General features: G+C 28.9%; 8 protein-coding genes and 1 long non-coding RNA gene across 10 annotated transcripts in view; 5 read left to right on the top strand and 4 right to left on the bottom strand.

The window, feature by feature from the left end:
• The window catches only part of LOC108725105 (uncharacterized), a 22,800-nt gene extending 19,472 nt beyond the window's left edge, over positions 1–3,328 (bottom strand). Inside the window, exon 1 of the mRNA XM_018451895.1 lies at positions 2,760–3,328. The gene's annotated coding sequence lies outside the window, so the exon portion shown is untranslated. The remainder of the gene's footprint in view (positions 1–2,759) is intronic.
• A 458-nt stretch (positions 3,329–3,786) lies between these two features.
• On the bottom strand, positions 3,787–6,121 carry LOC108725080 (uncharacterized). Its single transcript, XM_018451859.1, has 3 exons — positions 5,966–6,121; positions 4,279–4,641; positions 3,787–4,151 (listed from the first exon to the last, which is right to left on the bottom strand). Exons 1-3 carry the CDS (start codon positions 6,021–6,023, stop codon positions 3,847–3,849), a joined length of 726 nt encoding a protein of 241 aa, XP_018307361.1. The 5' UTR covers positions 6,024–6,121; the 3' UTR covers positions 3,787–3,846.
• A 9,665-nt stretch (positions 6,122–15,786) lies between these two features.
• On the top strand, positions 15,787–25,579 carry LOC108725108 (circadian clock-controlled protein). Its single transcript, XM_018451897.1, has 6 exons — positions 15,787–16,088; positions 20,934–20,974; positions 23,442–23,644; positions 24,861–25,032; positions 25,163–25,312; positions 25,418–25,579. The coding sequence occupies exons 1-6, from the start codon at positions 16,063–16,065 to the stop codon at positions 25,570–25,572; spliced, it is 747 nt and encodes a 248-aa protein (XP_018307399.1). The 5' UTR covers positions 15,787–16,062; the 3' UTR covers positions 25,573–25,579.
• LOC108725109 (circadian clock-controlled protein) lies at positions 22,923–37,364 on the bottom strand. Of its 2 annotated transcripts, XM_018451900.1 has the most exons (5): positions 37,205–37,364; positions 31,487–31,867; positions 30,288–30,437; positions 30,024–30,197; positions 22,923–22,933 (listed from the first exon to the last, which is right to left on the bottom strand). In XM_018451900.1, exons 1-4 carry the CDS (start codon positions 37,263–37,265, stop codon positions 30,049–30,051), a joined length of 741 nt encoding a protein of 246 aa, XP_018307402.1. In that variant the 5' UTR covers positions 37,266–37,364; the 3' UTR covers positions 22,923–22,933; positions 30,024–30,048. The 2 variants fall into 2 exon arrangements, with proteins under 2 accessions (XP_018307402.1, XP_018307400.1); XM_018451898.1 differs by lacking the exon at positions 22,923–22,933 and having other exon boundaries at positions 29,704–30,197.
• A 3,406-nt stretch (positions 37,365–40,770) lies between these two features.
• Positions 40,771–44,609, bottom strand: LOC108725073 (uncharacterized). Its single transcript, XM_018451852.1, has 6 exons — positions 43,519–44,609; positions 42,839–43,105; positions 42,415–42,693; positions 42,163–42,289; positions 41,932–42,087; positions 40,771–40,981 (listed from the first exon to the last, which is right to left on the bottom strand). The coding sequence occupies exons 1-6, from the start codon at positions 44,365–44,367 to the stop codon at positions 40,860–40,862; spliced, it is 1,800 nt and encodes a 599-aa protein (XP_018307354.1). The 5' UTR covers positions 44,368–44,609; the 3' UTR covers positions 40,771–40,859.
• A 626-nt stretch (positions 44,610–45,235) lies between these two features.
• LOC108725092 (uncharacterized) lies at positions 45,236–59,888 on the top strand. Its single transcript, XR_001936738.1, has 3 exons — positions 45,236–45,246; positions 52,028–52,033; positions 59,814–59,888. It is a non-coding gene; the product is annotated as an uncharacterized lncRNA (long non-coding RNA).
• Positions 45,323–46,838, top strand: LOC108725091 (protein takeout). The gene is made up of 3 exons (XM_018451877.1): positions 45,323–45,413; positions 45,968–46,208; positions 46,397–46,838. Exons 1-3 carry the CDS (start codon positions 45,338–45,340, stop codon positions 46,836–46,838), a joined length of 759 nt encoding a protein of 252 aa, XP_018307379.1. The 5' UTR covers positions 45,323–45,337.
• LOC108725089 (protein takeout) lies at positions 51,898–59,795 on the top strand. The gene is made up of 5 exons (XM_018451875.1): positions 51,898–52,041; positions 52,125–52,303; positions 56,441–56,533; positions 59,000–59,281; positions 59,381–59,795. Exons 2-5 carry the CDS (start codon positions 52,180–52,182, stop codon positions 59,683–59,685), a joined length of 804 nt encoding a protein of 267 aa, XP_018307377.1. The 5' UTR covers positions 51,898–52,041; positions 52,125–52,179; the 3' UTR covers positions 59,686–59,795.
• A 1,668-nt stretch (positions 59,889–61,556) lies between the features above and the next one.
• On the top strand, positions 61,557–70,249 carry LOC108725084 (MFS-type transporter SLC18B1). Its single transcript, XM_018451862.1, has 8 exons — positions 61,557–61,664; positions 64,545–64,640; positions 66,316–66,606; positions 66,916–67,036; positions 67,124–67,347; positions 67,558–67,733; positions 68,075–68,243; positions 69,558–70,249. The coding sequence occupies exons 1-8, from the start codon at positions 61,557–61,559 to the stop codon at positions 69,864–69,866; spliced, it is 1,494 nt and encodes a 497-aa protein (XP_018307364.1). The 3' UTR covers positions 69,867–70,249.
• The last annotated feature ends 1,840 nt before the right edge of the window (positions 70,250–72,089 follow it).

The raw sequence follows: 72,089 nt of genomic DNA, 5'->3' as shown, positions 1-72,089 counted from the left end.
ATTTAAAAAGTCTATGAGTAATCGTTTTTCTTATCAAATTAATTCACGGTGGAAAATTGCGTGCATTGACAATTCAAAGTTTCCTCCCAACGAAAAGTGCACTATATGCGAAGAATTTGGAAGATATGGAACTTTGCCCAGTCGACAAACCAAAAGTAACATGATATCAATGTTGTAATTTCGTATTCCACAATATAAATGTAATATAACACATGATGTTACATAACAGTCCAAGGAACACATCAAGTCGAGAGAAAGTCAAAATGACGTATTTTGATATCAAAATAATTATAATAATTGTTTTATTACAAAATTTGACTGTTTATTGACTTTGAGTATCAAAATAAAGTCATTTTGAAGTCATTTAAATTTTTTGTTGACTTTTGTGTGTTCCTCAGTAGTTACATTGTAGGATGCGAAATTATAACATCGACATTATGTTACTTTTAGTCGACTGAGTAGTTTCAATGTTGCTTATGTTCTGAATGGGTCCATGAAGAATGCAGTGGAGCTGATGACGCTGAGAATTACATACTATTTTTGTTTAAATAAATAATTTTTCCAATTTTTGTATTATTTTTTCAAAATTTATATTAATTTTGTATTAACATAGGTCTAATAATATATTTTTTCATTTTCTTATCAACATTCCATGAAACATTTTCCATGAAATATATTTATTTTATTAATTTTATTAATTTCTTACGATTTTTGTTTTGCGCACTATTACCCGACACGCGAAAAATTTTTTCGTTTTTGCTTTTTCTACTTTTTATCAAATACAATATTATCAAATGAAAAATTGTTCATGCATATCGATAGAAGAATGTTATAGTTTGTATTTCTGTATTTATAATGACTTTATAACGTCAAAAATCGTATTAAATAGTATATAAATAATATAAAAATAAATAATATAAAATAGTATTTATAATTCTGACTTTATAATGTCAAAAATCACATCACAGCAATAAATTCCCCTTAAGTGCTCAAAATTCCCCCACTTCCTTCACTTTCCCTCAATAAATGATTAAAGTTAAACATTGACGTTGAAAATTTATACGCTAAAATTTGTGAGTCAATTTTAAAGTAATTAAACATCAATTATTTCGACTAATTTTATATGACTTTTAATCAAAACTCTTGCACTTAATGATAAGTTAGAAGTTATAAAGCCATTAATAACTAAAGTAATAAAAATCAAATCAGAGAAGAATGTCTTCGATCAAGTTTTTGTGCTTAATAATATTCGCATGTGAATATACAAATACAATTATCAGTTCTATATGCACCGATTTGATTAATCAGACTTGAAACACAATCACAAACTGAAAAAATAATCTCACAATTAAATTAATCGTCTATTTAATGATAATGCTCTGTTAACATACTCTTAAGTAGCTGAAATGATATTTTTTGCGATAGGTTATTGCAGGTTTTTAAGATGCTATAGTGTAATATTATCATTAAATCGAAGATCAATTAACTTAATTGCGCACAGTCTATAAAACTGATAACTGCATTTATATACTCACATAGGAATAGGAAAACCCGCTTTGACCGAAAATGCCTTTGGCATTCTTCTCTTATTTATGATTAAATATTTCTTGGTTGATTTTCACTTAATATTGTTTAAGATAATAAAAACCTTCATAACCATCACACATAAAATTTTTATGCAATATTTCTATTTTTTAGTTCACATTTTTTAGTATACTTTATTTTTCTAAAATTATGTAAAATGAATACGCGTTTACTATTGTATATTCACAGTAAACCAAGTATATGAGGTGTAATATCAAATTACAGATAAATGTTCAATGAAAAAAAGCTTTTATCAAAGTTGATAGTTGCTATCATCATCTTATTTAAATGTGCGAAGACTATTGAAACGCAGTATTTTTTAATTCAATTTTTTTTTAGTTATATGTTGCTATAGTGTTATCATAATTTTTAAGATACCACAATGCAAATACATAATACTATTATCATTGTGTATGAAATTATCGTTATATAATTAGCATTAATAAATTACAATTAGAATTTTTGTTATTTATCAAGATAAATTTTCTAATTAAAAAGATAATTTTGAGACGTCGGGTCGATTCACAATCCACATCCGTGGATTCACAATCCGCGGATCCGGGTTCGATTCCGCCCGCGCTTCACGTATACGTGCGTGGTTTTCCATTGGATACTGAACCCATAAAAAAAAATTGCCATAGTTCTCATGTTGTTAGTTTTGCAATTTAAGAGGATGAAATTAAAATTGTAACTGTTACTGAAACTTAATTTTTGCTTTTTAAACATTGTAAATACTGCTTTTTAAACATTGTAAATACTGATAAAAAGGTCAAAATGTTTGTTTAATATTCAAATATATCATAATTTAGCTCGTAGCTCTTATTGTTATTTTATGTTTATTTAAAAAAATAATGTTACATTTATTATGTCATAATTAATCCGATATTATGTCACGACCCGATTTTTAAACTTCATGCAGATATGACAAATTTTTAATAGTCACCCAGGAAGAAATGTTATATATATGGATATATTTTATACATAATTATATATAATTGTACATAAAATATGTTAATTTTACAAATAATTATATATAAAACTTTATAAAATTTTTTGTGTAATTATACATAATTATATATTAATCATGTTTTCCCGGGCATATAATAAAAAATTGCATAATAAAAATTATACGTATGCTGTGATATAAATATGTAACAAATGGTTTTTTTACTTACGTAGATACGCTATAATGTACGCTATCAAAAGCATAAAAACGAAGAGTACTGCAGACATTTTTCTATAAGGTAGCTCTAAAACTATATGAGAATGATCTTAACATATCTACTGCGAATAAAGTTTCACGCAAGCCGATCGAAGTTCTATATACTGTAAAATCTTTTTATTTTTAATATTTTCCCCTCACTCTTATTCTGGTGCACATGCGTAGAATAAAAATCACTTTTATCCTTCTGTTTCATTCGCTTTCACACTTTGTACTTGATCACATAATCATATAGGCAATATAAGTGGGAGAGCATTCCAGAGGGGAACTAATTTTCATTTTACAAGGGCACGATAAATTTAAAACTAGGTAATATTTAAAATAAACGAACACTGGATAAGCCGGTTTTTAAAACATACATAGGATTCGTTATTTGCATCAATTTCGTGATCTTTTCCTTCCTCTAGTCGTTCGTTCTAAATTCATAATCTTATTCCAAGATTTTTTGAAGAAGTATTCATAATAATCGCAAATTTTATAACAATCAATAAATGATAAAAATTAAGGTTTTATTCAGAGAAATTTGATTTAAAATATTTATGTATTATTTCAAATAATGTAAAAAATTTGTAATACATTCATTTAATAAGTAAAAATAAGAAACAATTTTAAATTTCTTTCCGTAGTAAATACTAATATAATACAAACAATATAAATTATAAATTTATGGAAACTTAAGTAAGAGAGTGACTTCAAGTATTTTTTTTAAAGATATGCTTTTATATATATAATAACATATAATATCACAATCTTAATGAATATTCTTTGATAATTTTGTAACTATTACATATCAGATAACACAGTTTAATATTTTTATTTAACTAACTACTTTTCAATACAAATCTGTGCTATGCATCAACAATCTATCGATGAACGACTAAATAATTGCATTTATTATTCAACTCAAGCGAAATATGTCACTAATTTTTTAAATATTATTAATAATGGAAATATATTATAATATACTTTCATTATTTTTTTGAATCGGACGTATTATAGATGCATATAGTGACTCTTTCTTTGTGACAATAAATCTCGTATTATGCTTCGTTGGGAAACAGTTGCTCAAATCTGTTACGGACTACTTTGTTAAAAACTGTAATGATCAATTTGGAGATCGCCTCCTCTATTACCGGCTTAACTTTACTGATAATATCTTTTTCGTTTTCGGTTACAATATTAGTAAGAGCTTCATGTAGTTGAACCAAATCCTTCTCGCTGTCATCAAACTTATATTTGAACGTTTTAATATTGAAAATAGTTTTTACTTTTGATGCGTATATTTCCGTTTTACCGTTCTTGATTTCCTGTTTACAGTCCAAAATCATTTTCGCTTCTAAGTTATCTGCGGAAAAAACATAGTTTAATAATTTTTATGTAATAAAAATAAATTTTGAATTTTTTGTATTAAAGTAAATAGCCCTAAATAAACTTTTGTCTTATTTTAATATAATATTGACTGTTCTATATACCTGTAGAAATGTGAATCAATCCCTTATTAGTAAGTGGTACCAATATACGCATGTCGACATCGTATCTAGCGTCCATATCAAGATGTTTGAATACAAAATCGATGTCGAAATGAAACTTATCAGGGAATATTTTTGAAGAGTTTATGACGAAATCACAAAATCCACTTGTTTTCGATTCTTTGATACTTAATTTAAGATTGTCTGTGTTATAAATAACTATTTCGTCAATATTTATTGGCTCCATTGGAACAACGTTAAGTTCCGGCATTCCCGTACAAATTTTATTTTTTATATTATTGATGTTGTCCACGACGCATTGATTATAATTGGGATCATTGCGGCCACACACGTGAATGTAGGAGGCTATAAAGAGTTAAATTTTATAAAAGTGTTTAATATAATAGTATAATAGAAGAACGAAGAAAGAACAAACTTTACATTATTTAATTTACAACTTTATGTTAAATTATCTAAGTGAAATACAACTGAAATAAGTTGAAATATTGTACAAGGTTTATTTCAAAATAGAGATAATACGTACATATTTTTTATAATGCAATTGAAATATACAGGGTGTTCCAAAAGTAACCATAAATCTTTCGCCCAGAACAGAATGAACTAAACTGAGAAGAAAAGTCCTCTACCATTTTACAATTTTCGCCATAGTTAACAAAATATTAATTACTAAAAATTGTCGAAAATTGATTTTCAATAATTTTTTACTCAAATACTATTAACTTTACAGAAAAACTGCAAGAGACAAAAATTGTTTATTTTTTTTTGATAGAGTTCTAAGAGTTTTTTCAGAATTTTTCGTCAACTTTTTAGTACTGCATTTTCTTATTTTTACCAACATGAGAAAATACGATATCAAAAAATTCTGAAAAAATTCTTAAATTCTTCTCCCTATGCGAAAGATTTATCATTACTTTTGAACATCTTGAATAAATAACTGCTCGGAAACGCAATTTGTCTTTAAAGTCCACTTTAGACGATCCATAATTCGCGATCAAATTCAAAATAAAATTCTATTTATAATTTTATGTCACTCATCCTAAATATAAATATGTATATCTTATGTATAATATATCTGACTTATGTTTTGTATGTGTGAATTTTACTTCTTCAAATATTTTTTATATTACACAACACGCAGAATTATAAATAAAATTCTGTTCCTAGTTTGAATTATAGATCATCTAAAATGGGTTTAATATTTACAATAAATTATTTTGTAACATTTAAAAAAATTGTTATTATATTTCATTATATATTTTTATTCCAGTGGCTTATTATAGCTTATAAACGGCATAAAACTTTAAGACTGATTTTTTACTTGAGGATTGCATATTCTAGGCAAAAGATATAAAATGTATAATGGAACATTTGCGTGATAAAAAAATATAACTCATTTTCTTATTTGTTGTTTAATTAATATTAAATTCTTCTTTAAAGAAAATTATGTATATAGTTATTTATTAATCTTTAACATTTGCCAAATTGCTAAGTTACCTAAAACCTCTAAAAAGGCTATGCGAACTTACAAAATAATATAATTTTAAATATTAAGTTTAAATAATAAATTTAAAATATTAAGTGTATTTCTTTCATCCTTTGATAGAAAATTAATATTAATACGTACGTCGTGATAGAAATAAATGTATCACAAATATTATTATTTACTCACGTATTTCCTCTGCAGCATATACTGTCACGAGCACAAAAGCAAAGAATGCAGCAAACATTTTTCAAACAAAGATTTTCTTACAGACTAACACACAAAACCGCATCAAAACGATCTGAACGAATGTACAACAAAAGTGAATCAAGAGTATACATAAACTAAAGTGTAGATCGAGCTTTTATATATTGCAAACTCCCTCTTTTTCAAACGTCCTCTCAATACTCATTTTAATTTTTAGCACATGCGTAGAATGAAAATGTTATTGCTTCTATACAGTTTTCCGAGTGAGCATGATTATCGTTTGATCGAGCAATTTGAAGTAAAAGAAAAGGAGGAGACAATTAAATCATAATTTTTAATGACTATGTAGTAGCAGAAGAGGGGATATAGATAAAGGAGCTGGGAATTAACTTGTATCTTGCGCTTATCTGATTCATATTTATAAATATTCTTTTATATCGAGACTATTATTCAATTCATCAGTAGCGAATAAAAAAATAATTAGCAATAACCAGTTTTTTATTTTGTAATTATTCAATTTATTCGTTTTAATTTCTCGATCGTCATCCAAGACCATTTAAAGCTATATATATGTTTAAATCAATGAAATATTTTATTTTTCATTAATAAAAAATAAAAAGAAGGTTCTTCTTACAAAATAAAAAATAAATTTCTATTTTCAAACAAAAGTTTATTTCAGTAACACTAAATAAATTGCTTTGTCCTACTTAAAGAATACTATATACCTATTTCAACATTAGTATTAAAACAAAATTATAAGAATATGGATAACAGTAGAATTTATTTTTACTTAAAGAAAGTATTTGTTTCAACTTCAAGTTCAAATTCAAATTTTTTTAATTTGATGTTATTTACATATGATAGAAATATTAATATTATTTAATTTGATGGAGCGATCATGTTGAATAAAATTGTTTTCCCTCTTCTTATTAGGATTTTGAAATCATATTGCAACAAAATAATACTTATGTAAAAGAAGTATAATTATGAACTTTATTTTCTCTATATCTTCTATATATATGTATGTACATAAAATATATAATATTATATATTATATATATATATACACATATATATCCAGTAAACAAAAAACGTCTCGAAACACTTCAGTAACGTTGCAGCAACGTTGCAATATTACTGAAACGTTTCAAAATGTTACTGAAATATTTCTTGCTTGGTGGGTAATCACGTGCATTTCTAGTCCATATGTTTGTCAAATGATATTGTTATAAAGTTAACATTAAGAATATTTTACCAACATATTCTAAAATTGTTGATAATATTAATGTTTAGAGTTAGACAAATTATATGAAGAAAATTATAAAGATTATTTAAATGAAACATATAAACTGTATTGACAGCGTTGTGAGTATTTGATACGGGAAATTGTCGCAGAGTCATTTTGCTACATGACAACGCAAAATCTCATGTGTTGCACGTGACATGATATTCTTATTCTATTTAAAATCATCATATGTAGCCTTATAAAATTTCATAAAGCATTTCTGAGTATTAATATCTTAAGATATTACTTAAAACGATCTAGAAATAAGAACTATAACTATGAATATACTGATATTCCTAATTTTTTTATATTTAATATTAATATTTAATATTTATTCAGTAATAAATCAAAACATAGTATTATTCATATCTTAGAAAGATGGCACTGCAATAAAATGCATTGTAATATTTCAACGCTGTTGCAGAAATATTGCAATGCGATATATCATATTGCAATATTTGGATGATATTGCGATAACAGTGCATTGCAATATATCTCACTGCAATATTTGGACGATATTGCAGAATGATGTATCACATTGTAATATCCCAACAAAATTACTATAATATTACGTTGATATATCACAACGTAATATCGCAATAGTATTTACGTATTATTGCATTGCAAGTTGTAATATTACAACAATATTGTAATCTCACTGCAATATTTCACTCTATGAACATATGGTAAATCGGTAAATGAGAGTAGCAATAAATGAGTGCCATTTACCATCAAAAATATGAAAAGGAGATGACTTTTTGAGGCGATGACGTATCTTACATAAAAATTTGACATTTTGGATTTCGCATGATTATTTCGCATCACGATATCTCCGTTCGTAGGACATAGAGAAGTAAAATAAACATTTATTATATAATTCGGACCCAAACTGTCGATTGAGCTCATATTCAGAAGTCGATCGGTCCAGTCTTTATTAAAACACCGATAATCTCGAATGCTCGCAACTCGCCGACTCGCATAAAGACACGAAGCGGTCTCGCGCTACGCGTTCACTTGGCGCAAGACGCTATCATGTCCCTTGATTTATTTCAGTTGTATTTTTAGCTCCAAAGTAATAGGCGAACCTCCTTAACTATTGCGAAAATTGTAAAATGATACAGAACTTTTCGACTCAGTTTAGTTCGCTTTATCTAAACAAGAGCGCATGGCAAAAAATTTTTGGACGCCCTGTATACTATGACAGAGTGTATATTGGAAACAATCGCATTCATCAATCCTATTTTAGACAACCTGTTTAAAAAAATTACTTTAGGCGATATTACCCGAAAATCACGGGTGAAAAATCTTATAATGCTGCACACACTTTTCTATCCTGTCTGATTCTTACTTAGGAGAAATTGAACTCCATCACCATCTATCGGCAGTGCTGCATACTGCTCACAGCCATATAATATTTGAAAGATGTTACGGTAATTGCAGTGCAGTATACCACATAATAATATTTGTACGATGCTGCAACGATATTGCAGTGTGATATATCACATAGTAATATTTATACAGTGTTGCAGTAATATTGCAGTGTGAGATATCACATTGTAATATCTCAGTAAAATTACCGCAATATTACATTTTAATATTTTGCAATGTAATATCTCAGTAATATCTTCGTAATATTGTATTAAAAGTTGTAATATTGCATTGGAAGCTGTAATATTATAATGTCACTGCAATTACATGCTGTGCTAGGTTCAGATTCCTACTCGAGTTCGGTAAACATCACTCCATTCTTGATGTTTATCGAACAAGGATGACATAGCAGAAATCCGACCACATCGCTGTGTGGATGGGTACTGCTAAAAACAGCTTGCAACTTTTATTTGACTTTAATTATAATCCCCCCCCCCTCATCTCTTCTATCAATTTTGACAAAAATATTCAAAAACAAAGCAATTTCGAATTTCAATAGAAAAATAACTCAAAAACAATGCATTTCTAGATCCACATTTAAACCAATTTTTTTTGTTTCTGAATTCCTAATTATTTTCTGAGCAATTGAGCTTCACTTTTGAAACAAACAAATATTGAATTCAAGCAAATACTCAGATAGCGCTTATTGGTTCATATATTTTATATACGTTTCCTAAACGTATCTAATGTTTTACAACCTTTAAGTAACATATATAAAATCTACATATGCTACTGGGATAATTATACCCAACGAAATACATAATAAGCTAATAAGATATTCTTTTCTATCAGGATAAAAATGTGGATCTCACATTCTTTTAAAAAGTTAACAAAATTAATATGAAGCCATTATATTAATTCGTCAAAATTAGTATTTTCTGATTATCATTTATTTTAATCACGAAAAAAATTCTGTAATAGTTAAAATTTTGATGTCTCAGCAATTTGCAAAAGCCACTTGCAAGACTAATTTTCTGTTCAGACTAAAGATAAAAAGTTCACTAGGAACTAGATTTTTAAGTCGCCCGTTAGATAGTTAAAGATCGTCGAAAAAAACGTTATATATAGTTATATAATTCAGAGCTGTCCAAAGTCAGTGTTTTTTGGCTGGAAATTGAATGTCGGTATTCACGCGAATTACCTTTCCTACTCCTCACTTCATTGCTGTTTTGTCGTAATGCACGATGCTCGATCTCATGACACTAGTCTGAAATCATTAAAAGTTTTTGACCTGTGTCTTTCACTATGTTTAAAAGTATTCTGTTACTAATAAGATATTATTATTCATAATATATTTAACTATAAAAATATGAATAACAGAATACTTTTAAACATAGTGAAAGACACAGGTCAAATACTTTTAACGATTTTAAACTAGTGTCGTCGCTGAGACCGAGTGTCGCGCGCTACGACAAAACAGCAATGAAGTAAGGAACGATAATATATGTGAATACTGATACATTTCGATTTCAAAAAACACCGACCTTGGACGACTCTGAATTATAATTAATTAAAAAACAAAAATAAAGGAGACAAAAAAAACTGCGCCTCATGGAAGAACGCAACATTTAAACTCACTACAAAGATAACTACATCTCATTGTATGTTTATTCGTGCGAATATAATGTAGCAAAGTATGTACAATGCATTGATGTATTGAACTTTCTATTACTATACTTGTATCGCAACATCGACAGATAGTATTGTAACAAACGTGACACCATCACAAAGCTACATTATTCTCGAAGCGAAATACATCATCGCGCCTCTTACTTGCGCGATGAATGAAGTTACATAACGCGTGGCGCTGGATTGCAGCACGTGATTTTACTCTCGCGCCTAACCACTCGATTTTATTCGCGAAGCATATAAGCATAATTTCCCGGACAATTTATTTGTCAAGAAAGAATAACATTAAATTTTAAAAACATTAAGAACACTGACCTACTTTTTTAATAGATTTTGCTAATGTTTTTTTAAATGTTTATTTATAAAATTGTTAGAAGCATCGTCTAAGGAAAATGTTAAAAAATTGCCTTAAAAAATGTACAAAATTAATTTATTTTAAATCTCATATAAACTAAAATTCTAAAACAATATAAAAATTTGACTTTAGAAAACAAAATATCTATGTGCTATACAATGTTAGACTATCTATTGAGATACTTCTTTCTGTTATTTCTTTCTTACTAAATGCCCTACATAAAACTATTGACTAACGTTACATAGAAAATATGACTTCTTTCGATATTTTTATTAAAATAATATTTAATCAAATAATATTTATTAAAATAATATTTAATCAAAAATAATATTTAATCAAACCGATAATTTAGCAAGAAAATTTATGCAACAGGGAGACAGCCACTCAAGTAGCAAGCTTATTTGTCATCATTTGGGCGTTAGTTAAAACGATATTAAGAATTCTGTTGACGTCATTTTGACATCAAGATAATGATAAATAATGTCAGCTTGCTACCTAGGAATATAATTCAAATCTTGATTATGCGCATACTTGAAAGAGTTTTAGCGAATTCTCACAATGATCCATCATCCATTACATGTTAGTACGCGAGATGTTTATATTAGAATGGAATTACCATTCAGAAAGATTAAATATTCTGCAAGGTTCCATTTCTACTCTATATTACATTGTTTTAATGCAAGTGTAATGAAATATGCAAAATCAAATAATAAGTATTTTATCTGTGGACTATATAAACTATATAAATATGAAGAAATATATTTTTTTATTTTAGTGTTAAGAGACATCATTTTTCAATATGAGTAATTCAATCGCCAAAATTGTTATTATTGAAATCAATTGATTTTAAAACAATAGCTTTATTCTATTGACAACTGTTGACAATTTTACAGCATAAAAATTTGAATTCGAGCGATGTTGAAAATCAATGTACTAAAACTAAACCAAATAAAAATTTATTTGATTTAGCACATTGATTTTCAACATCGCCCGAATTCAATTGTTTATACTGTAAGATTGTCAATAGTTAAATTGCTTTTTTAAAATCTATTTTTTTTTAAATATCAATAATTAGATGTTTCCTCTAAAGCAAGTACTAGAATGTATTAGAGAAATTTAGTTTATAAAACAAGAAATTGGAAAATCAGTTTCGAGCATATCATACTCATATTTAGACGCAGATATAGATATACCTGTTCTTACGCATCAGAGAAAGTTTGGAGTCGAAAAATACCACAGAAGTGACGAACTGGAGCTCTGCTCTGCATCCATGTGCATATTCGGGAAATTATACACATACTTTATATTTATATAGTATACTTCAAATAACACAAAAGAACAGCTAATATCTTGTACACATAACTTAAAAATTAAATATAATATTAAAAAGTATAAAATATTTTTGTGAAAATAAAAAGTACTATTTTTTCTATTTTAAAATGTAATTGCTTTTATATTGTTCCTATTTCTATTCTTATTTTTCCAGGAATAGTTTTCAAGATATTTAGAGATATATATAGAACATTCTAAAATTAAATATTGATTTATGAAAATTCTCTGATTATGAAATGTACTTCTGTTCTCATAAATTAAAATATCATTAAAATAGAAAACGAGAAAAATATAAACTGATCTTCACTCGGAGTTTAACTTTTTATTAAATAATGGAAGTTATTTGTATGTATACGTTGTTAAGTAAAAAATACTTTTAGTACTAAGAAGTCGGCTAAAAAGGGAAGGGAAATGGTGACCCGGTGTCCAAGATTGCCACATTTATCACCGTCCTAGATGCAAGTCGTAATACACGTAACTCGCATAACTCATAGGAAGTGTGGACCTGCGTTTTGTTACGGGTCGCAGCTTTTCGGGCATCGTTAGTCCATTTTGCGACTTTCGCTAATTTTAGTGGGCGCGGTGAAATTGCACGAACCGCAGTGTCTACCAGTTTTTTACGTCTATATGTATACAATCACATATCAATCTGACTATAACATATCATCATAATATTATTACATTAAATTACTAAATTGATATATTAAGTGATGAAAAAACTATATTTGTCACAACAAAAATTTTTCACTCTCGAGCAATTATTTGATACAAGCAAATAATATAACATTAATTTATTTAAATATTATAACTTAATTCTTTGTAATATTTTAATATAATATCATATTCTTAATTATAATTATTTTATCGTATTCAATAAATATAAATTAATTTAATGTAATTTAGTAGATAGTAGTTTTTGACTTACTCAATTTATATAAAAATATTACGTTTGAACACATGTTTTCCATATCCAACATTGGACTAGTATTTTGAATGTCAACATTGGACTTGTATTTTCAATACCAACGTGGCACTTGCACCTCATTTCAAATATTTTATCTGACTTTTAAGTTTTGTGACGCTTTTTTTTTAGTGAACATTCTTGGTAAGCAGCAAGCTGATTATATGAATTATAAAACTATGCGAAAAATAGTGAGGAATATATAATGCATATAATTCAAGCTAAACTAGCTTTATAAAATTATATATATATGTATATATATGCAGTGTGTTCTAGACTTACTGTGGCAATCGTTAATGGCAAATTCTTGAGTTCATTTTGAGAATATTCTAATATCAAATGTAAAAGCTATAACAGTTTTTAAATGAGAAGAGTTTTTAAAGTTATTCGATTAAGCTGCCCGAAATTTTCGCGCTCAGGCATGACACATTGTACAATAGTGAAATGTTTAAAATAATAGAAGAAAATATATAGAATTGAATGTTTAAAAACATCTTCACTATTGCAGTGCGATGTATGTACCATGCTTGAATGTGCAAATTTTAAACAGTTTAATTAACTAACTTTGAAAACCTTTTTCTCATTTAAAAACTACGGCAAACCTTGACATTTTGGTATTAAAATATTTGTCTCGAAATGATCTTAGGAATTTTCCATTAAATTAGCAAGTCTGTGACACCCTATATATAATATACTTATCGTTGCAGAATTAAAATAAAATCTATTTAATATTTATTTAAATTTAACCTTACAGTTAAAAAATTAATTCTCTAAAATTAAGAAAAGAAATGGCTACAGTCCAAACAAGTTGTTTAATGCTTAATAATCAAACAATGAACATTTATAAAATCAACAAATGTTTCAATTTCAATCGCATCATTCTCAATGTTAAAAGATAATTAAATTATTAGATGCAATACAAAAGTAATATTAAAATGGCGATTGAAATTCTATAACTAAACTTACAAAAAATAAGAAAGTATTAATTCGCTCTTACAAATATATTTATTTAAATTTTGAACAGTTTCATAGTTTTAGTTCATAATTCTCGTAGGATGTTAATAGCCGCAAACAGCCAATAAATTATGATAGTAAAACAGTCATTAAAAATCATGAGATGTCAAAATGATAATAATTTTCAGACTGTCAAAGGAAAGTAACTCCATAACATTTGCAATTATGAAAATGTTTTGACTCATTGTCAGCAAACTAAGCAAGATGTGCACAAATTTCATAATGTAAATAATAATTAGTTATAAGATATTTAGAGTTATCAATCTTCAATGTCAATGAATTCCTGCAACTGGATATTAGAATTAAGTAATGACGTCATGTAATACGTTATAAAATTGAAATGGACCATTGTTTGCAAATTATTGTTATTTTGACATTTCATGATTTTTTTATGACTGTTTTACTATCACGATTTATTCACTATTTGCAATTATAAACTATAAGAATTGTGAGCGAATATATATATATGTAAAAGCGAACTATAATTTAATTTTTATAATTTTAAAAATGTTCTAGAATTTCAACTTTCATTTTAATATTGCTTGACTAGTAGCCCTTTTTTCTTAATTTTTGAATTTCGAAGTTATTTGAGCCTGAATCTAATAACTTTATGTTCTAATTCTCTAAATTTTCAATTAAAAAAATTATTTAATATGTGAACGCTGTATTTCATATTTATGCTAAAGTTTATCTTGTGAAGTTGTTGAATATTAAGCATGTTTAATCTTATGAAATAAAATACAATCTATCAAATAATAAAAAATAAAGACAGTAGATTTTGTTAAATGCATTTTTCCACATATATACTTTGCTTTCTCTTACGAATCAATCCTTTCCGCATTTTACGTATTACTTTTTTCTAATATCTCGATACATGCGTTGCATGTCTTGCATTTCATGCTGTTTTACTACATATTAAAAATCTACTACATATTAAAAATCTATCAAAAAACGAAAATTATTCCATATGTTTCTTTCTATACATTTAATAAAATATTGTCTTAAACTTGTTATATTTTTATAATGTTGTTGAAAAATTTTCAATTTAAATGTAAAGATTAAGTTTCCATTTTGATAATTCAAATTTTAATTTTTTTAAAACTCTTTCAAAATCATTCAATGTTGTAATTAAGAAGTCTTTATTTTTAATATATTTGATACTAAATTGTTGCATATATTTCCTACCATTCTCTAGTGAAATGCGATGTATATTATCAGAAAATTATTTTATGTACTAGTGATATAAATAAAAAACAAGCAATATATGAAAGAGAATTTTATGCGGAATAAATTATATGTTAAAATCTGTAGTGCAAAAATGTATTCCTCTTGCACCAAAAAATCAAATCGGCAATATAAATTTTAAATATAACATACATACGATGCAAAACATAGAAGCGATTTTGATCGATATCTCTATAGTTCGAAGCATACTATTGTAAGCATAATGAAGTTACAGTACTATCCCTTCCTTATATTTCGTGACACTTCACCCTTATTCACGGATCGTAGTAATGATGGAAAAATTTGTTGCACAATTAATTTCTCTAACTGTATATGCTTTGGATTGCAACTCCAGCAAGAAATTACGAAACGTCAACGTCGACTCAGTACATACATCGGCTACGAAACGCACTTCGAAATAGCGGGCGATTTGCGCCCGTATTGCCGGTTCCTTTCGCTTTCCAGCCCGTCTGCGAAAGGCTGAGAAAATAACAGCGGTATTTGGCCAAGCGCACACAGGTCCACGAATCTATTTGAGTAAAAAGCCAAGACGAAAGAAGAGTAGGAGGGAAAGGACGAGTGAAAACGACCTGGTGAAAAGACCGATATTGGTGCATGATTTCCCGAGAAATAAAAATCAACGAATGTATCCAATCGTCACTACTGCTTATCCAAGGCTGGACCAATGGTCGGCAAGTAGCACGAGGCTATCAACCAGCCGAATGTAACAGCACCGTCAACCAAGTTAGTTGGCGAAACCTTCGAGCTGTAGCTATCACATCCTTGATCATTGTCAACCAACACCTCCTGCAGTCGTCAACAAACTCTGATCCTCAACTGGGCTGACTATCATGTACACTTCCATCATTCGCATCTGGTAAATTGTCATTTATTATACATATTAGCCTTAATTGTAAAGGGTTTTCTCATTTAAATAGATAAAAAATAAACAATTCTTATGATTTTTTTTAACAAAAAGATCTATGTATCTAAAAATTTTGTGTTTACTATGATACTTGCACCTTGCACAGTTATATGTAACAAATTAAAGTAATTAAATGTTTAAAAAAGAAATTTTATTTTTACGTATTTTTAAGGCAAAAATAAAAGAAAAATATCTATTTTATATTTTTAGGATTTGAAGGTTTTATAAATTAAGTTACGTTGAATCAAAGCTCCTTTGAGATGAATCGATCAATAAATTAATGCCTTTGTGAACCATGTATTAGATCTTGTGAAATAATTATTCTTTTATTTAATCTCTCAGACAAACGTTTCAATCCTTGATTCGGATCCTTTTCAATGTCAAATTTAATTTAACGAAATCATTGTGTTTTCTGATACAATGAGTTTCGTTAAAGAGTATGAAAATTACATATTAACTACATTTTCAGCTCAAAAACTACAAAAAGCCATACCATCTTTGCTACTCTGGGGGCAAAATTGGCACTTTTTTTAACACTCTCCTTTATAAAAATATTTTATATACGTGAACATCATCTTATCTTGATAAAAAATTATTTCTTGATTTTTAATATTAATTAAGGATGCACCGGAAGAAATCTAGTGTCGGGTGTAGCCAAGAATTATCTTCAGAATTGGATCAACATGTCATATAAATGTATCATAATTTCTGATAATAAATTATAGATGCTAGTGGCTGTCAGTGCTTATCAGATCAAGTTAGAATAAATTGAGTTAGAATACGAAGATCATTTGTCATATATGTATATAAGTAAAGAGAAATTATGGCTACTGATGGGTATTGTGTACAAAGAAACTTGCAGACGCTTGACTTATTTTGATCCAATTAAGTCGTAACTCAAAGCAAATCTCGAATGCTTTTAATAGAACCAGATTAAAAAGATTTAAAAATATTTTAATCAAACTGATTGGTAATTTAATGCTTTTGTGTTTTATTTCTTTAGAGCATTAAAAAATAATTAATAATTACATGATTAATATATACTAACATAGTTAATATTTAATATTAATATTAAACTGCAATATTATTGTTATGGTTCTGCACAACAAAACTATTTTTATCCAATAAATTTCTATTTCTAGATTGTCGTTCTTCATATTAATGGACATCTTTGATAACCAAAACATATGATAATTCTTCTGCAACACACAGTGACTCTTTTAAAGTCTCCTTTTAGAATTTAATTAAACATTATCCGTTCAATACCAATTCAATTTTAATATGTATAACGTGACCACAAGTGTGGTAAATAACTAATGTACTATTAATTATTTATAAGTATTTGATTGAAAGCGTAAAGTCTTTGATTTTTTCATTGAATAAATACCACAAAATTGAATTTATGAATAATTTTGAAGTGGCGATATAAAGGATATTATGTCACATATTTGTGTTTACATGACTAATGCCAGTATTCATAGTCAGACCTTATATTTAAGGCTTCCTTAAATTTATCTTTAGATGCTCAGTAACCAATAAAATAATTCGTAGAGCATCTGAAAATAAATTTAAGGAAGGCTTAAATATAAGAACTATGAATATGGGCATAAGTCTATTATATATACATAAGTTTATGTGCATTTAAGTGCAATTTTTTTGTAAAAAAATGACATCTTTAATTAAAGTCTTATGTTTTGAATCAATTGCGTAAATTAAATGTAAACGAAATGTTTCTTACTTAATTTTTATAATCACGTATTTACTGAGCTTATAATTAACCTAAATTTTTTATACACTTACGTGCGGTAATTAATAGGTACATGTTAAATGTAAAAACAGAATTTTGCTAGAACATGTCATGTCGATCTCACAGTTATTGAGAAATACGGAAATTTCTCTCCAATTAGTAGTAAAATTATGAAAAAGTAGAATTCCATAGAATTAAAATACTTTACTAATTATATTGATTAAGTAAAACCATTTTTTTTTTATTAAGATATTAACAAAATAACTTTTATTTTAATAAAATAACTTTTCAAACGAAACAGAGATATATAATATATACTTATTAAGAAAAACAGAGGAACTTACAGAAGTACTTATTAAGAAAATTCATAATTTCTTGTTCAATTTATATCATTCAAATTAGCATCTTCATTAACTTTTTTGCACGCTGCAATTTCTTTATTCACTATTATTTATGTAAGTTATTCTAACCTCTTTGTTCTTAAGCTCATATTCTTGTCCAGTTTCTCCCTTTTTATTTCACTTCATTGATTTAGAATTTTAATCTTCCCTCTTCCACACAAAAGATGATCTTGCAGTTATAGCGAAAATTATCTAAGTACGAAGAATAGTTAAAATAGATAAATTTCTAGCAAGTATTGAGATATTGGATATTGCATCTAATCATATAGATGACAGAGATAGAATTTAGATTTGTACTATAAATTCTACGTGTATGAGACACAATTTTCTATCATCAGATACAAAAAACAGCTATAATTCTAGTTGAAGCAGCAAAATATTTTTTTGCATGTCGCTTATTTTTTTCAATTTTCATTCCATCTTTCATGTCTTGCTTTTTTCTTTTTCCCTGCTACTGTTACAAAAAGGAGAACAACTTAAAAAAAATACTTTCAAATTATTTATATCAATTGTAAAATAATTTTATAAATCTTTTGATCATGATTTGAATATATTACTCTCTTTGAGTTATCTACACATTTCTTCCATAAAGGTAAAAGAATATAATTATAATACTTACGACACATATAAACTTTACAGATTTTAATCTTTGTCTTAAAAAAAATTAAATATATATACTTAATGTACGTTTTATTCTTTACAGACGTTTTTATCAGTTCTATTACTAGAAAGAAATTGTATATCTCAATAAACATAAGTATGGTTCTATTAAATAATAATACAAAACTTTTACAAATCGTATTTTAAGCTTCATAGCATAATATATATTGAGTGGCTGCAATGAATAGTTAACGACTTTTTTACCTTTTTTACTCAGACGAGGCCATTTTACTATGATATATAAAATCTGCACGTATGTTAGGCATGACGATTATTTACTTTGCTCCTTGTAAGAAGCAAGCAAAGATCTACTGTTTATGTAGTGTGTTCTGTAAAAAAAATTCATTAAATTCTTCTATCATGTAAATATTTATTAATTATGTTTAAGTAGTTTACCTTGTTTGATCTCACTTTTAAATAACACCGCTATTAAGTTAAAAATAAAATAATAACATTTTGTATCCTTTTATTTAATTCTCAGTTAAAATCAGTCAAAAGTAAATGTATATTTAACGTAATTTATATATTTTTAATGTTCCTTTTTATAATAAATACATTTATTTTCTTCTCTTATTTTTAAGAAATATTTATCCAGCATTTTATAAAGCTGTATATTTTGTTAATCTTCTTTTGCTCCAGCTCGTTTTAAATATTCATTTTAAATTGCTGCCCTCCTCCCCTCCTCTAGTTTAAACATTCTCATCTGAATGTACGAGTTTTTGTCAAGTTTTTATGCCAATATTTAATTATGATCTCTTACAATTTGAAGTAATTGTTATTTCATTATTTCCTTTTATTAAAATTTTTATTTTTTTTATAAAAAGTTATTAAAATAATTTATTATTTTGGCGGAAAATTTTTACGAAAAGGTACAGAAAAACTGTTATAGATTGAGACAAAATCTGAGAAATTTTTAGTCTTTCGTAGATATTCATAGTAATTCATAGTGACATTGCTTGTCTTAAAAATTCTTAGTTCTTTGTAACTGTATTCATAGTGAGACATAAAGAACGTGGCATTGTTTGAAAAATTAAGAAATCCTACACCTATTCCATAAAAATTAATAATATAGCATCAGAAAATTAACTACTAATTTTTCGTACATATTTTTATGTATTTTTACGAGACTCATACAAAAATTCAACTGTCGTAGTATTGCGTATTTTTCTGCATGTGCACGTTGTTTAGCATTAAAATTTGTCCTTATTTATAGAAATTTTCCACCTGCAGGGTACTTTATTATCTATATTTACTTCTTTAAAAATAATATTATATCCTTTTTTATGCAAAATTTTAATTTCGAAATAATAATTTTTAAATGGATGTCAAAACTGATCAATCAGGCTTGAAGTTCGCATGTTCAAATAAAGTAGCGAAGCAGCATTTAGATTCCACATTCCACTTTTCAATATTGACATAAATCTGTATACATAGTGACATCAAAACTCGTCGACTGTTTCATTTATCTTTAACTGATTTGTTTGCTATGTTCGCTCATAATATTAGCAGAAACATAAATTTTATGTAACACTAGTTGCGTAAATATTCCATAATATTGATAAAATGTGATGCGTATTAAATTCTCGAAGTTGTCACATGTCGAATGTGTCATAAACATTAATATCCTTTACATGATAAAATAATTTTGATCGATAATAACCGATAAATTAATATTTGAGAGCAGTTTGCATTATGTCGTGCTTGAGCAGGCGAGCTTTGAACAATTTATATTTCCATTTAAAAATTATTACAATTTCACATTTTCAATATTTTGGTTATAACAATTTCGTCTTAAAGTAATAACAGAAAACTATCATTAGATAATACGATACATCTGAAATACATTTTATATTAAAATATCCTGCTTTATAATTATTTATATAACAATCATTTCATATCTCGAAAGGAAAACAGACCTTCAGAAATTTTATTAGCTTATTAATATTAATAAACGGAACTATTGTATCGATTAATGATCTTTTATTTCAGTGTGGCCTGCGCACTCTTTGCTGTGACCTTCGCCGAGATACGTGAGTAACGTTATAGATGCTAAAGTATGTATGCTATGTGTGTTCTGCGTTTGATTATTTACAGATTATAATCATAGATAAAGTAATAAAACAATATAAGTAGTATTAGGTTCTTCAGAAATGAAATATAAGTTAATATTACCAATAAGAGCCAACATTGAATGAACATGTATAAATATATTTATTACATAGATTATACAATAAGTTAAACATCAACTCCTATTTTTGAGCCTTTTCAATATATAAATTGAATTTAATTAATTATAACATATATAAATATGTATGTTCATTTTCGTATTTAAGTCCTATGAAAAAACGCCAATTTTAATTACAATTAGTTGTACCCAATTTATGTATCGATGAAGACTTAAAAATAGGAATTAAATAATAGCTATAAAATAATACACTATTGCATTATAAAATTAAAGACTAGATGAATTATCTAATCATTAAGTTATCAAAACACATATGTGTTACGTGATACACGGAGAGAATTATCTTTTACAATTTACCTTGAAAATATGGTAGTTGTGGTACAATACAATATTTTAAAGATTTTTACCTTGAGGCACATCAGTACAATTAATCAAACTTTATATTTGATTGTAGATTTTATTAATTAATGATAGAAATACATATAATTCTTCGAAATACAATGTTCCCAGAACATAGTCCCCAGAATTACCACAGGGTAAACTCTAAGAAAAAATTCTCTCCGTACATGTCAGGAGAAGTTTTTCATGTTTAAGGTGATTTATCTTAATGATATATGCATTATATTAGCAACAATAATAAGAAATATTTTATCCGTGCGAATATTTAATGTGACTTAAGATATGAGTTTGTTATGTAAAACAGGGTAAAAATTAATATCTAATGGCGAATTCGATTGGAAGAACTAGTGCGCACTGATGCATATTAAAGCCGTTGTACACTAATTTAATTTGAGTATAAAAATGAAATGCAAATATTTCGAATTATGAAATACATATTTTACCTAATAGTACAATAAAATGTATTAAGTATTTCATGATTTAATCAATTTCTATGTTTATTTATAAATATCTTTACGTTATTTTGCGTACGACGGCTTTAATGTGCACCAGCATTGAGTGCGTCCAATCGAATTCGCTATATGATAATGAAAACAGCAATGTTTTTCAATGACTACGTTTACACCGTGCATTTAGGCCGCGGCCTATACAATAGATGTCCTTGTTTACCCTGTAGGTCAGAGCTGGGATTAGTTGCACATTTCGGCCGATTTTCAGCATGATTTCTGCCCCTCACTTCACCAACCCGCGCGCAGCCTAAATGCCGATCGGCATTTATCCGTAAACGAGTATCGTGAACAGAAATGTAAATGCCATATCGTCATGTATAATATTTAATTAACCTTGAATTAATCCCCATAAAATAAAATTATTTCCCACAATGAAAAGCACATGTGCTTTATTTTATAATTTTATGTCTACGATTGCGTTTGAAGTAATAGTTATCTAAGTAATAATTATCTAATAGAACTGTATGTATACTTATAAAAGTAATAATTATCTAATAGAACTGTATGTATATTTATAAAACACTTTTAAAATTAAAGATAAAAATTAAGCCTCCATTTACATAACTAGTTTTAAATTCAAACTCATCGAACATAATAAGCGAGCACTAATGTTTTAGAAATAATACTTAGTTCTTCCACCTGTCAAAACAATTAATTATTATTAATAGGCTTAAAAAAAAAGTACATAAATCAAAATCATGATCAATTTTTTTCTGATAAATTAATTTACAAATTAATTTAGAATCACGATTACTAATTACTAAACACTATCTTACTTGCTCAAATCACATAATAAAACACATAAATATATTTTCATAAATATATAATACTTGAATTCATTGCAATTGGCAATGTTTTTCGAGGTAAATAATACAATACATAATTAATATATCGGTCTACATAAGAGTACATCAAAAATTTTATACTTTTTAGCATTACATCTTTTACTCTCATTTTCTCTTTTCAAATCTCTTAAATCTTTTACATGTAGATTTTTAAATTTACTTTGTCTTATTAAATACTTATTAGGTATAAATGTAATTTTCTTTTTTTATTTTAATATATTTATTGCTTGAAAGTGATTTTAAAGATAAAGATGATTTATTTAAAGTTGTTCAAAAAGCTTGATAAGTAGTGCGTTCATTAATTTTATTTCAACTCTATTCAAACACATTTATAATTTATGATATTTCTGAATATAATGTATATATTAGTAAATTATAAATATATAGAAACATAGTTTCTTTTCACGAGAAAAATGCTACTATAACTAATAGCAATTATTATTATCTTACTCTTTGTCTCTCATATGAATGTATTATTTGTTGTAAGATTTATAAAATATTATTAGAATAGTTTTATATTTTAGAGAAAATTCATAAATCAGTTTTGTGTTTTTCACAGCATCGTACATAAAAATATGTAATCGAAAGGATCCAGACATAAATAATTGTGTATTAAATTCAATTGAGCAATTACGAAGCAAATTGAAGACAGGAATTCCAGAATTAGAGGTTCCAGCAATGGAACCGCTTACATTAAAACATATACGGCTATTGAGAGGTCCTCAAGCTGCAAGGCTCGATGTCAACCTTACAAATATACAGGTAATTATATTAAAGCTTTGCGTTTTTGGTAAATATACAGTTTAGGGGAGCCTCCCCCCCCCAATGACCTTGACCTTGACATATATCGCCCTGAATGACTTTGAGGAAGTTTTAGCCGTCGGACGTTACTCGTTAAAAAGTTATAAATAAAAAAAGTTTAGATTATTAAAAAATAATGTTTCATTTCTGCTTTATAAAACCAAAATTTTCTGCTTTAAAATGAATTTCCTGCTTTGAAAACATTATTTTCTTATATAATTTTTGTTCTAAAGCAGAAAATTTATGATTTTGTAACTACTCTTCATTTAAAATGAAACTTGTACTAAAGTCATCGCGTGATCCTCTCGCATTGTGTCTGAAGATTGACTTGGAAAAATCAAATTAAAAGTTAATAATTACCGATAAAATGTAACTAAATTAAGTTAAAAAAGTTAAGAGTCTAAAATGTAATTAAGTTAAGTTAAAATTAATTAACTTTTTAACTTAACTTTTATCTTTTTAACTTAGTACTATCCAACCCTGATTAAAAGCCGTTTTAAGTAAATGATGCATTTTAATGAAAATGTACTTTTAAAGTATATTTTTAATATATACTCGATTTCTTTCAAAAAACTGCTCGTACTCTTTATTGATTATAATGTAAAAAATTGTTCATGCATGTGTGTGTGAATATTTATAAATACATATAAACATACATAAATATTCATAAACGTATATAATCATATATGAAATATATCCATATATGTTCATACATCCTTCTTTCTTTGGAAAATTACTTTTTAGTGTAATAGAAATAATAATAGTAATGTGAAAACATAAAAAATAATTAAAGGGATAATTTTCGCATTGTTCGTTTTAGAAAAAAATAAGTTTGAAAAAATTGCTCATACACAATTATGCATAATTTTATTTATAATTATACGTAAATAATTTTTTTCATTTCTTCAAACTTGATTTGTTCTAAAACAAATAGTGTGAAAATTACTCTTTTAATTATTTTTAATGTTTTCAAATTATTATTATTATTTCTATTACATTAAAAAATAATTTCACAAAAGAAAGAGTGATGTATGAACATGTATGGACATACTAACTCGTATATGATTATACATGTTTAAGAGTATTTGTGTATGTTTATACATATTTATACATACTCATGCATGAAAAATTTTTTATATAATACTTTTTAATAAAAATTCTTATGTTCACACATTAGATATTTGGGCCATCAATGTTTAAAATCCGAGATTTAAAAATTGACCCGGATAATGTGTTTATTACTTTCAAAGTTGGCTTCCAAAAACTTGACTTCCGAAGAAAATATCAAATAAATGCACAAATTCTTTTGCTGAACATAGTTGGAGATGGAGATCTCACTGGATCTTTCCGTAAGTCCTATACAAACTTTTATGATTATTAAAATATTGTGATAACGAAATTATTTCCATATTCGCTGAAAAAGATAATGCGAAAAATTTACATTAATATTCTCTGTTTAACTTATTATATATTTTGCAGTTGGTTACGATAGTGACTGTTTGATGAAAAGTCAAAAAATTGTTAAAAATAACAATACATATGTGAACTTTGAAAAGATGAAAATTAAAATCAAAATAAACAAAGCTGTACTCAATTTTGAAAATCTATTTGGTGGCGATTCTGTTCTTGGTATGTTACTATTTCATACAATATATCTCTATATTTCGAGAAACTTATTGAAAGTACAAGCGTCATTACATTTGCACCACGATAATTTTCTTCCTTTTAAACCAGGATCAGCGAGCAACGAAATTTTGAATTCAAATAGCGACTTCATAATAGATGAAATAAAACCAGTACTAGAAGATAGCTTGTCAGATCTCTTCACAAGAATTGCAAACAAGATCACCTTAAAGTTCACATACGACGATTTGTTCCCGAATAATTAATCTTTTTATTCTGGGGATTTAATATTAACAATTCAATTAGATTGATACGTTGTTTTTTCTTTATTCTAAAATGTTTAGGTTTAGACGTTGTTCTTTTTATTTTTTGGGAAACTTTCAACCTTATCTAAAATTTTTATCAAACTATAGCAGTTCTGTAATATTTCTGCAGCTCTCTTTTTTGGTGATGTCTCATAACACATACATATCTAATATAATATACAAGCCCATATTGCATTTAACTGTTTTGAAATTGACATTTCAATTGTTTTGCAAAAATTACAATAAGAAAATCTTTTTGCGATCTATTTTTTAAAAAAATTATGCACTAACATCTCAGCAGATGGTCTAATTATTGTACTTTAATCCCAAATTTATTATCAATAATCTATTAGGAGTCAAATTTAAGTATTAAGAGAACTGTAGAGGAGAAAGTGGTATTATATAGCTAGTACAGGTACAATGGCCCCTCTTACAGTGACGGATTAAGCATTTTGTCACCCCTAGACACCAACATCTAGCCGCCCCCACGTGGCTCATTAATTTATAAATTTGATAAAAGGAAAATGGATAAAAAAAGATTTATACCCCCGCATTAGTTGGTTACAATATTTAATAATCCTTAAATAATATAAATATAATACATTTTTAACTGTATAGTTAAAAGATATCGTTTCTGATAAAATATGCTCGGTGTAACTTATACAAAAACGTTAGATTAACAAATTAAAAATTTATCTCAACCGTGTGAAAATTTTATGTCTTCAAAAATTTGCCGCCCCCCCTCAAATTTGCCGCCACAGGCAAGTGCCTCGTTTGCCAATGCGTTAATCCGTCACTGCCCTCTTATCTTCGCTATTATAAGTGGCAAATTCTAGTGATTACTTATAAAATTATTTGCTTAGTAGCTCGCCGTTATATCACGACGCTAATGTGCCAATACACAATAGTCAACATTTATTTTTTTTATAACGCATTTATACTTTCAAACATTTTGAAATGTTTTCAAGGTACATTTTAGCATTTAATTACACATACTTCCTCATTCTTCTTAAATTTGAATGTATTATCACACAAATATTATGTATGTTTGAGTGTGTTCTTTGTTATTTAGCTTGGCTGCATACATTTCGAGTTATGAAAAATTAAACAATAGTGTGCATGGGCGGCGAAACCACTGTGGTTGGTACGGAGTACTTCATACACTGAATGATTAAATGTATGGAATTCCATACACTAAATTTCATATTTGGTTGGGGCTCTTGTGACAGACTTTTGCCTAGAACACCCATATTTTCCCAAACTATCTGATTTATACCTATTGCACACTGGATATAATGATATTACCACCTCTGTTTCTCTTCGAATCATTATGTAGTATCGTCACATTTTTATAAATAGCGAAGCTAAGTAATAAATGTTTCGTAACTTTGAATTTAAAATCGATTGAACAACATTTTAACAAATGCAATTGTTAAATTTTAAATTTAAATATTGATTATTAAACAAGTTATTGTACAAAATGTAAATAGGGTGTCATAATACCATCTTCTCTAATAATATCACATAATTCTCAATGTACAATTCTTAAAGAAATATTTTAGATATTGTAATTAATTTTTTATTTACTAATTCAGTGTCTAAAACATCCGGTAAAAAATTTTTTATGCATGAATACATAGTATGTATATAACATACATAAACATGTATAAATATTCATAAACATATATAATTATAAATGAAATAAGTCCATACATATTCCTTTTTTATGTATGTTTATATTTATATATATTCATGCAAAAAAATTTTTACTAGACAGGTATTATGAGTTACTTATTTTTTAAAATAACTATTACAGTAGTTGAATTATTTTATTAGTTTGTATTACATTAAAAGTATTAAATGTGTAATTATGTAGCATTTTGTTAGTATTTAACACATAGAAAAAGTGTCAGAATTTTCAGAGCTTCGGCAACAAAATTTTTTTTTCAAAAAAGATTTCAAATAGATATATTATATAAAACTTCTTACACATGTTATATTCTAAACAGAAGTAAAACTTCGTAGAAACTCTGGAAGTAAAAAACAGACAAATTTCGGACAAATGAGAGAATAACACAGAAATTGTAGCGTAATATTCTTACAATTAGTTTTTAATGTAAGTTGTTCATATACATAAAAGTTTGAATCTTTGAAGAACTTATACATTAAAACGCTACAATTTCTCCATTTACACTCTCTTTTGCTCGAAATGTGACATATTATATTCTTCTACTGAAATTAATTACAAAACTTTTATTTAAAACATTTATTTCAAAATTTTTTCATTGTCACAATATTTGAGAATTTTGAAATACCTCTTTTCGATACTTTTTTCGCAATTTGTATATAAACAAATTTTAAAGTATTTTAAAAGAAAATGTTAAATTTAAAAAATATCATTTTTTATAAAAATTAAAATATGAAAAAATATTAAATTAAAGTTTATATAATTAAAGTTATTAACCATACAGCACAAACCTCAAATCGTCCTATGAACATTCTAGGGACATTCCCTGGATGTCTCTTGAATAAAATATGCTGTATAGAGAAGAAGCACATTATAATATAGAATTTTAATGCAAAAATATACATACATTCGTGACTTCGATTGAATATTACACAGTAATAAATTTTTATATATTAAAATTATGTAAATGCTTGTGAAGAATTGCAAGGCGAATAGAAGCTTTAGAATAATAGCAGTACGCAGTATGAGTTTCTTAGAATTATGAGATCTGGTTTTACATCCGTTGATTACGATAATCACTTTGTTATTCATTCTAAGTGAGCGTTAGCAATGGTAATAAGACGAATGAATAAAGTAAGATGAATCATGACAGTTAATATTATATAACTTATTAGTTTTTCTTGAATTTTAATATTAACGATTTCGATAATGTAATTGTAAAACTATAACTTTTCAAAATATTCACGTATATATTTTTCTTCTAATAGAGAGAGAGAGAGAGAGAGAGAGAGAGAGAGAAAGAATTGTAAAATTGAATAAATAATTAACATATGTATAACGCTTGAGCATGGTAGAAAAAACCAGGTGTGTGCTCGTTCTCTAGACGAATTTCGTACGATTCTGCGCAGATACCGGATGCGGCCATATTTAAACAGTTGTCGTGGTAACTTTAATTTAATTGAAATGACATATCGCAAAAATGAGTATAACGTGTCAAATAAAAACGTGTAAAAATATTTATGGAAAAGAAAAATCCAAAAATGTACAGTTTTATTGTTTTCAGAAAGAGAAGACATTAATGTTAAAATGAGGAGAATGCTTGCCATAACGTGAATAAACTTTGACATAACGCCAACTTCAAATAACTTCACCCGGTAAAAAAGTTTGTTATGCATGAATATGTATAAATATATTTAATATTAATACATATTTATACATATTTATGCATGAAAAATTTTTTACCACGGCGGCATCTGGAGATATCGTTCTTCTGATGTTCAAAATGTGCAGTAACATACCTAAGTTTCTTGGTTTCTTCCACCATGATTCTGAGAATAAATCTAATAAATCAATTTTTAAAAACACACACCAATAAGAGCCAGCGCGGATATTGTTGCGCAACTTAAATTTTATTACAACTAGTGATTGACACATTTACAATATCATTTGTAATAAAATTTAAGTTGCGCGTCAATACTCGCGCTGGCTCTTATTGTGTTTTTAAATTGTTTTATTAGCAATTCTTAATCTTGATTGTTTTATTAGAATTATTTTGAGCCATTGTACGTTTATTAGTTATTTAATTTTAGAATTCTCTCTCTCTCTCTTTCTTTCCTTGGACAATTTGCAAATTTAGGAATTACGTTTAAATTTAGGAATTATGTTTAACTTAATGAAGAAATGAAATATGTGATTATAACTTATATCAAACATATTTTATATACATATGATTTAATTGAATTTAAACAATTGTTAGAAGACACTGTTCTGTAATTACAATATTACTTTTATTGATCGTATACAATATACATATATGATATGCAAGATAGTTTTTAACTATCACATTTAATGAAATTAGATATAACAAGCAAATATGTAAATAACAATTTATCAAATAAACGTCAGCTAATCAATTTATATATAATGAGTTGTATATTCTATTGTAATCCTGCTATATAAAAGAATAAACATTTCAATGCCTTTCGCATACAAAAGTGTGAGAATGTCTCTCTAAAACTGCACAAGGTGATTAATTAATTAAAAAATATAATATTTTCTTTGGACATAAAGTAACAATTCTACATACCTCACCGATTGCCCGGTGAATATTATCACGATGCGCGATGAAGAAGTAGATAAAAACTAAATCAGATCGACTAAAATATTCATCGAACTATTCGCTTTTTTCTATTCTTTCTTTTTTATGAAAGACCAAACAATATACCGAACAAAACTCGACTACTTAAGGATTAGGGGACGAGTTCTTGTTTAGTGAGAACACTAAGTGCTCTAGCAGCTAGAGCTTTGCTGACAGTTGCTGCTGTATCCTCAATAATTGGACTGGCTATTTCCAAGACTAGACGGGGATTCGAGTTAAAGAACGTTGCAGCTGCATCGGCTAAAATATAGTAGTATTGTATCAAATACGTATTCCTCTTATACAATTATTAACTGTTAAAGTTTTAAATAAGATGTACGTAATTCATACCGGCTAACGTGTGTGCAGGAGGTGCTTTTAGTATAATATTTCCATCACCGACACGGATTTTAGTAACTAACTTATCGATCTCGATCCGTTGCACGCCGTTTTTATCAATAACTTCCTTGGCTTGTGCGTTTACTTGGGCATCAGTGTTAGCTGGAATGGAAAGATGACTATGAAAAAACATAATTTTTTAAATGTTATACATTAGTATATTAAGTAACTGATATTCAACTACTTTTATATCAATTATTGTTTTAATCATTCAAATTAAAGGTGTGCAAATTAGTTCGAATTCGAATCTGAAGGGACCATTTCGGTTTGTATAACAAGTTGATGAAATTCCTTGATGTCAGTAAAAGTTAACAGCATAAAATATAAATTAACAAAAAAGACAAGACCGTATAGATCGTAGGTTCCAAGAAATTTGGTATTACAGTGTATGATAAAAAAACTGGAACGGCTAATATCTCAAAAAATATTGATTTATTTAAAAAATGTTTGAAACAAAAATAATAGGGTTTTTAAAAAGCTATCAGATGATGATATTAATTTGACTTCGAATGACCTCGGAAAGTGCTTTCAAGGTCAACACAAAATTTATAGCTGACGTTAAGACGTTACTAGAACACTGATTATAAACCTTTTCTTCATAAGAACTTTCCGAGTTATGATATTTGAAAGTTACAGTATCGTTACACTGAAAAAAAAAGATTGGCTGCTGCAGCAAATTAGATGGTAAAATATGGTACAGCATTTTTAATTGGTTGCAGCAACCAATTTTTAGTTGTGTTAACCTACCAGAATCCTATACTGACATTGCGAATTGACTAATACAATCAAAAATTGGCTGTTGCTACCAAAAATTGGCTGCTGCAGCCAATTAAAAATGCTATGCTATATTTTACTATCAAATTTGCTGCAGCAGCTGATCTTTTTCTTCAGTGTGGGGCATTAGCATTAAATTTCTTGAAACCTACGACCTATATGGTCATTTTTTCTTAACTTACATCTTATGCTATCAATTTTTATTGATATCAAGAATTTTCATTAACTTACAACTCGAGATGATCCGTTGTGAGAGATTCGAAACCAAATAAGTTTGAAATTTCGAACCATCGCTCGGTGATTCGATTTTACTCGCCTATTTTATATGCTTCATTTATGCACGACTCATTTCAAATTTTATTTCTTAGAAAACTTACTGAAATTTCCTTTAAAGTTACCAACGCCGCTTAGAGGCAGCAACAACAGCCTGCCCTGAACATCATAATCGCCGCTTACATACATATGAGGCATTCGAGCCTTTATGGAAATCGTTAAATCATTAGGATTCGCTTTGAGCTCCTGCATGACATAATTCGTGCCGCCGTAAACGCGAATCTGGCTCATGTTAGCCCTGATTTTCAAGGATTCTAGGTTTCTATCTATAGTCAAGGATGGTAGAAACAATGGATCTAAAGCTGGTAGTTTCAAAGAAGGTACTCCCTTGGCGAGATATGGCGTAAGGGCTTGTAATTGCTTTAAAACACATTTATCATATTCCGACAAGTTGTTCGTTCTTGGGCATGACGTTACTCCAGGAGCTGAAAATATCGATTGTATGTTAATATTAATACAAAAATTTACTCATTAGTATTAATAATTTATTATAATGAATCGATAGAAGAAACAAGATCTATCAATTTTATATGTATTATTCAAATTTGCAAAATCTAAGAATAGTCAAAAATTAAAATTAATATAAAGAATATATAAAGAGCATACAATTAATCATATAAATTTTTTGAGATTATCTGGATTAAATACTTACATATGCATATTTGTAAATCAAATCCTACTTATATATTTAAATCTGCTTAAAATTTATTTCAGATAAACTTTACATTCATTTTTTTCATAGATAATAAAAGATTGTTAAAAATTTTAATAATATTATATTGCACGTAAAATATCGGGTTAGGGAAAAAGTCCCTTTACAAATTAGTAAAAGGACTTTTTTAACAACCCATACATTTTATTTTTAAAAAATTGGTAATTACACCACTTCATAGAGCAACGTTTCAGCTTTGAGAAACTGTATTTTTAATTGAGATACGATGATTTCATAGGCCCATAAAAAAAAATATCCTGTACTGGGGTGGAGACCCAGCTATTCTTATGTATTTTGAGTCACTGAATACACAGTTGGAAAAAATGTGTTAAATTTAACGTAAATCGCGTGTCCCAAACGGTCCACTCAAATTTTTGAGTTAATTTTACACAAGATGAATATATTAGAAAGTAACATAAATATTATGTAACAGAATAAATACAAAGAAAGATAACATCGACACAGTTTGTAAACAAACTGTGGAACATTTTTTTTTTTTAAGAAAATTGACATTTATGATATGTTAAATTAATACATATTTCATTCATTTGTCTTAAAACTTACGTTTTAAAACACATTATTTTTACGTTACTTGTTCACTTATACTCATAAATTATGTTATGTTAACACTAAGAAACATTGAATATCAATTTCACAAGAAATCTTTAAATAACATAATCACATTATGTTAAATTAACACTCGAATATGTTAGAAAATTCAACACAAACTGTTAACACAAACGTGAGTGGATCGCTTCCAACACAAGCCTAGTTCAGTATCTACAGTATTTCTTGACGACTGAAAAGTATTTCTCAACTCAGGAAACATATGGTCTAGGTTTAATCACAAGTTTTTGCCAATGATCTTAGAATATATCAATAAAAGCAGATTTCGAGGTTTTTTGACCCATTCTTTTACTCTAGATTGAAAATTTGCTCAGGATGATCCTATTTTTTTGTCAGATTCGTATTCAGCGACTCAAAATACATAAGAATAGTTAAGTCTCCATCCCAGTACAGGATACTTTTTTGTGGGCTTGTGTTTTTAACAGAGTTACGAGCAATAAAATCAAAGTGTTCCTTTTTACTTAATCCGCGAGTAACTCAGGAATGAAAAATCGTAGGAATATCTTTAAAAAACGATTTGGTTTTCAGGGAAAGTTTCAAATTTTCACAATAGATAATCGAAAATTTGCTGAAATTTTTTTTGGGCACGCTACAGACCTACAAAGTGCAAAGAAAATTTTTCATTTTTTCAGCTCGTAGTTTTCTATATGTAAAAATTACGAAACTCACATAAATTCAAAAAATATAGTAATTATTCGAAAGTAAAGATTTCAAACTTTAAAATCCTTTTCTTAAATTTAAATTTTAATTATTTTTAACGAAGATACTGATATATATATATAGGGAAAGGTATTGTAAAACTTGTAAAAAGACTTTTTCCCTAATCCATTATAAAAAGATGTTATACAATTATAATATTTACAATTTATAACATTCATTACAATTTATTACCACTTATAACATTTGAGATATAAAAACGAAAATATGTTTCTTATTTTAAAATGTTCTCTCTTATAAATTTTCAATTACAGAAATTTTCTCAGAAATTATTAAAAAATCTTTTTTTTTATTTCACGAAAAAATACTGTATTATATGCAACAATTCAATAATTAAATTAACAGAATTAAACGAGCTAGAAATTTTTATAGTGTACTTGTTCAAGATATGATATAAAAGATAGTCATTTAAACACTTTTAAATGCGCAAACAGACGTAGCACCCTGTTGCGACGTCGTCGGTTGAGTGAACGCGATAATCATAAGAACTCGACGATGACTAAGAGAGCGGCTTTTTTCCGGCCAATCGGTCAGCCAGGCCTAAAATCGAAAGTACACGGTAGAAAGTGAAATTACGAAGCCGACGGGCGAATGAGTATTTCCTTTTTTGCTCTTTTTTATTAGCTTTTAATATGTGATGAATTCGTGTATGTTCACATGAAGCATCGATGAAAACGTGAATGTGAACGATCGAAAATGAATCTACAAGTGATCAGTAAAAAAAAAGTACGAGTTGTTTAAAGAAAAATATAAAAATTAACTTCTAAAAAAAGGAATCCTTCAGTTTGACTTTTTTATTGTAAACTATTAAAATGAGATCGACGATCGAATAATAATAGTGCTTAGAGACAGTTAAATAAAAAGTTTTTTTAATTTTGAAAGAAAGAAGCAAACACTTTATTATATATTTCTAATAAATATAAATCTCTATTAATTCTTAATTAAATTTAATATACTTGTGTTTTATATAATAAGATATAAAATTCTTTCTGACAAAAAACTTTCGTTTCTTATTTTTATGTGTATTTACCAAGAGTTAATTGACAGAATTGGCGGAATAAAGGCATAATTCTACTTAAGCTTTTTTTCCGAAAATTAGCGCAAATAAACAAGGAATTGATGCTGCTTACGTTAAATATGAACGTGTTTCGATTGTCCTGTGGTGGTGAAAATGATATAATCTATGGAAAGGGGGCATGAAAAATGATTTAATCATTAATGAGATTTTTACCAGAGACTGAACGAAAATGGTGCGACAATAATGTGTCTTCATTACAACATATTTATGTTAAAAGACTTACGAAAACTCATCAGATGATGATTGAACATTATTTCAATTTATTATGTACAAGTAAAAGTAAAATTTATTTCATATTTATTTTGTATCTCTTATAAAAAATATGAAAATAAAAAACATTTCTATAGTTCATAGTCTTTTCTTTTTGTCGATTCTTACAACATTATGATCAATATTCGAAAAAAGAGACTAAATGCATTTTTTAAATTACAAATAACTTTTTAAATATTGATCATAATAGAGAAATATTATAACATATAACTTCTCAAAGACATATAAATATACATTTAATACTGTTCCTATTTATGATATAATAAAAAAGTAACAAGTTATTTTAATTTTTATCAAAATCAAGATTTTATAATTAGGCCTTTATTCCGCCAATCTCCTCAATTATTGCTGTGCGTTGTTAATTATCAATATGTTTAGTAAATATTAAAATTTTATTTCTTCTTCTAAAATTATACAAATTGCGAATTGGAAGTGTATTAATTGCGAAGGATTCGTGGATTGCGAAACGATGAAAACGTTCGTGTTCTTGAAACGCCTGTTTTTAAAGATTTAAATAGTAGCAATAAACTTTAGAAAAAAATATAAAATAACAACGTTGCGTTTCACTCGTTAAAAACAAGAACGCATTCGTAATTATACCGTTTTATATAGTGGAGTTTGAGCGGCGACAAGAAAGCCATTACATGGAGTAAAAGTGCGAAATTAAATTGCAGATTACATTGTCTCGCGTATACAGTACATAAGAGTAACAACAGTATCGCGTTCCACGTAGCAAATATACCCATCCGATTTTTCTTCAATAACTTTATGTACTTCCGGATTTCTATTGATTGCTTAATTATGCACACTTTTATGAATCGTAAGCTGTAGATACATCACTGCGAAAATTACGAAAAAAAGAGCGATAATTGCATACAAAATGCATCAGCACTTCACACGTAATTTAAAAGTCCTGTACTTATAAGACAATTGCATTATCCTTTTCTTATCTTCAATAAATCTAGATTATTTAAACACTTTATCTGAATTACTCATATAATATCACTGCTATAAAAATGATTACAAAATCAAAGAATACATATTTGTAATGTTCAAGGCTGTTTTACATCATATCTGTTTTGTTAATCGGAATAAATTTATGTCATTAAAAATTTATGTCATTACATATTGTGATATTTTATTTAATAATCTACAATTTACTCAAATATAAGATCTAATTTAAAATTTTTTTAACAAATATTTATCAGATATAATTGCAGAGAGATCTTACTTGTTCAATAATTTCTAAGTAAACGCTTTTTTTGTAACGCGATTGATAGACAGCAATATTTAAATCTTATGTTTTTGCATGAATCGTAAAATCTTGAATTAAATGATCAATTTTTTAGAATAAAAACAATTACCTAATAACATTTCTCTTCCATGTACAGGATGTTAATAAACAATGAAACTATATAAGAAAGAAAAAGAAGTAACTTTATGTACAAAAATTAAATAAGTATAACCAATAAGTTTTTTGTATAAAAAATCCTTGAGTTCGAAAATTTGTCGGATTCATATATACAATAGTAGATTTGATACAAAACAAGTTGTGACGTATTCATAAATACAAACACGAACAGAAACATCTGTCTAGGGAAAAAATAAAATTGAAATTTTTAATTTCTCAAGTATATACATATGTATGTACTTGATAAATCTTTTAATAAAATTTTCGCAGAAAAATATACATAAGAAAAATCTTTTTAATTTACTTTTTCATATTTGAAAGTAGAGTCATCTTCCCACCATACATTAATTTAAAATATGCTCTGCATGCCAAATAACTTGCAAATCGTTTCAGACTAAAATCCTAGCCTATGCCAATCAATGTAAACGGCATAAAAAAGATTAAGAATAATCAATAATATTCAGAATTTGAGTCAATTTTCATTTTATGACACTTAATTTAATTTTATTTTTATAGCTTATAATAAGTAAAAGAAAACTATATGGTATCATTTAAGAAATTATTTGTTATCGGACAAAAAAAAAGTATTTTTATTTTTTCATCTATACATTATTACAGCAAATAATTTGATCACTTTTTTAAACTTAACTTCTTTTAATGTATGTGTAATAGTATTATTTTTCACTTATTAAAGGACATTCATACTGCTTTATTTTACTTCCTTTCTTGTTGCTTGAATTTTTTCTACAATTTTATCAGTCTTTTATTATAGTTATGGAGGCTGTATAACGGGGGGGGGGACTGTATCATTTATAATAATACAGTTAAATTTAATTTAATAGACGTTTTTTATTTATAAGGAATTGTGACCAACTGTCTCGCTGTTTCTCATTGTATATAAAATAATAATTATGCTTTTAACCAAAAAAACTGCAAAGGAAACTTACGCAGCTCTGACACGGCAGTCCTGGTCCACATGACGAACAGTACTAGCCCGATCAGCATCATCCTGCCAACAATCCTGTGTGCGCGGTGTACTTTATGTTTTTTAGCTATGTCACGAAATTATACGTGTTCGCAATTAGCTACTAGTGATGTCGAAAATGCGTACGATGGCCCCGTCGAGCGGATATATATAAAGTATGAGCACTTTCTCCGCTACTACCCCACTCGAATAACGTCGAAGGCGATGGTGAATTTACGGTAGAGTGCCTCCTCTTAACTCAGTCAGGGCCGTAGCCAAGATTGACACACGACGTATGCACATGCACATGACCGTACACGCGGTTCGCATACATCCACCGGAATTATAGGAATATCCCAAGCATTGCAATCTCGCGACATCTCCGCGATGGGAACGCGGTCCTTTTCGCGATATCCAAGGATGAGGACGCGGTCGTTTACGCATCGTGGTTCTAAGGCGGGATCACTGGCTTTCGAAATACTGTTATTGCTGCTGCAGCAATTCTCCTGTCATTTTTTTCTGCATACGCATAGATAATAATATATCTTAAAAGAAACTTCACTTGTAACACTGAATAATTTCAGCCTGAGGCGACAAAGCCATTATATCAAATAAATCAAAAATGACGGTCCCCTTGAGCGATCTCCTGTTCTCTCTAATGACATCATAACATGTTCTTTTTTTTTAAATAAAGACTATTAACTTTTTGCTTGATGCTTCAAATCATATATGTATAATATAATCAGCATTATGTCTCTATATCAGTTATTTAAGGATTGGTAATATTTATACAGGGTGTCCCGCAACTACCTGTCCCATAACTACCTGTCCCACAACTTTCCTCTTAAAAACGTATTCTTGAGGTAATTTCGAGACGAAAATCTCAATACAAAAATATGGAGGCAATAATAGAATTTTTGAATTATAATTGGTTAAAGATAGTTTGTATTATCGATATTTTCGTATTTTTTGTATTTTTATATACAAGATGTTGAGAAAAGATTTCAAAACTTGTGGGGGTGAATAAAATTCTCAAATTAAATAAAAGACCGTTACTTGCTTTTTATAAATCTTGAACTGTTCCTTTTTTAACTTATCCTTCGTAATTATATAATATTATTGTGCCACACACAACATAAATAATATTTCATCTAATTAATGCGTCATTTCAACGAGTTAAATTCATTCTTGTGCAAATTTATTCTATTCTGTAAATATTGAGCAATTCGGTTAATAATAACGACATAATAGTATAATTATCTGGTATCTTCAGTTTCATATAAAATACGATTAAAGTACAAAAAAATCTTGCTCATGTCCGCGTTATAAAATATGAAAGCATTATAAAACAAGCAATCCAATCTCAATTACGTAATATAGACGCGCATAATAAGATATGCGATATAATATGCTAATGAGATGAGTAATATGTAAGCGCGTTATATATGTAAGATTACAGTTATAATATATATGCGAAAGATAGATACAAAGTTACATACGGAGATTACGATATTGATGCTGGAAAATGTCAACAAGGACTTTCAGGTCTTAGGCCAGGCCTACGATCTGCGAATATGTCCTTTTCTTTAGATTAGAGAAGAAGTTACTCAATTGTTGAACATAAAGTTTCATTAAATTCTCTCTTATTTGCTGTCGGTAATTATTTGTACTTCTAATCGGATTGATCTGTAACTGATTTCAGTGTGGATTAATTTCAATTTTTTATCCCTACAACGTCTCGAGACGAGTATAAATAATCACTATTTTCAACGTGATTGTCGATATGAATCGTTCTCCTTATCGAGTTTCTTGCATATACATATTTTTCCTTCCTAGCAATTGCTTTAATTGCTAAGGCTAGATAAGATTCTTGATATTATTCTCGTTGCAATTACTTATTAAATCTAAATCTTTGTTCCATCTTTATTGATCTTACACAGTGATGTAATAGTTTAAAGATAACGCTTATAGAAAATGGTATAACAATATAACAAATGAAAGAATAAGAAAAATGAATAGGAAAAAAGAGAGAAACACAAATACCGAATGGTTAAAGTCTGCAAGTTTAAATCGGAGAAAATTCATTAATAGAAGCAAGACGCAGACTAATGGTAGTCTATGCTTTTTAAAAATCTTCTATTATGGTGGCCGTAATGAATATACAATTCAGTGAAGAAAATTTGTATATATGCAACAAAAATAATTCATTCACATGTTGCGAAATACAAAATGATTTTCCGTATTAGAGTCAAACTATTAGAGAGTCAAGAATAGTATTAGATACTACTTGCAGTAGCGGATTTAGACAGTAGTCCACAAGGCTCGCGCCATCCTTCTAAAGGCCTAGGAGCGCTATTCTTCTGGGAATCGAGATTAAAGGCCACTTTGACCAACTCCAATTAGCTTTGCCGATCGATGATTAGTCTATTGGAAATAACGACATCGATCTATGATTAATCCATTGGAATTGATCAATCGCATTTGTCATTTCGGTTGCGATTCGCCAATTCCAATGGACATCGATTAAAGTTGGTCGAAGTGATCCTAAAGTTAATTTTATACTTGTGCAGATTGACGGATATGTACAAAAATAAAATCTACGCTTGATGTAAAAAGTGGCACCTTTCGACAGCACCCAAATTTTTTCTTTATTGTTTTATACAATATAAAAACGTAGCCAAAGACACTTCATCGTATAGGTCGCGGACTAAGCGCACGGTGTAAACGTAGCCAGTATATAAAACAATTGTGTCTCGTACAAAAACGATATTTTAAATTAATATACAGGGTGTAACTGAAATAACGCCCACTAATCATATAATTCCTAATAAAAAAACTGAGACGAAATAATATAAATTTATAATTTAATTTTAAAATTAATAATTCTAAGAGACAAATAAATGAAACATGTATTAATTTAACATATCATAAATGTTAATTTTCTGAAAAAAAAATTTCCCATTTGGTTCGTTTACAAATCGTATCGATGTTATCTTTCTTTGTATTTATTCTCTTACAAAATATTTGTGTTACTTTCTAACATATTTATCCCAAGGAAAACAAAAAATCATAATATTGTCAATTTGACATTATTTTGATTTTCTTGTTCTCCTTAAGATTTTGTATAAAATTAACTCAAAAATTTGAGTGGACCATTTGGGACATGCGATTTATGTTAAATTCAACATTTTTTCCAATTGTGTATTCAAAAAATCTCTTCACTTTTGTTGTTAAAACTTATTTTATTAACATGTATTGATTAATAAAATTAAATTATGATTGAAGTATAATTTTATAAATAATGATTCCTATAAATTAATTTATCTTCTACACGCAATAGATAATTTAAATAGGTATAAATAAATAAATAAATAAATAAACAAAAGAAAATAAATCTTGTAAATAATAAATGCGTATATAAGCACAGTTAGACACGCTAATAGCAATTTGGAAATATTATAGATTATAGATATATATTGATGTAAGAAATAAAAAACATTTTAAAATAATGTCTTAAAATAAAGTCGTAGATAAAAGTGCAGATAAAAGTAAGGAAATGAAATAAAAAAATAAATATGTATAAAATAAAAATTGGCGACGTAAAATTCTCGATCACCTCGAACGACCGAACGAACTGATTAATTGACTGGTAAATCCTTGTACATCCTGTAGACCAGCGCGTCGGCCGTTCTCTCACTAAGTCCCTTGGTCGCAAAGTCATCAGCGAGCATTGCGGCGACTGCCTCTGCAGCTATTAAACCTACAGGAGGAGAAGGAGAAAAAGGAGGAGGAGAAAAGTCAATGACAGAATGAAAAATTTACCAAGTTAATGTCGCGCGGGATCGTTTCGTTACGAGTTCGTTCGGTCACGTTCACAAGAAAGCGAGAACTTTTACTCGAATATATCGGCGTTCCTGCGATCGACTTCAACAATCCGCGACATTAATTCAGATCACGACGCTTTGTATATATCCCGTTTTTCCTCGTATTCTCAAAAGGAAACATTTTAGAATGTATACGAAATATTTTAAAATGTAAAACACAAAATCTTTTTCCCCTTCCCTCTACACATGTATGCATATTGTTTATGATAATTGCCAATGACGTGCAAGATACTTGTTCTCGATAAGCAATATCATCATATTACCATCACCTATCGGTCTACGTTACTTTCCAAAAAAGAATTCGGCTTTTCATTTTGCCAAGTAATTACAGAAGAATCGCGTCATGCAAGAAAAACAACTGACTACACATAATCGGCAAGAACCGGATTTTTAGTTGTTAAGCAATTTATTTTGTAAGAATTATTTATACTTCTTTTTCTTTGTCAAAAAATGAAATGTGCTGAGAACTAGTATTCCAGTTATTTCTTAAAAAAGCAAATATTAAAATTTGCAATAAAAGTAATAGCAATAAATAAACAAGAGCATATAAGCCACACACAAGATCTTTTTCGCGTAATAATTATATTCAAATACAATATAAATAAAAAATTTTAATATTATACAATATAAATAAAATTTGGAAGTAATTAAAATTCAAAATACTAAAATATTATATATTAATTTCAATATTTAAAATAACTAAAACAAAAATTTGAATAAAATTTGAATGTAATTGTTATTCGCAAAAAAACCTTTTATGCTTTTTATTTACTGATTTAATCAACTTATCGTAACTTGCATCTATGTTTAAATTGCTCGTACTTACCATGACTAAGAATGGCTTGCACCGGTCCCTTCTCGTCCATACCTTGAAGATTGATTTTTTTATCTTTCGCAGATAGCTTCGCTCTAGCACCACGAACTATTATCAATTCTTCATTGACTTTCTTCAATTCCAGTGTAAAATCGCCCACTATATCGGCTGTGAAAGCAATAGGAATATATAACTTTGCATCATTTTCAAGCACGATGTTTCGCAAAATGCGAGTTTTCTTACTAAAGTTCCCAACAAGTAGACCGTTCCCATGTAACATCTCCTTTCCCACTTTTCCCATAAGCGTGTATTGAGACTTCACTCGAAGCAGCGGGACGCGTATTCTCAAAATCACATGTATCACATCGTCCTAAAATGTTTCCAAACATATAAATAAATCACAGTAGTGTTATTATTATGGAAATTTATTGACTAAGGAACATTTTCGAATAATTCAATTTTCTTACTAAATCGAGGATGTTTAAATAATCTTACTTCATCAGATGTCAATTCAGGATGCGCTCGTTTCGTTCTTTTGATATCACTTAGGTTTTGAGAGACGCTATCATTTTTTACATTCATTCCGCCATAATGATAGATCAGCTGCATGCCTTCTTCAAAGTATCCTTGCTGTTCTTGATAGTTTTTCGCATATCTGATTAGATCCTTCAATCTTTTGGTTTCTATCGCAGCTTTAACTATGTCGTTTCTTTTTCTTAGAGTTTCACCTTCCGTAAAATTGTAGATAATGAATTTTGTATTCTCTCGAATATTCTGTAATAATAATAATAAGGATTTACAATCAAAATATCTTGTAAATTATACACAAACTTTCAAAAATATAAATATAATTTTGTACGATATTTAGTATAATAATTTAAAAAACATCGTAAATTAAGAAAAAAGAAATTTTAAAGACCTTCATGATGTCCTCAATGCCGTATACTCGCCGATTATCTCGAGAATCGGTACGCAGATTACTGAAATGCTTTACGCTACCATTAGTTTTATCATCCGCATAAACAATGTCGATATAACCGGATCGCTCTCTTGTTACGTTTCCTGACGATTTAATTTTGCTAGAAGATGCAATGTCTGATCGCTGAGATTGTTCTCTATTATGTAACACAGGTGGTCTTATATCCTGATCTTTCGATCTAATCTCGACTGTTTTTGATGCAGAAACCTATTTTATTCAATTTTATAGTTTGAAAATATCATATTACTTATTAATTACACCTTATCTTATAATACATGTGAATTATGTAAAAATGTATTATAGCTAGATACAAATCTGAAAATAATTTTGTTGTACATCAAATATTTATACAAAATACTGAAGCATGTGGTGAGCAATGATGCACTTTTAATATTTTAGCAACCAACTTGAACATCCTATATAATTATTTTAATAATCCAACAAAATTATTTTCAAATCTATATTTATTCTAAATTTTTAAATACTTCAACGAAACTGTACAAATAATATTATGATAATATAATTAATAACTTACTATTTATATTATGCAAAAAAATTGACTCGATTTAATTATAATTAAATTATAAAATATTATTATAAGATAAAATGAATTTTTAAACCTCAGCATCTCCGATTCGTTCTCCGTAATATCCAACTTTAGGACCTTGTTGACCATACCGTCGGCTGTCTTGATGTCCTTTAAACTGGGAAGAAGTCTTTGTACTATCGCAATCAATGGTATCTTCATTATTCTGTAGACTTCTATGATATCCTTGAAAGCCTCTCGTGTTTTGTGTATAAATAGGCTGAATGTAGGTCGGCCGCTTAAAACTTTCGGCGTTTCCAGAACTTGCCTCAAAATTGCTTGATAATCTCAAATTGCCTCTATAAGGACCATCAGATATGACATCAGGACGTAAAGGAATCCGGCGATCATACTGCCGGTTTTGCTCGAACATTCTGGTGCCATGCTGATCTTGTTGCAATCGATCGAAACGAGTGTCTTGATATGGCAAAAAGGGCCTTATATCAGCAGCTCGATTGGTGGGCGAAACGACGGCTTGGAAACTTTCTTTAGGCACACTGAGTTCCCTTATCACAGTGTGGAATCTATATCTAATAGAATCCACATCTCTGAGATCGCTGTAGCTCACGTACCCGGCTTCAGTTTCACTCAGATTGGACTTCAGTCCGCCACGAGCAACATGGACACTCTCCAAGACCGATTCGTTAAGACCGATAATCTCCAAATTCTTCAGAATCACTCTGTAATTGGCATCGCCCTCGGATTGATCAATCTTGATCAACGGCACCCTCAACGGGTCCAGCTTGCCTATTTTCGTCATGCCTCCTAACACTGTCTTGTTCCAGAGCATTTGGGATACCTCTAGCAGTCCACATCTCGTTAAAGTCATCACAGAGAGCACCAGAAGCATGTATAGGGTACTTCGTTGCTCTAATTCACCCATTTTGTCGCAATCGATTATTTATGCCAAATTTTTTAAATTTTAAGATACTAGCTGTTGATAAAGATGTCGAATATTTCAGTATTCTATTAAAATCTGTAAAATCGAATAAAAAGATTCTTCCAATTCTTCAATAAGGCACGTCGATTTTTCAAACGTAAATCGGTTTATAAATCAACACTATTAGTATTAATAACAACATATATCAATAAAAAGCACACGATAATCATACATATTAGCATGCGATTCAACACATTACTCATTCAATACATTAATGCATCTTATAAGTATATGCACAATTCTAGACAACATCTTAAGAATAATTAATTACGATTTCTTGGAAACTAATATTCAAGAAAGATTGGCAATCGCGAGCAAACATAGAGGGCTGTAGACTACAAGCCTGCGATGCACTCGATAGAGGCTTTTATAGTTGATCATGGAAGGGTATGGAAGATCTGGGCCATGGACCAGTCATATATGATGCTAGTTAAGTGGTTCTTAGTCAGACATCAATATATTTTCTTCGACACTACATTTTCTTAAATTCTTTCATTACGCGATGACGTAATGGAGAGCAAGGTCTTCGGATGACCTCTTGCTGCGAACAATTATCAGCGATAATTATCTGCGAACAGATACTGCGAACAATTATCATAGATAAAAATCTAGATTTCAAGAGTAAATGTATTTTTTGTAAAGGATCAATTAAAAATTAATAAACGACTAAAAATTAAACCGCACTTTATTGTATATTCATCAAATACAAATTTAACTGTGTCACGAAGAGGAAAAGTATCATTTCATGTCGAATAAGCATATTGACTCTTAATGGGGTTCGTTCATAAAGAGAGACAATCGCCTAATCAGCGCATTGCGATGGTCGAAATAAATTCATGCATTCGATAACACTTTCAGTGATACTTTGACGTACTGACGAGTTATTCTACGCATAGAATTCATTGTAACCAGAATGCATATCAGTGCGCATATATTTACATTCTTATTCATAATATCTGCATTTGTTGCAGTGAGAACTCGTGATATACGTAAGTAATATATCAATTATTTTATAGAATATGTATACGAGTATGTAGGTATATCTATTTTTATTTATACGATTATTATAAATCAAAGGATATGTGTGAGTGTATAAAGTGTTTTATATTAATGACTTTTAGACAATTTATGAAAACAAAGTAATTGAAAAAAATAATGATTCTTTTTTACATTTCTTAGAAAATAAAATATTATTTTACAATTTAATTTCTATAAAAATTCGAAAGAATTAGTAATTTATTAGTTTTTTATATCAATTTATAATATCAAATCGCTGATGGTTCAAAAAGAGACCAAAAATCCGTCCGGAAATTATTGTAAAGTAATAAATTGGTTATAAATATATTTGAAACAATTTGCGCTCGACTTATCGCGCCGTTATTACTATTGCCATATTATGACAATTTTTTATATTACCAAGAGTCTATTTTTATTTATTTCAAATATTAAGTAGCACTAAATTATTAAATTATATATATAAACATTACTTTAATCATAATATTTACGAGAAAAAATTTCATATTACAAAACATACATTTTCTAGCGCTGTTTGTAAAGATATGCCACCGCAATGATCCAAATCTGAACGAATGCGTAAAGCAAAGTATCAACTCGTTAAGGCCTTATCTGAAGACGGGCATTCCAGCATTACAAATACCACCTTGTGAGCCACTTCACGTACCACAGATTGAAATTAGCGAGTCAGTCGGTCCAGTTTCCGTCAGATCGACATATACCGACATCGAGGTTCAAGGAGGAACGAGTTTCATTTTAAAGAGCGTCAAGTATGTATAATATATATGAGTCGAGCTATGAACAGATAAAAAGTCGAGTTAAAATTAATCCGTATCTAGAAAATCCGATGTTTGAAAGAACGTTTTTTCATTCAAAATTATAAAATTGCATTAAAATTATTTTTATCATAAATCCTCAAAAATTGTATACAGAATTTATTTAAAATTATCTTTTTCAGAATCGATATCGATAATAATCGCATTAAATTAAAACTGTACCTTCCATGTCTTGAGATGAACGCGCACTACAATATGGAAGGAAAGATTTTGATGATGCCTATAAACGGAAACGGATTGGCGCATGGCAATTTTACAGATATTGATGTCATAGCTACCGTCCAAGGCGAACGTTATCAATCTCGAAGAACTGATGAGACTCATTATCGTGTTACTGACTTCTACGTAGACCTCGATGTTGGACAGGCCAATATCCATCTGGATAATTTGTTCAACGGTGATGATACTTTATCTAATGCTATGAATCTCTTTTTAAATGACAACTGGAAGATTGTGACGGCCGAAATTAAGCCGGCTCTCGAAAACACTATTTCGGAAATCTTTAAGACATTCTCAAATAAGTTTTACTCAAAATTTCCATTGGATACATTGCTGCCCCCTTAAATACATTACATTCATTCTTTATAAATGAGATATATTTTAGAAATAAGTTCGTGCATTTATTATCATTTTTATTCTCCATTCGTTTTAGTTTTTTACGGATCTGTTATTACAGAATTATAGTTACATGTATTTCTTTATATTATTCTTGTTCGAAATAACAAATAAATTTTTTACATATAATGTAAAACTACACATTGATCTTTTTGTAGTACAAAATGTCATAGTAAATAGGTTAAATCTAAATAAGTACATACATCAATACATGTAATTTTAACTGGATACGTAATTTTAACCTTTTAAACCTGGAATGTAGTTTATATTATATAATCTTGCTAGAAATGTAAGCAGATACGTTTTTTCAGTTAGCATGAGTAAACATCGTCAGTTTTTTAAATGCAGTTCCACATGCCGAAAGTAAAACATAAAAATGTGACGTATTCGGAATATTCATTTACAGAGACGTAACTTTGTACCTCGTAGCAAGAGATACTAGCCCCAATAATACAGAATAATTGGTTACTGAATAACGAAAATAATAATGACAAAATTTAAATAAGAATAAAGTTCTCTGACAATCTTGCGTTTCGCGGGTTTTCTCCGTGTTCAGATCCATTCTTGGGTTTGGGAGGATGGAAGCCGGGGGACATCCTCCCGGCTACCGAAAACCGGCCGATTTCCTCTCTCCTCCTCCACCCACAATTTTCTTTCCCCCCTCCCTCCCCTCCAACAAGCAACGTAATATAAAGGAAATGACCCGGGGGAACAGCCTAGTATCAGGCTGCTCCTCGCCCTGATGAAGTGGACTGCAAGGTTCATGAAACGTTGGCATTCCAAGAATGGATCTGAACACGGAGAAAACCCGCGAAACGCAAGATTGTCATATAGGAAACACCCGTGGAAAAGCCTCAAAAATATTAAAAATAAAGTTCTTTTATTAATTTCTCTAGAAAGCCTATTTTGAAAATCACATAGAAATAATGTATTTTTTAAGTTTACATCTCAATTTTATTTAAATAATAAAACAACGTTTTTTTAAACATATAATGATTACTAAAGTATATGATAAAAAACTTCAAAATTTTATTTTAATAAAATAATAGAAAATGATTGATCTTCAAAATGTGTTTGTAAAACTGAAGTTGTCTTTATATTCTAAAATAAATACTTAATAATAATTTTTTCCTCTATATTCTAACATTTACAGATATAGGTTCGACTATAGCATAATTTTATGTAAATTTTATTAAAATTTATATAAACTTTAGATATACAGAAGAGAAAGTGTTAATGTCCCAATTTCCATGTCCAGTTTAATCAAAAATAATATCTCAAATAAAACAATATTTTATCTTTTTCATTTACTTTCTTAACATTTATTCTTAGTACTTGTAACAGTTGTAACGTATTAATAAATATTTTTCAAATAATCAAATATAAATTTAATTTATAATTTTTAGGTATAACACGCCTATCTTTTCGATATTTAAATGTATAGATGATCCACACGTGATTTTAAATAATCTAAAAGTTTTAAGGCGCGTTCACAGAAAAGCGCGTTGACGGAAAAGCAGAGAGCGGAAAAGCAGCAGCCAATCAGAACTCGCACTGGTAGTCGACAATTTCGGCTTTTTGTACTACTACCAGCGCGAGTTGTGATTGGCCACTGCTTTCCCGCTTTCTGCTTTTCCGTCAAGGTGTGAACGCGCTCTTAGGCTCCTTCAAACTGCTGACCATCCTTGCAGTTGAGTATACTTGGAAAACATCTCTTAGGCTGTCGACAATATGGTAAGTTTTCTTGAAATACATACATCTATTTAAAAAAAAAACACATAAAGTCGATTTACTTCATACATAATCATTGTCATGGAAATTGTATATTGATAGCTTGATAAATGTTGCTTAATTATTACATGCATAATTTCATTAGCGTAAAAGACATAATATTTTGACAATATTAAATATTAAATCTCATCCGACCATCAATAGAAATAAATGCTTTTAACGGTCTAGTTGGATCTTAAATGTTTGTATAAATCTGTGTGAATTTATATACTACATATGTAGTCCTTTAAACTGCGGGGTGTGAAATGATTTTTCGGTCTTGAAACCCAAACTTTACTAAACTACCGCATGCAGTAATATCACGAGTTAAATTAAATTGACTTATATTACTGCGATAGTTTAGTAGATTTTGCGTTTCAAGATCGAAAAATCATTTCGGCGCGTATTTTAAAGGACTACATACATAGTATATAAATACATATAAAATTGTACAAGCACTTAAGATCCAGCTAGACCATTTAAGGCATTTATTTCCTATACTTACGTTAATTTATATAAGATATCTATTAAAATTCGTTTCCTACTAACCGTGCATCATTTTATAACAAAAATAGCTTCCACTTTTACTATCTAACTTTTCACGAAATTTTACGCTGCAATATTATCCTAAAATTTCAGGACACCTTGTATAAACAACAGTATATAAGAAATAAAACCAGTTAAGTAATAAAAATCAATGTTAGTTAATTCTAAGTTGCAGAAATAAATAACAAGCTTTCAAAACATCCAAATTATTTGAGAGTTTATTTAAAAGTTAATAAAAAAATATTTTTATTATATGTATAATTTAATAGTTTATTACATAATTAATATGTATAATTTAATAGTATATGCGTAGTATATGCGTTTAATATTATATACAATATAATAACATGCTTTTTGATCAATTATTTGAAAAATATATACAATGTAGTATATCTATTAGTAATCCTAAATATATTAATAATTTTTTTTCAAATATTAGCAAAATCTATACCCATAACAAATAATGTAGGCGTAGTGCGTAAATTATATGATTAAGAAAATAGCAATTATTATATATATTCTTCCCAAATAAGTGCGAGTCTTATTCTTACAAGCTTGTAATTGCATATAAAGATATATAGAAAATTATGTTCTGCATTTTCCCATTGCAATTCTGTCGACAGTCTTTTCTCTTACAAATGTAGTTATGAAATCTTGTCGTAATCCTCCTAAGAAAATCGTTCTACTTACTTCATACTTAATTGTTATTTATTTTGCAACAAAACAAATGAAACAAAGAAAAGATTTTAATTATTGCTAATATTAATTAATATATATAATTTTTTTAAGTGTATATATTGTAAAATTATAATTTACAAGTAGTATTTATTCATTTTTCATTGCTTAGACTTATAATTTACCTATATTTATTTATATTCATTGATACTCATTCACATTCATATTGTATTCATTCGCGATTAAAGTATTATAAAAAGGAGAACAAATAATATCAGCAAATTTGTTTACCACATCTTTTAGCTTGTTGCAGACGTAAGTAAAGATAGAATTACACGATGTCTCGAATGATAACATGCATACAGTCATGCCTGCTCAAATCTGATGTATGCTAGAATTTGTTCATGCATTGAGCGTTGCATATTGCATATATGTACATGATTTTTATATTTATTATGGATTAATTTATAGCTTTGCATGCATCAATCAAAAGAAACAATTGCTAATTTTATAGTTATTTATCAAATTTTAGACTGTAGTATTAAAGCAAGCATAACAGCATGCAGAGCTGGGCATGTATTTGAAATATTTTTATTTGAAAAACAATATTAGTAAGACAATTATATTTTGTATTTTGTGTTTGTTCGGAGTACATGAAAATATTTTGTATTTTGTATTTCATGGGAGCATATAAAAGTATTTTGTATTTTGTATTTCATATACTAACATTGACACTTAACTTTATTATTTGAATTACAAAATACAAAAAGCTTTCAATCTTTCGATTTTAAATACAAAATACGTAATATTTATATTTTATGCGATCCGCTGAAATAAAAAAATACAAAATACGCTTGTATTGCAAATAGTGTGTTTTAAATAAAAGTATTTCAAATACATGCCCAGCCCTGCATGCGTATATGCATCATTCAAGAAATCGAGCATCGTATGATTTCATCTTAACATTTAATCACTTTTTTCAACTATAAAGATTCCATAACAAGAAAAAGTTTTTGTATACGATACATAAGTAAGATGGAAGATAATTACAACGAAGTCGAGGTGAACTTGGTTGTCCACTATACAAAGCTTTTATATGCACTTCAATTTATCTGTCCAACAAGGTATTTATCTCTTGCGCATGTCTCAGAAACGCAAGATCAGGTTCCTCGGAGGACAAATTCGAAGAGACAATGAAACATTAAGTGGTCATGGCCGATCAAGTTCGTTATTATCGCCTATCACGGAAGAAAAAGTAGTCTTATTAATTTATTTCTCATTACTTTGACGTTCAATGCTTACAACTTTTATTCAAGGAATATAAAATTGATTTAAATTAATTCAATTAAATTAAAAGCATTAATTAAATAAAAAATTATGCTCATTTAAAAATTAGAAATAACAATTTTTTATCAACGGCATTAGAAAATATATTTGTGAATAGCTAATTTGTACAACAATAAATATTTTTCAATATAAAAATACAAAAAAATATTGTTTAATTATATATAATATATATTAATTACTATATATAATATTTTTTCATTAATTTGTTGAATAGGAACTTGTGTGCACATAACATAATTTGTGCAACTATGGTTTGCGCATTTATTTCTTGTAATAGAGAAGGTATGAAAAATTGTATGAATAATCTTACAAAAATAAAAGGACTATAAAAATAGTCGAAACCTAATGTAATCAAATGTCATGGTGTGAAAGGCAAGCGATAAAGTCATGAAGATCCATGGTTTCCCAGAGAATATTTTTATCGTAAACACAGAATTCGACAACAATATCCAATTACGATTGTTGCGATTATCGCAACCATATGTAAATTTTGTGTGTAGCCGGTCATAGAACATCGGTTCAGGGTGCATTGTCATAGCAGATGAAAAGAGATAATCACGATGGTTGGCTCTTTAAAGTCAGCAGGCAGTAGTGGGTTACACCTTCAGAGTAGGGGAACAGCGCATATAAGACAGGATATGAAGGGGTCCCGTCCTTAGTTTATCACAAAATAACCGTACAACTCTGTTGGCAGGTCTTCTGCATTCTCGTTCGCATTGAGTCCCTTCTTCAGTCTCTTTCGCGAACCTATCGATATTGCGATCATTTTTTGTGCGACCTTCAGAGAGTTGTCGGAAGAGTTGCTGGTGTTCAAGTTAAAAGTCGTTTTGTAAGCCCCTTGCAAGGGATAATCAATCGTATAGCGTGATCGCTAAGGATCTGCTCGCATTTTTACAGACGTAAGAACAGGAAAGTGAGGAGTGTCGTGTTTCTCGGCAAGAATACCGACAGGATGGCCTTCGTGAGGATAGCTTCCATTCTGCTTCTGGGCCTTTGTGGGACTGTCTTGGTGTCCTGCGAGGACCAGAACGTCACGGAGGTCAACAGTGGACTTAATGAGCCAGATTTCCCCACTCGTAAGACTATCATGAAATAGTTTCTTCCGTCATATCATTAATCAATTGTCGAATCATTATTATTAAATTGTACTTCACACGATTATTAGAAACTGAGACGCTGAACTGACACTAATTGCTATGCGGCATGCGCGTTTATTAGTCATATATACCATGGTGGTAATATTCATTATAGATTCCTGGTCGCCCATGACACCGCAACACAGACGCATACAAATGATTGTTTTTTTTATGAAGCTTAACATTAAAAGTCGCATTAAAAATTCTAACATGATGCGTTGTGGCATAAAAGTTTGTTAAAATTATAACACATATTTGTGTATTTTTACGATCGTTTATAATGATTTATTTATTTACTTGAACTTTAATGTCGAAATTTGTTGAAATTTCCAAATGTTATACAGCTATTATTCAATAAATATCATTACTATATTATTAGAATTATGTTAGAATATTGTTAGAATTCTAATCAATAAATCATTAAAATTTCAAAGTAAAAAACGCGGAAGAATTTGTTTTTTCACGCACTTCTGGAAAAAAATTTATTGTTATTCTATTTGACAATTCTTGCTATTAACAATTGTTATATTGCTATTTGTTAAAGCCTATTTATTTGTTATAACTGTATATAAATGTATATATTTTTTTATATTAGTATTTATTTTATAATGACGTAAGAGAGAGAGAGAGAGAGAGAGAGAGAGAGAGAGAGAGAGAAAATGTGTGCGACTATGTTGATTACGTGTGAACGGAAAAGAATAGGAAATGATTACGCGCGCAAGTGTAATCTTACCTTGCATTTTCATTTACATTTTCCACTGAACATCTCGAGCATATCTGCCTTTCTCTTTCGTCGTAATCCGAAGAAATACAATGGGCATACCGTATGATTATGTGACGGAAACCCATTGTCTTTATTATACATCTGTACTCTCCACTATTGTGACCGCCAACCATCAATCACGCAAACTTTTCCGCGACATTTTCAAAATTTGATCAAAACTACGACTTTTATAAATTGATTTGTTTACTAAAATATTTCGAAATAAGGATAATATTTCGCTATAAAAGTTAGTTTTTTTTACTTTACTGAATTTAAAAATACTTTATATAAATTTTAATTATTCGCGCAATTAATATGCAAATTATTTTTTTATAAATTAAACATAGCAATTTATATGATAACTTTTTATGTAACATTAAATGCTACATGAATTATGTTACTATTCTGCACCATTATATTACTGTTCTGTGTAAAATTTCCAACTAAATTAATAATTGTATAAGCAATTCTCTAAAAAGCAGTGCATAATAATATATAAATATTTGCTTATAATTATTGTGAACACATTTTTTTAATTTGCAAATCATAATATGTTAATAATAAATAATAATAAATAGCAATTTAAATAAATAAAATTCTAATAATTATTAAAAATAATAATAGAATAAATAAATGGCAATAAGAATTTCTAATAATAATTTTAATAATAACTTTTAATAATAAAATATAATAAATATTTAATAATAAAAATTAAAAATGTTATTACATTTACCTTGTTTTTTTTATTAAAATTAATATTAGTAAAAAATGGTACAAAATAAGCATAGGTTTATTTATTTTTACACTTAAATAAAGCAAACAATTTGTATTGTTATTTATTTATAATTAATACTAAAGCATTCAGAATTTAAAAAATTTCAAGTCAGAATCTTTTTATAAATATAAAAATACAATAGAATATATAGAAATTAAAATATGAACATAAATAGCAATATGATCTTGATATTAAAAGCAGAAGACAATAATGAAACTTACTAAAAAATTTACAAAAAATTTAATGATATCGTTCCGGGGTTTTTTTCGTATTAATTGCAATCATTTTGTTTTTATGACCATAATTGTAAAGAGATCCGTTTTTTACCTATTTCTTCTAACAATAATAATAGTCAATTTAGCAAAATAATCCACGTGTGCAAAACGACACTGGCCACGGTGGTCTTTGCCGATATAATGTCTCGGATCATGGCGTAACGTTTCTTAACAGTGTGGCGAAGGTTATGTCAGAGATTGCATAATTTGCGGTGTCGAGGATCGACGGCAATCGGCTGGAGAAAGTACCGGTAAAGTCGATGTTATAACGATGTACGCAAAACACCACACCGATTCTTCACTCCGTATACATTACGAGTGATGACATTTCTTCGAAGTACATGCTGGATTAATAAATTAAACTCTCGAAACAAAGATGCAAAAGTTACATTATATCTTTTTTTCATCACTTCGTGGAGACAAGGGAGAAACTGGAGCTTTAAAAAATGTTTGACATCTAACTTCTCAAGTAGAACACGTAAAACAAATTATGTAGAACAAGTCATCATGACATTAAAATGACGTCAAAATAGCTCCAAAATAATTACGTCTCTTTTCAATTAATCACGATCCATTTTAAGTCATCGTAACTTGTTCTGCTTAAATTTCTTCTTTATGAACCTTTTCCATTACGCTTAAATATTTGAAAATAATGACTTGAGTGAGTGTTAACTTATCTGCGAACTTTTGTTATACATTTATACTGAATCTTGATCCCCCCCACACATACATACACACACACACACACACAGTAGCACTTCTAATTCAATATCTTCCGCTTTCTGAGGCTGTCCAAAGCGTGATTCATTGTCGAGCTCGACATCACCACTTTTAAATCGACATTATCATATGCTATACCACAGAACTCTTTCTACGTGTTCTATAAATCGACTTTCTTACTTCGGTAGCAATGAGCATTAGAACCCGTGATATACTTTTTTTCTTCTTTGTTTTTCATTTTGCCCACGTTCGTTCTCGGTCGAATCAATCGATGTCTCGAGTGAAAGCGACAACGTAACGTAACGTAGCCATGCCAGTGATGCGTCAAGTGGTCCAGATTCCTATGCGAAACGTAATAATAATACAAAAGGATTAAACGTCTCTGTTCTTTGACATAAATTTTAATAACAAAGATTAAATGTTAGCACATTTAAAATTGTTTTGGTCTTTGCATTATTTTTTTCTTTCTTGCCATTTCAATCTCTCGTAGTCAACTGATGATTAGCATTACGAAGTCTTTGACAGTAATGATTATTTAAACAATATAAAAGAAAGAAGACCTTGCAGAGCGATTCACTAAAGAACGGATGAGGGGAGGATTATTGTTCCATATCGAGTAGTTTCCATTAGAACAAGTCAGTTCTACTACAATAGCATGGTAAAAAAGAAAGTAAGAAGACCTCGACCGAATTACTCAAGCTAATGGCAAATACTTTCTAGTATTTCATACTTTCTAGTAGTTCATTAAAACTATCATAGTGTTAATATCGGTAATTTTGCTCATTCGGGATGATAACGAAATCGTAGTATTATTCAAACTTTTATAATGTATTGAAACTGAATACAAAAGTCTTAATGGCTTCTTTAGAGAAACAAATGATGAACCTAGATTAACGTGCATAATCACCAGACATAATTAATTAACGAGATAATTAAATACAGAAAGGAAATGAATATCAGGTAAATCATTAAATAAATCAAAAATAACTTTGAATCGTTCTATAAATAAAAATTTTTATAAATAAGCATATAGCATTTATATAAATTTTAAATTATACAATATTTTTGTACATTATTAATATTTCGTATATACTTTAATATAACTATTATATAATATTTCTTATTAGAAATAAAAACAATAATTATAAAAGATGATTTTAGAAAATTTCACTGTTTCAATGCAAAAATTACTCATTTTTTTCATGTTTTAGAAGCGCATCATAGCAGTCCCATGAAATCAAGAATGTTCCAGAGATGTGAAATTATATCTTTTCAAATAATAAAACATAAAGTACACGAAAATCATTAATTTAAGTAAGATATTCTAGTATCCGCGCGTATTTATATCCGGAAAGCACATTACGTGTTCACTCAAAGAGATTAATGGAGACTATCAGATACGTGCGTTGCCTGTAAAGATTAACGATTAACGTTATTCAATATCGTGATGCATGTTACCATTATTAGCATGCCTATTATTAATTACATAATTTCCATTACATAATATTTGATTGACCTACAGTCAAGTTTTCTTTATTCCTCAGCCGAATACGTACTACCATGCAGCAGGAAAGACCCAAAGATCGATGCGTGCTTTCTTAACACGCTCGCCCATATCCATCCATATTTGGTGAAAGGTAAATAAAACGGCAATTTATCAAATTAGCAAAATGCACGTCACAAGCTACAGGAAACATAAACTACATAATCATATCACTTCAATAGTGTTACTAGTATCCTTGGTTAACGTCAATTTGCTTTACAATATAATTAAAACTTTTAATGTGAAACAGAAAAAATAGTACACATCAAAATATTAAGAACATAAATTTTAGGCGTTATAATATCAATATTTTGCTTAAAAATAAGTTTAATTTTATTCGTCATAAAATTGTATTTCTTTATTAATATTTTGCTTAAAATTACAATCATACAATTTGTCGCTTCTATTTATAGCTGAGCGATCAATTTGAATGTGCCTTGTAATATTTATTGCTTAGATAATAATTCGATAAAAATAACATCAATCAATGAAAGATATTAATACTAAATTTTATTAATTTTATGAAAAATATTAATACTAAAATATTAAAAAGTTAAAATAATATGAATATTAAAAATAACAAATCATGTACGATATCGCAAAAAATTTTCGTATACCTATTTTAATAAATAAAAATTTTATTTTTATTTATTTTCTTCTATCGAGTTTATATGATATCAATTACCAAAATAAACCAGTAAGTAATAAAATGTTAATTGCAATTGTTACATAAGTATATTCTCATGTCGTAAGAGCGTAAACTTTCCTCGAGCTCGGTAAATATCGTGAAAATTTGTACAACTGATTTAGACTTACAATGATGCTTTATGTAACAGGCAAAGTCGGAACTCAGAACTTCATAGAAAAGCAGTATGGCACAATTACACGCACAACGTCGTTGCAAAATATTGGCATCATACGATTAATTTCAAAGGAATTAAAAATCATTCAAATAAATACATAAACGAAAGGTGAAATGACAGCCCATCCTTTATAGACATACCTTTTCTAAAAAAATAAATAGAAAAAATTTAGGCAACGTTTGTTGTTATTAAACGAAATTTATTTGATATAAAAGCTCTGTGCAATCTGTATACTTACGAAATGAAATTTCCAGATTAATAGATTACACGAAGAAACGAGTCGAGTTTAGACTAGAAGAGAAACAAGCCTCATAATTAGACTTACAAAGGAATGTTCCAAATTGCAAAAGCGATATCAAGAAACTAACGCTATCAGTCGAAAGATCACGTTTGAAATAAATATTCTAGATAGTTAAATCTTAGGATTCTGTATTATAGATTCTGTACCCAATTTGATACGAAACATATTTGCCATTTTAACTTTGACACAAAATATCTCGAGAATAATACATTTTTGGAAAAAATGTTTCAAATAAAAGTCATAGAGTTTGAAGAGAACCATCAGATGAGTTACTTAGATTTTGAGTTCAGGGCCCATTTTGGACCCAATAAGGCCCAGATTAATTTTTTTTAATCTAAGTAGCTCATCTAATGGCCCTCTTCAAACTCTACAACTTTTATTTGAAACATTTTTCCCAAAAATGTATTGTTCTCGAGATATTTTATGTCAAAGTTAAAATGACCAAATATGTTTTGTACCAAATCGGGTACAGAATCTACAGGATCCCAAGATTTGACTACCTAGAATATTTATTTCAAACGTGATCTTTTGATTGATAGCGTTAGTTTTTTGATATCGCTTTTGCAATTTGGAACGTTCCCTTGTTAAACCTAGTTCAATATGAAATTGCATAATACGAAAATTTACGTATGTATGAGTGCGGCATTAATGTAGTAGTAATGTGTCAGGTTTAATCAGTAAAACAGCAATCCTTTGAGAATTCGGCCATTTTTTTTATCTAGCAACCCCTTAAATTATATCAATATATTTTAAATTTTATACATCACAACTATTTAATCATGACTATAAAATTATATTACATAAAATTATATAAATTATCGTATCCGCATCACAGCTGTTGTCTGTTTAGCAACATAGAAAATCCATGCATTAATTAGAATACGTAATAGTTACAAAGTCACTGTGCATGACCTTTCAGTATACAGATACGTGTACACATGATTGTAAAAATCCTTTGTTCGATTTACAATCCAAAATCTCTCTTTCAAGATTAAGTCTACTAATTTTAATTAAACTAGTTTTAATCGAAAACTCGACATTACATCACAAAAACGCCGTATAGACTTTTCATTAGAAAATTTACTGAGAAGTTTGAATCGAAAGTATAACTGACCTATGCGGAAAGACCGGTTTCGTTAAAGTATCTAAAATTTTAGCTAGATATATATATATAAATCTATAGAAAATAATTTTATTAGACCGTCAAAATAATTACGCTCAAACTGGTTACTAGAATGTCAAAACATTGTGCTATTATTTATTATGCTTGAGCGTCTTACATAATTATCTTGATAGTGGAATAAAATTATACGTCCTATTAAAATCCGTGCACTTCCATTATTCTCAATGATTGTAAGCTAATCGGAAATGGTTTCTAATTGGAATTTTTTAATAGGTATCCCGGAATTGGATGTGCCTCCTATAGAGCCACTGGTGATCCCCGAACTGAAGATGGAAAATGGTCAAGGTCCGGTGCGTGTTAGAGCGATTTTCACTAACATCACCACGATAGGACCAGGGAACTACAGCGTCAACAAAGTACGAGTGAACATAACGTCATATAGATTCGATATGCATCTTTCTTTGCCGAAGATTGATATTCATGGCAGCTACGACATAAACGGAAACGTACTTCTCTTCCCCATTCAAAGTCACGGAGATTTTTGGGCATTATTCGGTAAGAATTCTCGTGAGGTATAACAAAACGCTAATTTCACAATTTATTAAATAAATATTCCAGTCTGCTGGTTTGCATGTTCGCACCTTGCTATTTTAGGTGACGTAAAGGCAATCGCTCGCATACAAGGTGTCGAGGAAGTGAGAAATGGTATTCGTTACATGATGATTTCTCGATTACTAATCGACTTTAGTCTCGGTCGGGCCAGATTTCGCATAAACGATCACCTGAACGGCAACAACGTTATCGGCCAGGCGATGAATCAATTCCTGAATCAGAATATTAAAGAAATAATTGAGGAAATGAGACCAGCGGCCAGCTCAAGTATCGCCAAGTACTTCAAGGACTTCCTGAACGGTGTTTTCACCAAAATGCCCCTGAAAGTTTGGATGCACGATGCGTAATAGTTTCCAATTTCCGAGAGCGTACAAAATTCACATACGATATCCATGACTGTTGCATTACTTCATCAAAATATGAGCGTACATTTCATAATTGCGAAAAGATATCTATACAGCATAAATTATTTCAGCAATATAACTGCAATATTGTTGGAATAATCTATGCTGTATATGGATATCATAATCCCTACTATAAAAGTCCATAATAAATAGTGAGTAAGTAATCTTAATTTGTTAAGATTTATAATCCGTAAGAGATATTCATGATAAAACATACATAATCCATCGTCCAAATAAGATCAACTTTTTTTAATGCAACTTACACTTATTTCAAATTAAAATAAACAATAACTACAAATTTATTGTAGTATTCAAACCGATTTTAAAGTAGCCCGGATTGACAACGTAAACAATGTTTCCAAACTTTGTTTTATGTTTCTGAAGTTATTAAATTTTGTTGTTAATTGATAAAATAATGTGCGATTCACGAACATATATAATTATATTGTAGTTGTATTAATTCAATTTTTTAAATTAAATTATTGCGTTGCGATTTATCATGTCATAAGGTTTATCATCACAGGAATATAACGTAGAAACATTGTCACGAAACTGTATAAAATTATAGATATATTAAGTAAAGCGCGTAAGTGTCAGTAATTTTATCACGTTTATACAAATTTGTCTTCAACGAAATAAATATGTCTACCTCGAAATAAATAAACTGTAGCCGTACAGCATTTTTACCATTAAGAAAAAATTATTATAAATTAATGAAAGAACCTATCATCGAACGAACTCTAATTACAGGAAAAAAATCAATAATTGGTAATAAAAAGTTTCTCAAAATCTTAACTTTCCTTTCAGATATTTATGTTTTTTATTTTTTATTAATATGCTACTATGGGTGCGTTTCACTTGACGCTGGCAACGCTCATGAAATCATTTCATTGTTGTTTATCAAATGTTAAACAAGGACAAATGATGCTCACGAGCATCGTAAGCGCCAAATAAAATGCATGTTATGTGTGTATGATACCTAGAAAATTCAATATCTTCAATTACTGTTATTTATTTTATAAGTAAAAATATTGTAAAACAGAATTTATTCTGAAGTTGGAAAGGCCTCACATAAAAGAATTGATTAAAAGTTAAAATTATTGAATTGTGTTAAGCGACTTATTGTTAGACTTAGATTTTACAAAAATGATATAGCTCAAGAATTAATTTAAAAAAAAACCTTCGTTTGATGATTCGAAAGATGTTCAAGTCTTCGTTAGTACACGAATAAAATGTAATTTCTTAGATAACATTATATCTAAAAATAGCAAAAACATATAAAAGCGATTATAAAAAGCATAACATAGATAAATGGAGTACTTTAAATGGAATAAAATAGGCACCAATCCGCCGCGCCGAACGTTCGTAGATTCACGCCCTGTAACACGCTTGCGAGACACTCGGCAGCGCGTTGGCCGATAATGAAATTAGAATCGTGGTAGGACATATCATTCGACCTCCGACCCTCTTCTCCCGGTTCTTGCGAAGTCCTTAAAAGTGAACAATGCGTCTTGAGTAGTGCGGCAACGACGCTCAACCGCGCATGTAGTAAACACATGCACGCGCCACGAATCAGACGAGACAAGACAAACTTATCTTACTGTGTATAAGTATTGTATACTAAATATGTACTATTTACGTAAGAATGAGTAGTCTTTCGAACGGCTGAATCGCGGTGCCTGTCGCACTTAAATTTCTCCGAAATTCCTCATCCTGGATCTTCTTCACTTGAAGTGACTGATTCAGTGCATCCGATCTTGCGACGTACAAAATTCATACGAGTGTAAAGAAGTGTACTGAATTAAATTGACATTATGGTTAAGTTTACCAAGCGACAATGGCTTACCTTGATTGTCATCAGTATCGCCGATTTCGCAAATGCCATTTGCGTCTCACTGCAAGCACCGTTTTACCCTCAAGAAGTAAGGATCGACAATTATAGATTCTTCAAGGAAATTGCATTAGTGAGACGTATATCTACAATATATTTAGAGGAAAAATTTTTAAGGGAAGCTATAGATATATTTAAACAAGATCTTAGAAATTTTTAGTTTTTTACAGATATTTATAGTGGGACGTGTAGAGTAGTTTTGTTTGTTTGAAAAACCAAGAAATCCTTCATCTTCAAACAGCGCCACTCTACGTCCCAATGCGAATATTTATGAAAAACCAAGAATTTCTAAAACAAACAAATCTCATTCTATGTCTCACTATAAATATCGAATATTTACGAAAAATTAAGAATTTCCAAGATCTTGTCTAAATATGTAGTTTTTCTGTATTTTTTCGTAAAATGTTTGTTTTCGCCAAGATAGAAACTAACGATAATCGTAATTTTTATTTAAAATATCATTTGAAAGATCTCTCGATCTTTAAGTTTCTTTCGCGCAATTTCAACTGATAAAGATGTTTAAACTGCATGCGTTTATAGACATAACAAAATTATTATCACTGACTTATGGTACCACTAAAAGTAAATAGTCTACTTCGTAATTTATGAATTAAAAGAGATTTTAATTTATGTTATTGTCGATAAGATACGAATTTCAAACGTGGTGGCCGAAGTATTTACAAATTGAACTGTAATCTTGCTGTCCTTGTAATTTATGCAAGAAGTCATCAAAAATAGAATACATAAATATTTCTTTTGAATTTGAAAATACAAAAGAATATGTAAGTATATGATTTATCGTGTTTCAGAAAAGAAGATTTTATATCGTATAAAAATAGCATTTCATTAACAACGGAGGTTTTTAAAGCCGAATGTAGATAATTCTCTCACACTTTGAATCTTTCATCAATTTAGTACATTTGGGCCCGATTGCATCAACGTTGTTTTAATTTTAAGCGAAGCTTAAAAATTTCTCTTTCTTTTTTTAAAATCGATAGAGAGACAGAAAGGGAGAGAGTTTTAAGTCACGCTTAAAATTAAAGTAACGTTGGTGCAATCAGGCCTTAGCATTTTCAATCTTTATCGCATTATTTTTCACTTTCCATGGCTTTTTTATATCGCATTCCATTTATTAAATTATAAATTATTGAATGATATATAAAAATATGATGTAAATTGTAACATAATATAGAATATATGAACATACGAAATATATGTAAACAGGGTATCCGGTAAGTTTCTGTCAAAGTTTTCGTGAGATAGAGCGGACTCAACTGATTGTGAGTTGAAAAGACCTCTACCATTTTGCAATTTTCGCAAGAGAATTATAACAAAATATTAATTACTAACAATCATCGAATATTAGTTTTCAATAATTTTTTACTCAAGTACTATCAATTTTATAGAAAAACGGCAAAAGACAAAAATTGTTTATTTTTTTCTTATAGAGCTCCAAGAATTTTTTCAGAATTTTTTATCAACTTTTTAGCACTGCATTTTCTTATTGGTAACTATTTTTATCAACATCAGAAAATGCGATACTAAAAAATTCTGAAAAAATTCTCAGAACTCTATGAGAAGAAAATAAACAATTTTTGTCTCTTACTGTTTTTTTGTAAAGTTAACAGTATATAGTAGTTAAATAAAAAATTATTGAAGACTAATATTCAACAATATTTAGTAATTAATATCTTGTTGTGAAAATTGCAAAATGGTAGAGGACTTTTCAATTCAGTTTAGTTTGCTCTATCTGCTCACGAGTGCTTTGTCAAAACTTACCGGATACCATATATATACATTTTAATATATATACGTGTATCTTATATCATTAAATTTTAAACGAATTTAATAAAAATTGCAATAATTGAAATATTAGACATAATAAAACAATTAATTGGTAGAAGTCAATGAAATATTACGACATTTTTACAATATTTGAACCATTTTTGGAAGCCGAATTGTCTTGTTTGAGTTCAGATCATTTTTTTCAACAGTACAAAGGTTAAAATACGTTGAAGGAATCTTCTCGATAAGTCGAAGAGTCTGGCAGGATGAATTAATTTCTTTCTTAATAGTAGAATCTATATCGCATCGCGCGCGCAATAATAAATTAAAGAAATACAAAATCTTAATACGTCATGTTTTCTGTGATAAGAAGAAATGGATGTCCATAAAAGCAATTTTTATCGGATTGCGTGCGTTATAGCACGTCAGAATCTATTTGCGACTATATATAAGTTAAAAGTTCATTACGTACTTATCTTACAAACCAATAATAAGGAAAAGAGTTGAAAATGAAACCTCTCAGCAAACAAGTCTATATTGTAATTTGTTTCTTTATTGTATAATAATATATAGTCCGGGAGAACTGTCTAATTCTTCTTATCATTTATTTAATAAATTAATAATCTTTATTTATTTTCATTTTTAAGTCTTCTTTAATAATACTGAATGCGCGATTGTAAATGTGCAATAAATTATGAAATAAAAAGGGGAAAATTACATAAAAGATTAAACACACCATTCCGTAAATCGCAACAAGTATCAAAAAATTAATAACTCTCTCACAAATTTAAACAAATTTTCAAAAAAAACACGTGTCAAATGCATGTCTACGAATGATACACGTGTGCGAAGATGTTGTTCATCTATCGCAAGACAAACGGCGACATTCGATAATTTAGTTTGTACATGTATAGTCTCGACGCGTGGAGCAAAACTCTAAAGTTTATCGGGATATTATCTCGACAAGTATTAATTGCAGTGCGACGCGATAGTCGACAAAACGGCTGCGTAGCTCAATGTATCTTCGAGTTGCCAATATTTCGAACGGCTCGAAATATTAACGAATTAATATATAGCATGCATATATCGTGCAAATGTAATTGACAAAAACATTCCTTTTTCATAGGCCGAAAAAAAAGGAGCGTCGCCATCAGAGTATGGACTGGTCTTCGGGATTTTTGAACTGGTGGTTTTCATTATTAGCCCAATTTATGGACAACATGTGAGTGATGACATAAGATGCATTTTCAATGTCACGACATGAATTTTACGCCATAAATCAAATTATCACATTAAATAGATAAAGCTAAGTAATAAAAAATTTATCCGTCTATAATTATCTGTATAAGTTATAGATTATTCTTTTAGTTTTCAATTCGGCCGTAAATTTTCATTCATTTGTGCCTTATGTATTCTGTGATAAAATATCTGTTACAAATAATATGGCTATCACTGCAGATAAAATACTGAAGAAATAAATATTACGAAATAAGAAAAATGATAAAAATAAGCGCTATAAATCTTACAAGTACATGAAATTCGAATCGCAAGTCAACCTATGTAATGATTAAGGTTGCAACACGAAGCGCTGGATCTTGCCAGTTTTCAGGCTCACCTATTGCTATACGTGCGGATATTTATAAATTACTATTCAATATTGTATATTTTCATACGTTTTTTTAGCATAAAAAATAATTCAAAATTTACAAATATTTTCAATAAAAAAAATTATACGTCAATATTATAAAACGGCTCAGATGATATACAATCAATTTAATAAATTCAAGAGTAATAAGCCTAATACATCAATTTAATATAATCGGTATAAAAAATAAAATAATAGAAACGTTTCGACCTACAATTGAGGTCATTATCAATGAAATACAAATAACGAATTCTAGAAATTATCAGTAAAATTGGATTTAGAAAGTCTACAAAAACGCAGTTACTTATGAAAACTTAATTTACATTTTTTAATTAGATTAGAAAATTAGAGATATAACGAGACATCTTACAATTGTTGGTCAATTCTAATGCAGAATGTCTTTTTATTTTGTTGAATGTTGTTTGGCTCAACGATCCTCCTACCATGTCTTTGTAAATTTCGTCAGACAGAATCCAAAGAATAAAATGTTTAAGTCAATCTTGATAGGACAACACGAGATCCTTGCACCAAATACTGCATTAGTCGAATTAATTTAAATTACATAGATATTTTAGTGAATTGTTTTACGAAAATCACATCTTAAGAAAACATTCTTGTTTAAAAGACAATCAAGAAAAAAAATTATATTTTAAAACATTTATAATATTTTGTTTAAATTAAATTTTTAATCAAAATGTAATATATATATATACAAGTTGCATTACTTTTAAAATTTATAAAGTTTACAATTGAAGAATGTGAAGAGAGAGAGTATATTTACAAGAATATTTTATTATAAAAATAAAACTTTGTAAGGAAAACGTTTCATTTCCATTAATATATTCTTTCGTCAATTTGGAATCAATATTTTCTTAACATATTATTTAAGAATGTTTTGACTATACAATTATCAACTAAAAATATCAGTCAAACAATCAGTCAAAATAAGTTAATATCAAAATATTTTGATGATATTAGCCCGAATATGCTCTGAAATCAACTGCAAAAAACAAAACAATAAATAATTTTATTTATAATGGTTCTATACAGCAAAATGACTTATTTTTCTGTAGTTTTAGATCAATAACTTTTAAACAAATAAGTGAATCTAAATAAACATTTGCATAAATATTTTTTTATTATTTGATTAGTATATGTTTATATACTAATCCTTATATACGTAAAGATTACATATCCTTAAAAAGATTATTATTTATCACAACTTTTAAATTTAATTTACTGTCTTTCGCAGCTCAATCGAATTGGTCCAAAATTACTGTTCAATGGCGGTATCCTGACTACAGGAACTTGCGCCATATTTTTTGGTTTATTGGACAAAGTCAACGGTCATTATCCTTTCATAATCCTGTCCTTCGTGATTAGAATTGTGGAGGCAATGGGAAATGCTGCATTTCTAACAGCTAGTTTTGCCATTATCGCCAAAGAATTCCCCAACAATGTTGCTACGACGTTTGCCAGTTTGGAAACTTTCTTCGGCTTGGGTCTCATCGTAGGTCCTACTGTTGGAGGTGCACTCTATCAGGTAACATATTCTTATTCAGCCCGTTCTTTTTAGCTAAAGTTCTTACACGGTTCATCTTTCTTCTTTTTCTCTCCACATTAGAGAAAAAAAGAGAAAAGATGAACAGTGCAAGAACTTAAGCTAAAAAGAACAGACCTACTGATTTTTGCTTAAGGCTCTTCTCTCGCTTATATTTTAAACAAAGATCTCTACATTTTATACACATTCGTAAAATAACACGTTAATTACAGTACATGCGATATTTTTGTCTAAATGCCAATAACGTTAATAGATATTAAAATTATTATAATATTATATTGGATATATTAGATAGGTGGATATACTACACCATTCGCGGTACTTGGCTCAGCATTGTTTGTGGCAGCAGTTAGTACTGCTTTCATTTTACCCGTACATAATAACAACGATAATGATGCACACAGCACTGGAGGTACTGTTCGTTCGAACGGATATTTAAATCATGTAATCGTAACCCTATTGATTTTACATACAATACATTATTCGTTACAATTTGTAGGAGTAATGAAAGTCTTAAAAATTCCCGGCGTGATGATCGCCTCCATGTCAATAATCGCAACGAGCATGAGCATCGGATTTTTACAAGCGACATTAGAACCGCATCTGAGGCAATTCAACTTAAGCCCAGTCGTGTTAGGATTGATGTTTGTGATTAACGGCGGTACCTACGCGCTAGCTGCGCCTGCATGGGGCTGGCTTTGCGACAATTACTGGCACCCAAAGGTAATTTCTTATTATAAGAAAATAGATCATTACATAATTCTATATAGAATTCCAACTTTCAATTGAATTATCTCCATAAATTACATCACAAATAATTCCAAACGTAATCTCGAGTTAGTCTCCCCAAGGCATTATAACAGATTTGAGATTTAAGAGATATCATTGTAAATATATATCAACGCAAAAAAGACATAACACTCTTTACTTCAGGTAGCAACCATTGCCGGCTGCTTTCTTGTAATGATCGGTTTCTCACTGGTCGGTCCAGCGCCGTTCATTCCGTCGGCAATCGTAATCTGGATGCCTATCAGCGGCCTTATGATCCATGGCTTAGGCATGGCTGCTCAACTGGTTGCAAGCTTCACGGATGCCTTACGGACATCTATGTAAGTCGTACAAAAGAATAATTCTGAACTTGTGAATTTCAATTATTTTCGCACAATTCGCAAGTCAATTATTGCAGTTTAATTTATAAATTAATGAACTTCTAACATACAAATAGCCCAGGAAAATTAGATTTTTTGGAGGTAAAATTGCCATAAAAGATTTGTTTGCGGGAAATTGTTTGAAATGACGTATTATACAACATATTAAAAGTTCTCTTCATCATTTCGAACAACTTCCCGCAAATAAATCTTTTATAGTAATTTTGCCTCCAAAACGCAAAAAAAATTTAATTTTCCTGAGCTAAAATCAATAATGCTTTTAATTCGTGTTCCATGTTAAGATCATTTGGATTTCCAAATAATCTTGAAACTTATGGCCTCATCAGCGGATTGTGGACAAGTACGTTTGCTCTCGGAGCTTTCATCGGTCCCAGCATCGCTGGGATTCTACTGGATAACACCGGTTTTAGAAATGGTTCTATGTTTATAGTGTTACTTCACATGCTAGTGGTATGTTTTCTAATTCACTTTATGTAGGAGAAAGAGGGGTAAGATGACGAAGTGGGTAAGATAACGAATTGTTAATTTTTTAAAGATAATAATAGATGAAAAGCAGATGCTTAACTCATTAAAGGCTTTAGGTAATAATACACAATCTCTTATAGTTTGAATTCAATCCGATTAAAAAAATAGATACAATAATATATTAAGAAATGTGTTTTGGATGCATTCACTTGTAATTTTGCAGTATTTGTATATAAGGAATGACATAATTATAGTAAATACTTTCATTTTTTTAATAAAAATGGAATATTGTATAACTAAAAGCGAATATAATAACATATTAATAGTTTTTTATTTTTCGCATTACAATGGTTTTATTAATTAAATAAAAATATACAGTAACTGTGGATAAGATGACGAACGTCGTGTATAGGTAAAATTACACTCCCATGCAGGCAGATTGTAGGTTATGTAGTAAGTAGGTATATTTTACTAATAAGTTAATTACGTAATTACATACAGTACATATTATACATAAATATAATTATGTTAACGTTAACGTTTCAATAATTTTATTTATATAAAGGTTTTATGTTGTTTATATTTTTCTCTAAAACTTCTTATAATATATTAAAACAATATAAATGTATTATAATAAATCTTTTTTTACTAATAAAAAGGATATTTTTAACTTAAATTAACTTTTCGCCATCTTATCCACTACTAAGTCATTTTACTCACATATGGGGGCAAGATGACGAAATTAACATGTCCTTAAAAAATATAAATTTTAAAGAATTTTAATTTATTTAACAATTTTACAATTTTTACAAATGATAACTAAGACTGTAGTGAACTTGATCAAAAATAAATCAGTCTCTTTATTTCATCACAGAAATTAGGAAAAATTGACAAACCTTAAAGTCGTCATCTTATCCCCCTTTCCCCTACAATATGTATATATGTAGAATATCTTGCAATTCAAAAAATTGATTTTAGTTTAAATTTGAGATGTCCAAAAAAAAACACTACAGAAAAACACTACACACCGGCATAATGCGATCTTTCTTTGCAAAAAAAGAATCATAAGAATTCAAAATTATACTCACACAATCAGATTGATGCCTAGGCACAGAATAGTATAAAATTTCGTCTTACTTGAATAATCATAAACTCTGAAAATCAAACTTTTGAATTTCAAGAATTAACTAACAATCTGATTATCTACAAACTGCACGAATATCTTGAATTTGAATTTTCAAACAGTATAATTGTTCGGTTAAACCATAAATAAAATTGCTTGCATTATTTTTTTCGCAGGGCGTAATAACTGCAGTGTTCCTGAGCAGCTGCAGTCGTGCACCCAAGCCATACATCGAAATCACCACAGTCGAGAATCTCAGAACACCACTGATGGAGAGTGGCCGATTAGGCGGTAGCAGCAGTCTGCATCAGAACGGACGGGGCCAGGGTGTGCCGATCGACAGGCCCGGCGGCATGAATTCGCTGATCGTGTGTAACAGTTATTCGAATAGAGCCGGTGCATGGTCCAGGGCGTCGTACAGCGGCCGCTACTCTCATAGTTATGGTTCCATAGAAAATAAACGTTACTTGGAGCTCACCACGTGATAACGAACATTCAGTATCGTGTCGGCAAACGGCAACAAGAGTACAAGATTCTGCCACACCACTCGTCGCTCTCTAGTTCCCATCATCGAAATCATTCAATTTGCAAAAATACAAGAGACTGTTTCTTATTCAAAAAGAATATCAGGCAAAAACTAATGTTTCATTATTCGCTATATCGGTAAGCTAATAATAACCACAAATTTAGCTTAATTTAGAAATGATAGTATCTTTATAATGAAATCTGCATGATAATATATATATTTTCATAAAGCCCACTTAAATTTACAATAATATCATGATAAAAGGATATAAAATGGCACTGACAATCCAAAAATAACTTAAGCATGTCTATTAGCACACCAAAATTAAAATTAATTTTATTACCAAACGCAAAATTTTAACATGTATACATAGAATATGTATCACTTCTGTGATGCCATATAATGTGTCACAATTATACTGAATTATGTTATCGTAGAGTAAGATATTATGATCATTATCATAGAAATTATAAAAAATTTCCTCGCGAATCAATGATTTAATCCATTAAAAAAAAATACGCGAGTTTCTTTCCGCTGTCTTCGCTATCTTGACCGTACTACTCTTTAACTTTTTATTTTTAGAAATAAGTTTTACAATACTCTTTGCTTATATAATACTAATTAGATCAATAGACGAATGTAATTTGCAATCAAATGTAAATGTAATTTTAGAATAATGGTACGTGGATTTTTCACTTCTTATATCTAAGATTTTGAAGACTGCATATATGTATAAAAAATTACAACATTTAAGGGATGAAACAACCAATCTCGAAAGAATGCAGAAAGTCGAATGAAACATATAGTGGATGCATAAAACGCTTCAAGCAGTATTCACAGAGTGCATTATCGCCGATCGTTTTATCACGGTTTGCTTAACGGACTCATGCTACACTGTACCCTTTCTGTTAAGCTCGATTCGACTTCGATTCTTCCGTTACTATTACTGTTGCAATAACAACATTTACACACACACACACATACACGAAAAAAAGTTGAGATCGATTATTTACGAAGTTTACATGTTGCAAGTACTTAGTATCTGTAACACTAGTTTTTTAAATGCACTTGTTAAATTTCATCCTTCGTTCGGAACATACATTATCAATACGATTTATGATAATCGTTTTTTGAATGGCGTTATCTTCTTAAAGAAGAAATAGTGCCCTTATAGTACGCACTATAACTAGTTTACGTAATAGTTAATAAAGGTTTTTGATTTTATAGGATATTAAATTTGACAGTGTAGAGTTGTGTAGAGTGCAGCATAATCATCTTGCTATATAAGCTTTTATTTTATAAATAATTCAAACAAAAGCTGTAATGAGTAAATCAAAACGTTAAAGAAAAATCTTTGAAAGCCAACACAGATTGTAAGAGTGTATAATTACGTTTTAAAACATATACTACTGGAAGAGAAATAGGGCGCTGAACGTAAAGCCAACATCTGTGTGAGAGAGAAAGCTATAGAGTCCCAAATGTTCGCAATGCGCATGCGCAGTACCGTTATCTGTGTGAATTGTACAGTTGGTTTAGTGTTTCTTACACATTCGTACATTACACAGATGTGTAAGACGGTGGTGCTGCGTGGTGCTGCGCATGCGCATTGCGAACATTTGGAACTCTATAGCTTTCTCTCTCGCACAGATGTTGGCCTCGATATACAGGCCAGCATAAGCAATTCCTTTTCCAGTAGTATATGCTCTAAGAGAATTACATATACTTTCTTAAAAAAGATAAATATACATTTGGATCCTAATTTGGATCCTCTTCACAGTATATAAACTTAATATTCACAGAAAAAAATAATCGCAAACATGGTCACGAATATCGGAGTAACAATCGTTAAGAGTATTGATGCAAGAGAGTAAACATAGTCAAATATTCAATTGTGGCTAATTCTCACGTCTACATCTTGTTAATGATTGTTCATTATATTCCAATAAAATAAACGATATCTTAACGATTGTTTTGTGATTATTTTTTTCTGTGAATATTAAGTTTATACTGAAGAGAATCCAAATTAGGATCGAAACGTATATTTATCTTTTTTTAATAAAGTATTTGTAATCACACACTTACAACCTCTGTTGACTCTCAAAGGCTTCTCTTTAATTTTATTTTATATAATGTAAAACCGATATCGAATATTTTGCTATACTTTATAGCATCGAGCAAATCG

This window comes from Mycetomoellerius zeteki, unplaced genomic scaffold (genome assembly GCF_001594055.1).
Source record: "Mycetomoellerius zeteki isolate Tzet28-1 unplaced genomic scaffold, Tzet1.0 scaffold324, whole genome shotgun sequence".
Taxonomy (NCBI): domain Eukaryota; kingdom Metazoa; phylum Arthropoda; class Insecta; order Hymenoptera; family Formicidae; genus Mycetomoellerius; species Mycetomoellerius zeteki.
The sequence above is the reverse complement of the archived record's forward strand: the minus strand, read 5'-3'. Positions and strand labels throughout refer to the sequence as shown.

Coding starts and splice junctions, on each gene's coding strand:
- LOC108725080 (XM_018451859.1), bottom strand. CDS start 6,023: ATGTTTGCTGCATTCTTTGCTTTTGTGCTCGTGACAGTATATGCTGCA. Junction 4,642..5,965: donor ATATGCTGCAGAGGAAATAC/GTGAGTAAATAA, acceptor AACTCTTTATAG/CCTCCTACATTCACGTGTGT. Junction 4,152..4,278: donor ATTGATTCACATTTCTACAG/GTATATAGAACA, acceptor TTTTTTCCGCAG/ATAACTTAGAAGCGAAAATG.
- LOC108725108 (XM_018451897.1), top strand. CDS start 16,063: ATGTACACTTCCATCATTCGCATCTG. Junction 20,975..23,441: donor TGTGACCTTCGCCGAGATAC/GTGAGTAACGTT, acceptor TGTTTTTCACAG/CATCGTACATAAAAATATGT. Junction 23,645..24,860: donor TCAACCTTACAAATATACAG/GTAATTATATTA, acceptor TTCACACATTAG/ATATTTGGGCCATCAATGTT.
- LOC108725109 (XM_018451900.1), bottom strand. CDS start 37,265: ATGATGCTGATCGGGCTAGTACTGTTCGTCATGTGGACCAGGACTGCC. Junction 31,868..37,204: donor GACTGCCGTGTCAGAGCTGC/GTAAGTTTCCTT, acceptor CGATATTTTCAG/CTCCTGGAGTAACGTCATGC. Junction 30,438..31,486: donor TAACTTTAAAGGAAATTTCA/GTAAGTTTTCTA, acceptor TTTCCATTCCAG/CTAACACTGATGCCCAAGTA.
- LOC108725073 (XM_018451852.1), bottom strand. CDS start 44,367: ATGGGTGAATTAGAGCAACGAAGTACCCTATACATGCTTCTGGTGCTC. Junction 43,106..43,518: donor AACGAATCGGAGATGCTGAG/GTTTAAAAATTC, acceptor TGAATAAAATAG/GTTTCTGCATCAAAAACAGT. Junction 42,088..42,162: donor TCTACTTGTTGGGAACTTTA/GTAAGAAAACTC, acceptor TTGCTTTCACAG/CCGATATAGTGGGCGATTTT.
- LOC108725091 (XM_018451877.1), top strand. CDS start 45,338: ATGCATATCAGTGCGCATATATTTACATTCTTATTCATAATATCTGCA. Junction 45,414..45,967: donor AGTGAGAACTCGTGATATAC/GTAAGTAATATA, acceptor TACATTTTCTAG/CGCTGTTTGTAAAGATATGC. Junction 46,209..46,396: donor TTCATTTTAAAGAGCGTCAA/GTATGTATAATA, acceptor TATCTTTTTCAG/AATCGATATCGATAATAATC.
- LOC108725089 (XM_018451875.1), top strand. CDS start 52,180: ATGGCCTTCGTGAGGATAGCTTCCATTCTGCTTCTGGGCCTTTGTGGG. Junction 52,304..56,440: donor TGAGCCAGATTTCCCCACTC/GTAAGACTATCA, acceptor TTTATTCCTCAG/CCGAATACGTACTACCATGC. Junction 56,534..58,999: donor CCATCCATATTTGGTGAAAG/GTAAATAAAACG, acceptor ATTTTTTAATAG/GTATCCCGGAATTGGATGTG.
- LOC108725084 (XM_018451862.1), top strand. CDS start 61,557: ATGGTTAAGTTTACCAAGCGACAATGGCTTACCTTGATTGTCATCAGT. Junction 64,641..66,315: donor GCCCAATTTATGGACAACAT/GTGAGTGATGAC, acceptor TGTCTTTCGCAG/CTCAATCGAATTGGTCCAAA. Junction 68,244..69,557: donor TGTTACTTCACATGCTAGTG/GTATGTTTTCTA, acceptor TTTTTTTCGCAG/GGCGTAATAACTGCAGTGTT.